The 72,089-nt window shown below is 39.8% G+C and overlaps 1 long non-coding RNA gene across 1 annotated transcript; it reads left to right on the top strand.

Moving 5' to 3' along the window:
* Positions 1-36,781: 36,781 nt before the first annotated feature.
* On the top strand, positions 36,782-40,464 carry LOC131278975 (uncharacterized). Its single transcript, XR_009186322.2, has 3 exons — positions 36,782-36,900; positions 38,031-38,265; positions 40,168-40,464. It is a non-coding gene; the product is annotated as an uncharacterized lncRNA (long non-coding RNA).
* Positions 40,465-72,089: the final 31,625 nt, after the last annotated feature.

Below are 72,089 nucleotides of genomic sequence, written 5' to 3'. Positions count from 1 at the left end.
CACCTACTATCTGCATGACCTCGGGAGTCCATTCACCTCTTTGTGCCTCAATTTCCTCGTCTGTAAAATGAGGATGATAATAATTCCATCCAACCCATAGGATAATTTTGAGAATTAAATTGATTAGATTATAAACTCCACAATAGTAGAGATGTTTTGTTTTTATGTTTTATTTGTCAATATATCTCACATACCAGGCCTACTACTTGACACAAAGAAGTCCTTAATAAATAGTTGTCCAACAAATGAAAGCATATATGCAAAATATGTTAGAACTGGGACTCATGCCTAATAAAGAAAATAAATGCCATATACATATTTTCAATTGCTGTTCTCATGATTATTGCTGTTATTATTGTGGAACTGCAGAAGCAACCTGAGGCCCACTGTGTTTCTAGCCTCCTTGTCATAGTAATACAAAATGTTTTGCTCTATAACTTGTTTTATTTTTTTTAAGATTGATCTTTTATTTATATCTCTCTCCTTCCCCCCTGTTGTTTGCTCTCTGTGTCGACTCTCTGTGCATTCTTCTGTGTCTGCTTGCATTCTTGGTGGCACTGGGAAACTGTGCCATCTTGCTCTCTGTGTGTGGTGCCGCTCCTGGGCAGGCTGCACTTTTTTCATGCGGGACGGCTCTCCTTGCAGGGTGCAGTCCCTGCTCATGGAGCACCCCCATGCTGGGGCGCCTCTGTGTAGCATGGCACTCCTTGCATGCGGCAGCTCTGTGTGTGGGCCAGCTCACCACATGGGTCAGGAGGCCCTGGGTATTGAACGCTGGACCCTCCCATATGGTAGGCAGATGCTCTATCAGCTGAGCCACATCTGCTTCCCTATTAGTCGTTTTTATTTGACTATATTTGGGCTTGGCAAACTACAGCCCATGGGCCAAATCTGACACAAGGTATATTTTTGTATGGCTCATGAGCTACAAGAATGGTTTTTACATTTGTAGAGAATTATTAAACAGAAAAAAAGAGGAGGGTATGCAACAGAGAGCAATCTGCAAAGTCTAAAATATTTGCTCTCTGGCTCTTCACACAAAGAGTTCCCCTACCTCTGAGAGATTCTATTCCCACAGCCCAAAGAATTCTTACTCAAGTACTACACTTTCATCAGTGCATAGAATTAAATTTCGGTACATCTAAATGTGTATATTATGGTTATGTCTGTTAGAGAGAAGGTTGACCTTAAGAGGTCCTGTGACATGCTGAAGAATATCATACAACCAACTTTAAGTAAGAGGAAAGGAGTGGATTATAACAGCAAACTGACTTCCAAAGATAGCTTACAAGAACACTGCTTCACGTGTATCTAATCAATACCAGTCAGCGAGGTAAATAGTCCAATCTAACCCAACTCTGAAGGGCTGCCAGGAGCAATGTGAAATGATTGTGGTTGCTTTTAGAGACATTGTGAAGCCTTGGAATTATTGCTAAATATTTTAGTATTTTAATCTTTTCACACATGATATCTAAAACTCAAAGGCAGAGAACCATCACTCTTCCCTTCCATTCTATTCTTCTCTTTTATTCCAAATCATCACCTTTGCTATGCAGTTTCAACCTTCTTCTTCTTTCATGAAATCTAAAACTTGCCAAGATTTCAGAGTTCACCATCATTATGACTGATATCACCAATATGGCCTACCATGTAGCATAGAGGGTGCTGGAGTTTGGTATCTTTTATTTTCTTTAATCCCTACACTATGTGAAAAGATAGGTATTAGTATTAAACCAGCATGTCTCAACTTTGGCACTATTGACACTTTGGACTGGGAAATTTTCATTGTGGAGAGCTGTCTTGTGCTTTGTAGGACATTTTGTAGCATCCCTGGCCTCTACCCACAGGTGCCAGGAGTATCCCTCTCTCCCAGTCCTGGCAATTGAAAATGTCTTCAGACATTGCTAAATGTCTGAGGGGGTTCAAAATTGCCCCCATTTGAGAAATATTACATTAGACCAATTTTAATAAGGAGACTTAGACTCTGAGTTGTTAGTTATTAGTCCAAAGATGCTCTGCTGGCAAGGGGCAGAACCAACACTCTAATCTAGTTGTGCTTGTCCTCAAAACTCGTAATTAATATGCTTTATTGTCTACTCAAATGTAACCCCTGCTCTTCTCCACATATATCACTTGGTCTAACAAGCTGAGCCCATACAATCCAAAAGGGATATACCAGTCTCTTACTTTCTTGTTTCCATATTCTCTTGCCTGGAACAACAACGGTTCCCCCCCTTTTCTTAATTTTTAAAAATTTAATTGCCTTTTTTAAAAAAAGATATATAGATCACAAAAAAATCTTACCTTAGAAAGTATAAGAGGTTCCCATATATCCCACACACCACACTACCCCACTCCTCCCACAACAATAACCTCTTTCATCATTGTGGCACATTCATTGCATTTGGTGAATACATTTTGGACCATTGCTGTACTGCATGGATTATAGTTTACATTATAGTTTACTCTCTCCCCTAGTCCATTCAGTGGGTTATGGCAGGATATATAAGGTCCAGTATCTGTCCCAGCAATATTATTTAGGATAACTCCAAATCCCAAAAATGCCCCCACATCACATTTCTTCTTCTATCTCCCTGCCCACAGCAACTACCATGGCCACTGTCTCCACATCAATGACACAGTTTCTTCAATTGCTAGAGTCACAATAGTTCTGTAGTAGAATACCAGTAGGTCCATTTAAATTCATATTTTATTCCTCCATCCTGTGGACCTTGGGGTGGTGATGTCCATTTCACCTTAAATCGAGAGGGAGCTTAGATCCACCCCCTTTTATCTGTCTGCCAATTCACATATTATGCTGTTTTGGATTAATTCATGGAGCCGTTTAATCAACCCTATAGAAATGGGGGTCATCCTTAGAAATATTTGGGGAATGGATCCCCAGGGGAAAAAGAAATCTGAATTTCTTACCAGGCTAGACAAGTGAGTCCTTAGAGTCATTGTACCTTTTAAAGGAAAAATGATTTTCCACCCTCAAACTTCCCCCCAAAATGAAAAAAATAGGTCAAAGTCATTACAGGTGGCCCTAGAAATGATCTTGTTGAAACACGTTAGTTTACAGATATGGAGGCTGGTACCAATAGGAGAGGGTAAGAGACACAAGATCACACCAGCTAGCTGGGGCAGCGCCATGCTTTTGGACTCCAGCCCAGTGGTCTTTCTGCTACAATCTTCACTTTCTAGAAAAGATCAAAGTCAATAATGGAAACTGGGTTTCAGAGACGTTTGAATTATTGTTAAATTATGTTTAGAAATCTATTTAATGGTTCCATTTCTGAATAATACATTAAAGATAAAATTCATTATTTTTCTTTATTTCTCTTCAAAATTACCAAGCTTATCAATGGCTCCATCATTTCTTTTAATATATTCTATGTTTTGAGCAGTTATTATATGGTACACTTTCTCTGCCTCTTTCATTTAATTCTTGTAATGTAAAGTAGGTACAGTAATTATTATATCAGCCAGAAAACAGGAACCACTTTAGAATTTTCAAGCATAGAGAATTAGATTAGGGAAATAGGTTACACTGGAGTGAGAGAGTTGAGAAGACAGAGAAGGGACAGGGAGGCAATCCAGAGATTAGCAACAGCAGGCAGCTGCTATCACCTTTGGGGCTGGAGCCACAGTGGAAGGAGGTGGTGTCACCCGAGCTCAGACCCAACTGGGGTTTTGAGAGGGGGTGCTGCCCAGTGCAAAGGAGAGGTCTGGAGGAGATGCTGCTATTACCAGAGACGCAAGATGAAGCAGTGAGAGAGTGGGAAGAATACCTTGACATCTCTCCAATTGTTACCTTCCAGCCGCCCACCAGTGCATCCCTTTGACTGAACCAACCCACAAGCCAGACAACACGGGAGCCTGGGAAACACGCAGAGAGCAGAGGGAGGGTGGGGAATGGATTTGAGGGAAAACAGGCAGTGGACCTACACAATTATCTTCATTTCACAAACTTCTTTGACCTTCTCTGTGACTTCCATCTCAGCAGGTCCCTCCCAAGCAGTGGCAGCTGGCAGGCAGTCTCTGTAAGGGGAGAAAGTGCCCAAGTTGCTGTTTTTAGGTTCCTTCCCTTTAATCTAAAGGGGAGAAGGAGATTAGAGCCAAAGCAATAGAAACAAGCTGGCATTTATTTCTTGATGACTTTGCTGGGATGGAATCCACTAGCCAACAAGTCAAAAAGTATGGGGCACAGCAGGCACTGGGCACAGCTATTTTCTGAAAAGAAACACTGATCAGTTATGTCAGGGGTGAGAACATAAATAAAGGCACCAGCACAAGAGGCCCAGCAAGACAGTCAGTGCTGACTGTGTGCATTCAAAGCTGGGAAGGGCAGGTCACCCTCCATGAACTCCCTTTTCCCTGGAATTATTTACCAGGAAACCAGGTCCTTTCTATAGTCAGTATAAGATTTAAATATATGCCCATAGAAGAAAAAAAAACAGCAATGACAAATTCATACACAGACACAAATGATTTTCCCAGGAACAATTTGTAAGTAGTGGGGAAAAGACAAAATGAGAGAACTGGATATTCATAAAAGAATGGGTTCAAAAATGTGGGTGGTGGCAGGAGGGAAAGGAGGGCACGGGAAGATAAAATATGACATGTTTTCAAATTTTCTGTGTTAGCCTTGGCTGAACTGATGGTTGAAGATGTTTTTGTCTTTATAACTGTAATTTTTCTACAAGGTCCAATACCATATATGGAAGTAGAGAGCAGGATATTTTTGATATCCTACCTATTTACAGACCATTTTGTGTAGAAGATTATTAAAGCAGCATGAGTTGGATACATTTCTTTAGTCTTACAATCCTTGACCTATCAAGATACAAGAGTGTCTCTGTCAATACAATTATGAGTGTATTATTTTAATGGAGAAGTTAAAAATGAAGTCCAATAGGCCAAAAGTGCTCAGATAGGCCATGCCAGTTTGGGGACCCTGAGAGCTGCTGCATGATTGCTTTTTGGCAAATCAATTTTAAGGAATGAATTGCTATTCTGCAGTTGGCATTGCCCTTGGGTCCTCCCAGGGTCTGAACAGCAAGTCGAGGTCTGGTTGGGATTAAGTGTTTCACACTTTTCCCTGGAGACCTGCCCAAGTCCTGTAAATCACGAATGATCTCCACAGAAAAAATTTCCCTGGAGAACAGGGGAGGGAGCATGGGGAAGAGGAAAAGGAAGAGGGGATTATCTGGGGAGAGAAGCAGGGCTGCCACTGAAGGGTATCTCAGAAGGAAGCCAAGAAGAGAACTTTAGCAGGGCTTGCAGCTCTAACAAAGCGAATTCTATGTGTGAAGGAACTGGGCTTCTTCCATCTCCCTAAACTAAACTAGGGAATTTCAGAAGTGGTTCATTGGTACCTTTGCTTGTGGTCTTGAACCAGCAACACTGGCAAACCTGGAAGCTCATTAGAAAGGCAGACCTGCAGACCTACTGAATCAGAACCTGCATTTCAACCATGTGATTTCTATGCCTGCGAAATTTTGAGATGCATTTCTCTAAAGCATTGTTCAGCCAGGTAGATGGGAAAGGAGGTTGAAATCATTCTGCCATGGTTTGAGTGTATACTCAAGGCCCTCATTCCCATGGTGAATGAAGTAAGCCAAAGGGAAAGGAAAACAGAGAACAGGAATGGGTTTGAGGAGTCTCAGACCCAAATCTCAACTCTCCCTGTACCAGATCAGCCCTCCACAGAAACAGAGGTCATTAAGATGCAAACAGCATGCCAAGATGGTATGGGGCTGCCACCCAAAATATAAACCACTCTGGACAAATGGTTTAGGCTCACAGGGTTTCCTCTTCTCCCTTTCCAAACCCAATTCTTAGGCCATTTCTGTCCACAAGCCATGGGTACTAACTGGTTGCTGCTGCCAGCCTGCTTTTAAAACCTAATGCTGGGAAGCAGAGTTGGCTCAACGGTTAGAGCATTCGTCTACCACATGGGAGGTCCAAAGTTCAAACCCAGGGCCTCTGTGACCCATGTGGAACTGGCCCACATGTAGTGCTGATGCACGCAAGGAGTGCTGTGTCACCCAGAGGTGTCACCCATGTAGGGGAATCCCATGAGCAAGGAGTGCACCCCATAAGGAAAGCCACCCAGCGTGAAAGAAAGTTGAGCCTGCCCAAGAGTGACATTGCACACACGGAGACCTGACACAGCAAGATGACGCAACAAAAAGAGACAGATTCCTAGTGCCACTGACAAGAATAGAAGCAGACACAGAAGAATACACAGCAAATGGACATAGAGAACAGACAAGTGGGGTGGGGGTGGGTGGGAAGGGAAGAGAAATTAAAAAAACAAAAACAAAAACCTAATGCCAAGCACATTGCTACTGCTGTTGGGGATATCATTCTCAGTGCCGCAGAACTTGACACCACCAGTGGAAGTCGCCAAGTAAATCCATTGGTTCCAAGCTCAATGTGCAAGGAGGCAATTGTAGCCCAGAGAGGTTAAATGACTTGCACTGAGGTTGCACATCTGGGAAGTGGGGCCTCACCTACTTACTCAGACAAATGTTGAGGTACTACCTCTGGCAAATATAGTGACATTTGTCCCACTAGAACGGACAGTTGGACCATAGATTTCAGATAAGAGAGAGAATGCTTCTGAATTCAATGCTGGCCTGCTGCAATTGGGAGTGTTGGTTTTCAATTGATGACCATTTGTTAGTTAAAGTTTCTGAGGAAATGTCCATTGTAGTCAATAAGAAGCATCTGCTCTCCACTCTCTTTATCCCATTTTGGTGACCAACTATCCCCATTTGCCTGAGACTGAAGAGGTTCTTGGGATGTGGGAATTTGAGTGCTATAACTGGGAAATTTTTGGGCAAACTGGGACAAGTTGGTTATCCTAAACTTGCCAAATTTCACCTGTTGTAAGACCAGTAGTGGCAAGCAGTGAGGGAACAGGGCATTTGTTGGAAGTCAATTAGAGTACTGAACTGGAGTTACCTGATTGAGTTGCAGTGATGTTGGTCTTGGATAAGCAGTCCTAAATTCTTTTCCTTGTGAAATGGGAGACTTGATTACCTCTAGTTGTAATAAGCTGTAGTTCTGGTTTGTGGATATTCTGTCATTTGAGATCGAAATGTATCAATCCACAAAACAATCAAGAAATGGGCAGCCCAAAGATTCCAGTCTCTTGGACACACACCTACAAACTTCAGCACCAAGTATAGGTTTAAATAGAAGGGACAAATGAGCCATGTGTAAGGAAGCCATAACTGAGCCCAACTCTGTTGCTCTTAGGAGCACAAACTCCAAAGTAGGGCCCACTGGCAAGGCACCAAACTCTGGAGCTATTTGCCCTGACCACAGGAACTTGGGGTCAGGAGCCCCACTATTTGGGGTAGTATCTACTGTAGCTGTCTATGAGATCCTGCTGTGATGTGCATAAGCATTACCTCTGGGATGACCTCCTGACTCACTTTGAAGTCTCTTAGCCATATAAACTCATTTGTCTTTACATTTTCCCCCTTTTATTTGAGGTCTTTTTCCAATTGCGTTGCTAGTTGATGCTTAGTAGTGATCCCTCAGTGCCAGGGAGGCTGTCCATGTACCAGCCAGGCCCTGAGCCTCAGCAGAGTTGCAACACCTACTCTCCAGTTCATTGGACTCACCCAGGACAACTAACAAGGAGGTGAGGATTGACAACCCCCACACCAAGGAAACGAGAGAGCCTACAACTGGAAGCAAGGGTCCCATTCATTGGCTGTGTGGGATCAAAGCCCCCTCTCAGTTGAGGTGGAATGGTCATCACCATCCCAGAATCCTCAGGATTGTGGAATGAAGTATGGACTAGGGTGGACTTACTGGTATTCTACTATAGATTTATTGTAATTCTAGTAATGGGAAAAATTACAACATTGAAGTGGAGGCAGTGGCTACTGGAGGCTCTGGGGGCAGGGAGAGGGAAAAATAGGTATAATATGGGGGCTCTTTTAGGACTTGAAAATTGTCCTGAATGACATTGCAACAACAGATACAGGCCATTTTATATCTTCCCAGAACATGTAGAATTGTGTGGGAGAGAGTGTAAACTACAATGTTAACTATGGTCCATGCTCAGTGGGAATGCCCCAGGATGCGTCCATCAATTGCAATGAATGTGCCACACTAATGAAGGATGTTGTTTATGTGGAAGGGTGTAGGAGGTGTGGGGAGTGGGGCATAAGGGAGCCCCTATATTTTCTGTGTAACATGTATATAATCTAAGTATCTTTTAAAAATCTGTTCTCAAACAGAGGGTGTCTCTCAAGAGCATGGGTGGCTCCCAATGGGGGAGGACAGACTAGTGTTTCAAGCCCTTATCATTGTTGCAAGAATTTATGAATCTTGTCCTTTAAGCAGTGAAGCTTTTTTGCCACTGTGGGCCCTGAGGGGAGGGAGGGAGAGGAATAGAATAGTTGGAAGATGGGGTAACTGGGGGCAATGGTAGTGTTCTGCATGATCCTGCAATGATGGATACAGGCCATGTTAAATATCACCAAAATTTACAAAGGTGTATAGTCTAAAATGTAAACCATAATGTAAACCATAATGTAACCAAAATTTTATAAAGGTGTACAGTCTAAAATGTAAACCATAATGCAAACCAAAATGGAACCATAGTTGGTAGCTATGTTTCAATATCTGTACATCAGTTGCAGCAAATGTAACATCCACATGTAAAAAGATCATTGCTGGCGAAGGGGGAAAAGAGTTTGATTTTGGGTATATGGGAGTCCCCTATATTCTATATGTGACTTTACTGTGAACTAAAACCTTTCTGAAGAAATAATAATAATTTTAAAAAAAGGATGTAGACACTGAGGAAGAAATGGAAGAGACTGCCTTGCCACTGTACATACAGGACAATACCTATTACAGCAATGAAAGGCAAAATGTCAAAAAAAATTTTTTTATATTTTTCATTTTTTAATACCCCAATTTATTTTTTATTTTATTTTATTTTTTCTAAATTATTATGTATTCTATTTCTAATCTTTAACTATCATTACTGTTTCATTTTCCTCTTATTTGAATGTGGCAATGTATTAGACTTCATTTTTGAAGAAGTTTTAGATTACAGAGGGGTTCAACTATGGCAGGGGAGGAGCACTGATGTGGGGTGTCATTGATGGGGGATGCATGGGTAGAAGGGCATTCTCCAGGGCATGGATATAGAGTATACATGTATGTTTGATGTTCACTGGGTATTGTCATAGTAGGTAGAATTACACATGACAACTGGGGGAGTTCTGAGTTCCCATCCTGGGGAGTTCTGTTGCATTCCCCAAGGAAACAGTAGCAACCCCCCAAGTGCAAGGGCAAAGACCAGTGAAGAAGGATGGTTGAATGATGGGCCCTTGAAACTGAAGACTATGCTTATGAACTTGTGTGCTTGAAACTTCAACTAGGCCTAGAGCTACAGGGTGATTAAGAGTTACCACCTGAGAACCTCCATGTTGCGCAAATGTGGCCACTCCCTAAGCCAAACTCAGCATGCAAATGTATTACCTTCCCCCCAGCATGAGACATGATTCCTGGGGATGAGCCTCCCTGGTGTCGAGGGATTACTACCAATCACTAACTGGTGATGCAACTAGAAAAAGACCTTGAATAAAAGGGGGAAATGGTAAAGACAAATGAGTTATTTGGCTAAGAGTTTTCAAAAAGAGTCAGGAGGTCATCAGAGGTGTCATGCTTATGCACATCTCAGCAGGATCTCAGAGACAGCCAAAGTAGATTCAACCCAAGGTAGTGGTGCTCCTGGTGGTTATGGAGACACCCAGGTCCTACGGTCATGATAGATGGCTCTGGAGTTCAGTGTCTTGCCAGTGGCCCTACTTTGGAATTTGTGCTCCTGAGTGTGATGAAGGTGGATTCAGATGTGACCTCTCTACACATGTCTGTTCTGTCACTTTTACTGAACCTGTGATTGGTGCTGGGGTTGGTATATGCTCAAGAGACTTGAATTTCTGGACTGTCCATGTGCCAGCTGGGCCCTGAGCCTCAGCAGAGTTGCAACACGTACTCTCCAGCTCGTTGGACTTACCCTGTCCATCTAACAGGGAGGTGAGGATGGTCAGCCACCACACCAGGGAACTAAGAGAGCCTACAGCTGCAAGCAGGAGAATTCTGTCCATCAGCCATGTGGGAATCTAAGCCACCTCTTGATTTAGAGGTGGATGGACATCACCATCCCAGGGTCCTCAGGATGGAGGACTAAAATATGGATTAGAGTGGAGTTACTTGTCTTCTACAATAGAATTCTTGTAACTCTAGCAATGGAAGAAATTATATCATTGATGTGGAGACAGTGGCTGTGGGAGTTGCCAAAGGAAGGGAGAGGGAAAAAGGTGTGATATGGGGGCATTTTCGTGACTTGAAGTTGTCCTCAATGATATTGCAGAGACAGATGCAGGACATTATATATCCTGCCATAACCCACTGAATGGACTAGGAGAGAGTGTAAAGTACAACATAAACTATAATCCATGCTGGGTAGCAATGTTCCAAAATGTATTCATCAAATGCAATGAATGTGCCACAGTAATGGAAGAAGTTGTTGATGTGGGAGAAGTGGGGGGTGTGGGGAGTGGGGTATATGGGAATCTCATATTTTTTAACATAAAATTTTGTGTGATTTATGTAGCTTTAAAAAAAGATAATAAAAAAATAAAAATATATATATTATTTTAAAAAAGAAAGAAGTGGGAACAAGGCTCTGAACTGGGTTCTAGGCTATAACTGTGCCGAAGGTATTTCCTTCTTGGACCTGACTGTAAGAGAAAATAAACAAGGACAGATTGTGACAAATGCTGGGAAGGACATGCACAGGGTGTTATGACTGGCCACGATTGGAGCATCTTCTCTGAGAAAGTGATGTATTAGGGACAATGGATCAAGCCAGACCTGAGAAGAATGGGCTGCTGTAGGGAACAGCAAGCAAATAAAAGCCTGTGATGGGAAAGAGATTATGAATAAAAGTAACAGTGTGAATGGAGCAGAGTGTCTGAGAAGAAATTGGAAATAAATAAGGATGGGAGCTAGACAAGGCCGAGATCATGCTAGGCTTGCAGGCCAAGAGACAGTGTCCAGGTTTATTTTAAGTGCTAAGGGAGATTATAAAAGGGTTTGATATCATGTCAGAGGTACAAGAATGGATTAATATTCCTTCCTAAATTATTATTTGTGTGTATTATGGCTTATACAACTAATTATATGCAATGTAATACTATAGCAAGCATGTGACTTTCCTATTCCATAGGTTTGGTTTTAATTAACTGAGAAGAACCTCCAAAGGTTTGATGTAAGCTCAGGATATATACCACCATCTCATCAATTTGAATTTAGTATCCTCTTCACCACAATTTTCATTGCAAATGACAGAATAAATCTGCAGCTCGAATAACCCAAACCTAACCCTTTGGGAGTGGAATGTTACTTGGAACACATACTTAAAATTAAGATCTAATTGTTATTGATGCTCAGGCAAATGTTCTTACTGGCTGCCTCTCCAAGGAAGTAAAATGCAGATTTCTTTTTCTCTTCCCAGTGCCAAATAGCACTTGAATAAGCATTCAAGGCAATACTATCCCCCATTTTGGATCTTGCCTGGACTTTGAAGGATTATAAATGAGATCTGTGTCAGTTTAACGTTTTTCAACCACCTCTTCCAAAAGCATTTGAGACAGCTTAAAAATTAAACACTGCATAAAACAGCAATAAATGGAGGGAGAGTACAAATCTCTTCATCCCTCAAAAGGGAATAACTTCATAACAGATGAATTTAATGACTGAATTTTCAGAATTTTCTAGAAACTGAGACCAGGGGAAATGGTGGTGTACATGATTTTTATTACTGTCAAAACAAAAAATAAAAAATAAAATCAAAGTCAGTCTGTAGGGAAAAAAACAAAAAACACTTTTTCTTGGAACTTCACTGAAAGAAGAATTTATCCTGTGGATGCTTGTATAAAGAACATTGGGCATCTAGTGGACAACACATTCAAGTAAAATTTTGAAGGAAAGAAGACAGAAATTCAGTTAAAAATAAATTTTTTGTGGGTCGGTAGTCAGTAAAAATTGAGAGTGGAATAGTCCCAAAAAGGCATTTCTGCAAGAAGTAGAGTTATTGTGGTTCAGGTACTTTGCTTTATGACAGAAATTGCACTTAGAGAACCTAGAAGAAAGACATTTCTTAATATGCCCATTCGGCACTTTCTCTCAAATTACAGTGGTTTTAAGCAAGTATTTGGAAGGTATTGAGTTGCAGTCAATATGGGGCACAAATCTCACGTAATACAGACAGTCAAGAATATCATTCAAGGAACGGACTTGGCCCAGTGGTTAGGGCGTCCGTCTACCACGGGAGGTCCGCGGTTCAAACCCCCGGCCTCCTTGACCCGTGTGGAGCTGGCCCATGTGCAGTGCTGATGTGTGCAAGGAGTGCCCTGCCACGCAGGGGTGTCCCCGCGTAGGGGAGCTCCACGCGCAAGGAGTGCATCCCGTAAGGAGAGCCACCCAGCGCGAAAGAAAGTGCAGCCTGCCCCCGAATGGTGCCACCCACACTTCCCGTGCTGCTGACGACAACAGAAGTGGACAAAGAAACAAGATGCAGCAAATAGACACAGAGAACAGACAACCGGGGGAGGGGAGGGAATTAAATAAATAAATAAATAAATCTTTTTTAAAAAAAAAAGAATATCATTCAAAGTGTGCCCTGACTGGCTGGTCATAAGAGTAGCTAAGTTGTCCTGCTGGGATGGGAGGTAAAGAGGCAGACTTCTCTTGTCCAGAGGTTATCCCACTTTATCATGGCCTTGGCGAGCTGAGATGCCTGGAGAAAAACCATATCTTTCCCTTGGAAAAGAACTTTGGATATTCTCAAGAATTTGTACAAGTTCTTGGCTGTGAGCTCTGATTTTGATCTTCTAGCCCATAAAGAAATGTGGAACATGGTCACATGTAAAGGGAAGATGGCATCTGATTGGGGCATATCATTTCCTGGGGATATTTGTCCAACTTTACAACTCCTAGCAAAGTTAACCAAGTCAAACCTATACAGTATAACTTTGTTTTGTCTTTTATATACATTCCTATATATTATATTCTGATTTGAGTTTTTTTGTGTGTATGGCATCCACTAAAGTCAAGGGTTCAGTTATGTCTACTTCTTTTCTTTAGAAATATTTTCTTTTAAAAATTAAGATTAATTAAATATTTATTTTTCAGGTTACAGTCTGAAATATATATATATACATATATACGTTTTATACATTTATTTCATTACTACTGCACTAATTCTAGATTAGCTATTTGATAAATTAGTTTTACCCCCCTGGAAGGGAAACCTATAATCTCCTTTGGTGCTATGTTTTCTGAAGGTCTGTGAGAAATCTAATTTATCTAATCCTTATATTTAGTTATTCTTAAGGTAAATAAACATGTCATCAGTGCATTTATACCAGGGAATGATCATAATGTTGACTAGGAAATTAACACACTGAGCTACATTACACTCATAAGAGGATCTGTTCCCAGATGAACTCAATCTGCTTGTGTATGGGTGATTTCCATGTGGAAGCCATTAGGCCCATTATTAATCTCTTCAGGTACTTCAAAGATGAGAAGGCTATAGTCTCAGCATCTAGGAACCTTGGGTAGAAGAGACTTAACATAACCCCTGTATACAGTAGTTACTTAATACATATTTACTGAATAAACAAATGAATAAATGATGAGAAAGGTGAAATACAGCCATAAAATCAGAATCCCAGAAGGTAAGTACAATGTGTTATTGGATTCAAAGACAAGAATAAAGAAAACCACAAAGAGTTGGGAGTATCAGGAAAAGTCCTAAGGAAGGGGTTATATTTAGATGAGAAATAAAGGATGAATATAATTCTAGACTATGGAGATGAGGAAGGAAGACAAATACAATGGTTACTGTCTTTATTTGGACAGCACCAATATCAGTCTTATATTTGTAACCAGCTTTGCCACACTGGCCAAAGTTGTGGGTAAATAAGTCAGGTTAGGCCAATTATGATTCTACCTTACCTTAGCAACTGGGGTTGGACTGCAGGTAGAAGATACCTCTTTCTAGCTATCAGATTCTCTATCTTAAGAATTTGAAGAGATACAAGATGGAGAGAGTAATAGGGGGTTAACTGAAGTGGAAACATTGTTAAAATAGTCTTTTAGAAGGTTTGTGCATTTCTTTTGCTTAGATCTTTAAGCTTCCTTGGTACACAGCCTTTCTGACTCACAATTGTCCAGTTCCTACTTTGATATTGTGAGCCACTCTTCCCATTAATACTCCAAGTCAGGTTCTTTTGCTTGTAACCAAAGAATTCTGAACTAATACAACACACAGAGAATTGCATAGAGGCAAGAAAAAGAAAAAGGGAAGTAAATTAAGGAAAGATTGAGTGTTTTAGCAGCAGTGAAGTATAGGGAAACAATGGGATATAATACTGACCTTGTTTTTGGAGATCTCATAATCCAGGATGAGGTATTTTGTATTTACTTTTTAAGCAAGTGGAATTATTGAAGGTTTTTGAACAGAGAACTGATGTGTTCAAAATTGTGCAATGGGAGAATTACTTGGTCAGCAAATATGCAGGGCATATTAAAGCTGGGAGAGATTAGAAGCAGAGACAGATGAGGGTGATCTAGGAAGTACTTTCTGGTAGTGGGGAAGGTAAGGACTTTCTTAAGGGTGATGGTACCAGAAAGAAAGATATGGATGGAGGCGAGCTGTTGTGAAGGAAGAAGATAAAGGAACTTTGCCACTGAAGGACTGCAGTTGAGGACAAATCTAGTATACTGATTTTTTGAGTTCAGGATAATAGTGGTGGTTCAGGTAAAAAAGTCAGGCAAGAAGCTGCTCAGGGGAAAAGATGGATTCAGTTTTAAATATGCTAAGTTTGGGCTACTCAGTATGCCAATGAATAGTTTGCATTCAATAAACAGTAGTTGTACTATTGACAGCAATTAGGAGGAGGAATAAATTGATGATTAGGCAGAGGAAGAAGAGGGGGAAGAAAAGAATAATTAGGTTATCTGCCAGCTGTATACTTCAAGGTCAATATCCTAAATGCCTAAACTCTAAATATCCCAGCTGCCATTCACTACATCCCCCTGTGTGCAAAATAAGGGTAGCTCAGCAAAACTGCCGAGGACCTAGGTTTTTTAGTTGCAGCTATCAACTTTTCAATTCAAATATAACATGGTGTCGGTTTCCTAAGACCTACCTATATGCCTATCTGTCTAGGACCAGCCAGCTCTTGCTTACAGCTATTTTAAAGAGACCCTGCTCTACTTTCAGTGGCAGAGACTTTTTTCTTTGGGCTGGAGCCCTAGAGACCTTGAACCTGGAGCCTAGAGGTTCTGCTACTGCTGCTGTTCCATCAGAGGGCAGGTTAGGTAGTGACTTCTGTTCTCAGCCTGTGTCTATTTGGCCAAGAGTAGCTTTCTGCCATGCCTTAGAAGCCTGACCAGAACAAGAAGAAAGCCCCTTCTTCTGTCAGGTCTATGACTTGCTTACTTTCCTGGCCCTAAATTATTATTAATATCTTCTCAATAAAATTGCTCTCCATTTCCTTCAGGTAGAAACTTCATTTGGATAGTTTCACCCTCATGCACCCAGCAGATAACCAATTGGACAATTGCAGAAGAGCATGGAGTTGGTTCATTTTTGAAAGTCTGGGAAATTTGTTAAGTCCAGCATTTGGTTAAATTTTATTGATTCTTACTGCACATCAATAATTGGCATGTTGGGTCAGAAGATCTGGTGGGTATGTACATACTTTTATTCCCTGGGAACCCTGGACATCATCCCCCCATTCCTTTCACCTCTTCCAGGGGCAGTTAATTCTCCCAGTGGCCCTGGAGGTGGGATTTCACAAGGAAATTGCCAGCATCACTTGCTGTGTTGGGTTATCAGTGTCTTTAAGTACCTGCAGCATCTCCTCCCTCACCTGGCCTAGAGGGGTGAAGGGTTGGTGAAGAATGTTGGACTAGGTCCCAAGGCTACTTTTAAACTTCTTAGCATCACAGTATAAAGAAGGCAGTTACAGAAGAGTCTCTCAAAATGACCATTTTCTTTTCATTACTTGCTTTCCTTCCTCTGAAATGCCCTCAGTGTCTTTCCAAAATAAAGAAAAGAGAGAAAAATAATTCCCTCTCCTTTTTGATATATTACAGCTGATTTTAGGGTTCTCCTAAGACTCACTGAGGTGAATTTCTCTAGGTAGCAAAAAAAAGAGCCTTTGAGAAAAGGCACTTACAGATGTTACAATGAAGCTAGACACCTTTCCAAATGATTTATCAAAACCCCTGAAGGCCCATTTCAAGGTAGGTGGCAAAGGCAATAATGTTGAAAAAGGGAGTGCACACAGAGGCAGAACTGGATTGTACCTTCTTAAAAAATAGTGAGAGTCTAGTAAGTCCATGAGGAACCATTTTGTTCATGTCTCTTTACTGGTTTCTGAGTATGAGCCAATACAATTTTTACAGAACCCAAAGACAGGTAGAGATAAATGAAGGCACTTCTTTTTCTTTTCAGCGTCTCTTAAGGGTCCAGATAAAGTTCTCCTCTGAATCCAAGGTAATTATAGATAGTTGCTTTTCTGTTCCTTTAAATAATCAAGATAAAAAATAGCCTACAACAAAGCCATGGTTTTGACAGTTAACCAAAGGGGACATCATCCTGGAATAAATGTACACATCAATGAAAGCATAAATAACATGTATTATACTTTATATTACAACGTCTGCTGGTGAAGAGAGAAAAAGAGGGCCTTGGCTACCCAGGAGAACAAAGGTGCCTGGATGCCTTCCACCAGGGAAGGATGAGGCTGTAGCAGCCTTTTCAATCAATGCAATGAGTCAGCACCTAGGAAAGAGAATCAAGTGAGAACACAGGCCTCTGAAGGGCTGCTCGCCTTGGTGGAGATGGAGAAGGCCTGGAGGCAAGGGATGGGGCTGAGTGACAACTGGAGCCCATACTCCACCTACCACCCAACCCCAATACTGTGGAAGGGAAAACCTTCAAGAAAAATAACAAAATATTTCAATCCTAGATAGTTCACAGTGGAAGGGAATCCCAGAGTTCCTTTAGGCCAACCTCCAGGAAACTGAGGCTCTGAAAAAGAATAATAAAATCTGAAATGATGGGCTTATTATTTTGCAGGTATTGTTCTCAGCACTCTACATATAATAATTAACACTTTTATAATATAACTCATGTGATGTTCATAACAGTCCTAAAAGTGGATGCCATAATCTCATTGTTCTCATTTTAAAGATGAGGATATTGAGATGAAAGGATGTTAAGAAACTTACCCAAGCTCCTATAACCAGTAAGTGGCAGAGCTCCTGAAGGGTGACCTTGGCTCATCACCTAAACTTTCTGAGCTTCCTTCTCTTTATATGACAGTCAGAAACTGTCCCTTACTGGGTTGTTATAAAGTTTGAACTACACCTCTAAGAGCTGTTGGTACACTTCAGACGTTCAGTTTTGAGTGGGGTTGGCAATGTTGATGGAAGCAGTGAAGAAAACAAAGACCATTTTCTAGATTAGTCTAGTTAGTTTTTGTTTTTTGCTTAATTTGGAACAAACACTGATATGGGGGAGTGAGAGGAAGGCAGGGCAGTTGAGGAAGGTCAAATCTACAGAAAACTGAAATAGAGCACTTGTTCACAATCTTTCTTCAAGCAATAAAAATTTTATTGAGTAGCTGTGTATCAGGCACTATTTTAATCACTGGGGTGATGCCAGTGAACAAAGCAGTTAAAACACCTGCACTGCTGGTGCTTATATACTAGGCAGGGGAAGAAAGGAAATTAATATATACTAGTAGGGAAAAGACAGAAAATTAATGTTATATATGTAAATTATATAATACTCTAAAAGGTAATAAGAGCAATAGGAAAAAAGAGAGCAAGATAAGGAGCATAGAGAATTCACCGTGGAGGAGGTATTGAGCAAAAATTTGAAGGAAGTAAGGGGGTGAGATATGGATATCTGGAGAAGAGCCTTGTAGACAGAAGGAACAACATGTTTGGGAAGCAGGTTTGTACCTGGCATGTTTGATGAGTATGCCAGTCAAGAAGAGAAGTGTGTCTGGAGCAGAGGGAAGGAGGCGGAAGGTAGCAGTAGTCCATCGTAACTATTTGATCCACAGATCCAAACTATTCACAAGGAAGATGGTGACTTAGTTTGGGAAACTTCCTTTCTCCTTGACTTGGCTTAGATCTGGAGCCTGATAGTGTATTGATGGCTGTTTTCACATGGGCCTTCCTACAGTTAATGAATTGTAGTCAGTAACTCAGAAGTCATCCTATCTGTCAATTTGTCACATTTAAGTTCCTTCCTTGTACATGATTCTGTGATGGATATGGTAAGTGTAAGACACTGTCCTAGACTCAATTAACTTGGATAGAAATGACTTTAAAAGTGTATTGATTAAACGACCATACATATTAATACCTGAAATAACTGTCAATTATAGTTGATACAGATAACTGCCGAGAGAGGTAATTGCCAAAGGTAGGGCAATTTAGATCCTTCTGGTTTGGGGTGATCTGTGGAGGCTTCCTAAAAGAGGAGAATCTTGATAGGTAGGGAGGAATTAGATGGGCAAAGAGAAAGGAGAATGGCATTCTGGCAGTTGACTGGAGCATCTGGAATTCAGTGTTTCAAGGTAAAAAGAAAATTTTAAAAAATCTGGAAGGACATGGTGAAGCCAGATCACCAAGAGTTTGAATGGGGCTGTTTAGACTCCAGGCTGTAGGAAATGAAAAATCACTGAAGGTGACATCAAAATGGGCACTATTCTTTATGAAAACTACCATGGTAGCAGTATTTTGTTTGGGTCATTAAAATTGTAGAGGGATGGTGGAGAGAGAGGGAAGAAGGAGGATGAGAGATGATAGGGAAACTCTCCAGGTGCAAGCCTAGGCTTCATATATGTTAGAGAATCTCAAGCACCTGCTATTTCTGCAACCATTTTCTCTGAGTTTCTGGGAAAAGGAGGCATTTTTGGAGAAGGAAATTTAAATGGTAGACTTTCAATGCCCTTTTAGGCCTTAAATTTTCTAAAAGCAGTGCTCAAGACCATTTTGTTTTTAATTAAAATTTAAGTTCAATTGCCGAAAAGAAAGAAAATAAAGCCTTGAACTTGCTGGGAACAGGGGAACAGGAAAAAGGGAGAGTTAAGAATCATATTTTCTAGTAGATCCAAGACTCCTGGCAAAATTGCAAAATTAAATGGGAACAGGAGAATTTCAGGCCCTAGTAATGGACTTCTGTTGGAAGTGGAGTATTTCTTCAAATCCCTCACACTGGTGAACAACCACATGCCATTTTGTTTGTAGGGAATGAAACATTTGGCTTGGCTGGGGGGCAATTTATCCCTAAATATATGCAGTTTCATATATCTAATGAGGCATTTCTTCCAGTGAGCGTAAAGGCCCCAGCACCAACACACGTGAGGAGTAGGGAAGGAAGCAGCTGTTACAAAGGCAAGACCGTGAGAAACACTTCTGGATTGGTGGAATAAGGAATTCTGAAATCTGCTCTTCCGTAAAGCAATGAGAAACTGGCAAAATTGTCAAAAATCGAACTTTGGAACTCTGGAAAGTAATGAAGGACTTGCAAACATCCAAGGAATGTTTATTAAAGAAAAAAGACAATCTCATTAAGAACAGTGAGCTTTGTGGCATTTTTAACTTGTGCTCTTTTCAGTTCCATGTTAAGCTTGAAAACCTGTTGTCTCAGGTTGTCACAGAATGGGCAGACCAGGTTTAGGGTCCCTCAAGTGCCCCATCCTTAGAGAATTGTCACTATTTTTTACCTGTTTGGCAGCTCTTCAGAACAGTTCCATTCTAAGGGTTTGTCTTTATTTTATATGATTCAGAACATACTCTGAGGAAAGTCCTGTCCCCAGGGTGTTTTACGAAAACTATCTGGGCTATTTTTTTTGTAATAGACAAAACCATCACATTTCCATTTCCTCTTTTTTTTAATATAAGATTTATTTATTTCCCCTTCCTCCCCCCCCCCCCCCCCCCCCCGCCATTGTCTCCTCTCTTTGTGCATTCACTGTGTGTTCTTCTGCATCCGCTTGCATTATCAGGCAGCACTGGGAACTGCATCTCTTTTTTGTTGCATCATCTTGCTGAGTCAGCTCTCCATGTGTGCGGTGCCACTCCCAGGCAGGCTGCGCCTTTTACAAGTGGGACTGCTCTCCTTGTGGGGTACACACCTTGTGCATGGGGCACCCCTATGTGGGGGCAAGGGGCATTTTTTTTAACACTACACTGCAGGCAGCAATACCAGTTGGACAAACAAGAGATGTATGAAAATACTTAAAAGGAAAACCTGGGGAATGAGATTCCATAGGTGGCTTTGAATAGCTCTGACATATTCCTAGGGATCTAAAAATACATGCATATGAACAAGGCTGTGCTCACGCCCAGTAAAGGGCTGAGAAGACCCTAATATCTTACCTCTAGACCTCCAGTTGACTCTGAGTCCCTGCATAAGCAGGAAGTAAAGACCAATACAGAATAAACTGCTGGATTGTTAAAAGCAAAGCCCAACACAAACAGCAAAGGGTGGTGGACTTACTGATTATAGACATTTAAGGAATCTCTAACCAATCATTAGCTGTCCACTCAGCTAACCAAGCAGAGCCTTTAGTACCTATATATGATGAAAATTTATGAATTAGTCCAGGGAATTCTATAAACAAACAAATAAACAACAGTAAGAACAACTACCTTGTAAGGAGGTAATCTGATTTTTAGAATGGGCACATTATATTATTTAAAATGTCTAGCTTTCAACAATAGATAACAAGGTACAAAAAGAAACAGGAAAGTATGCCCAATACTCAGGAACAAAAGGAGTCAGTAGAAACCGTCCTTGAGAAACCCAAATTTTGGATTTGCTGGATAGAGACTTTAAGCTTTTGTTCAAAGAACAAAAGTTTCTTTGGTCTAAAGAACCAAAGCACAGTAGAATGATGTCTCAAGAAATAGAAGATTTCAATAATGTATTAGTTTCCTACTGCTGCTATAACAAATTATCAAAAATGTAGTGGCTTAAAACAACACATATTTATTCTCTTGCAGTTCTGATGTCAGACATCTAAACTGGATCGGCAGGCATGCACTCCTTCTGGGAGCTATAGTGGAGAATCCATTTCCTTGCCTTTTTCAGTTTCTAGAGCAGGGGTTCTAAATCTTTTTTGTTCCACAGACCCCTTTGCTAGTCAGGTGAAAACCACAGACTCCTTACTAAATCCACACTACACTGTGTATTACTTAATAATACACAGTATTATTTAATAATCACACACACACCAACATGTCCCCACAAAACTAACGTTTTTTAAAAATTTCATTTCAAGCTCACAGACCCCTTGTTAAGAACCCCTGTTCTAGAAGATGCCTGTATTATTCTTTGGCTTATGGCCATTTGATCTCCCTTTCTGTTGTCACACCTCCATCTCAGACTGATCTGCCTATCTTCTTCTTATAAGGACCCTTGTGATTACATTGGGTACCCTCAGATAATCCAGAATTATTTAACAATCACATTTGCAAAGGCACTTTGTCACTCGAGGTAACGTAGTCACAGGTTTTGTGGATTAGAGTGTGGACATCTTTGGGGGCCATTATTCTGCCTATAACAAAGAGAATTTACAGACACACACACACACATATAAAACAACCAAATATAAAATATGGAGTTGTAAAGTACATGATTGAAAAAATTTACTAGAGAAACTAAATAGCAGACATGAACAGGCATCAGAAAGATTCAATGAACTTGATGATTGGCCAATTGAAATTATCTAGTCTGAGACACAGAAAAAAAAAAAGATTAAAGTAAAATGAACAGAACCTTAGGGACCTGTAGGACAGCATTACACATAACGGGAGTCCCAGAGGAAAATTGCGGGGAAGGAGCAGAAGGAATATATGAATAAAAACAAGCCATGTAAGTCCTCAAATGGAATTCCAGTACCACACAGTCCTCTAGGATAGTCCTGCAATGCAGTTGAGATGCAGCACAATAGAGTGGATAAAAGAGTGTGCCTTCAGCTGTGCCCTCAATCTCAATGGAGTTGCAATACCTACTCTCCAGTTCATCGGTCTCACCCAGGATAACTAACAAGGAGGTGATGATGGACAACTACTACACCAAGGAACTGAGAGTGCCTACAACTGCAAACAAGAGAGTCCGGTCTCTCAGCCGATGGGGTCACAGCCCCCTCTCAATTAGAGGTTGAGTGGACATCACCATCCCAGAATCCTCAGGATTGGGGAATGAACTATGGACTAAAGTAGACTTGCTGGTATTCCACAATAGACTTATGGCGATTCTAGCAATTATATCACTGATGTGGAGGCAGTGGCCACTGGAGTTTCTGAGGGCAGGGAGAGGGAAAAACAAGTGTAATACAGGGGCATTTTGGGGACTTGGGAATTGTCTTGAATGACATTGCAATGACAGATACACTCCATTATAAATCCTGCCATAATCTGTAGAATTGGGTGGAAGAGAGTATAAACTACAATATAAACTTTAACCCATGCTTAGAGGCAATGCTCCAAAATGCATTCATCAATTGCAATGAATACACCTTACTAATAAAGGATGGTGTTAATGTGGGAAAATGTGGGAGGTGTGGGGAGCAGGGCATATGGGAATCCCCTATATTTTTTATGTAACATTTGTATAATCCAAGTATCTTTAAAAAAAAATTAAATTAAAAATTTTTAAAAAGTGATGTGGAAAAAACCCCGAAAGAGTGGGCTTCTTTTAGTTTGCCAAGTACCAGAAATCTGTTGTTTTTTATAAAGGGGATTTATTTGGGGGGTAAAAGCTTATAGTTCTGAAGCCATGAAAAGTCCAAACTGAGGTATTATCACAGATACTTTCTCAACAGTCAGATATTGTTGAAGCAAGATGGCTGCTGCTTTTTGCCCAGGTCTCAGCCTTCTCCTCCAGGATCACCTTTCCTCTTGAGCTGCTCCAATGGTCCAGCCCCTTGGGCAGGGGTTCTTAACCTTTTTTGTTCCACGGACCCCTTTGCCAGTCAGGTGAAAATCTTGGGCCCCTTACTAAGTCCACACAATACTGTGTATTATTAATATTTAATAAGTTTATCATACCCACATCAACCCATCCCCACATGAATGTTTTTTTGAATTTCAAGCTCATGGACCCTTGGTTAAGAACCCCTGCTCTTAGGGCTTTGTGTTTAAGGGATCCTGTAATCCCCTCTCCCCTGGCATAGGGCTTGTTTCTTTCTGGGCTTCCTATATCAGTCTTGGCTGTTCTGCTGCTCTCTTCCCAAGTTCAGCTATAAGCTATCAGGCAAATGGCTCATCTCTCCCTGGCCTCAGCTGTTTGTGCCTCTCCTTGCTGTCACATGGCAGGATTGAAAATGGCAGAGCTCTCTCTTCCTGTGACTGTCTGAGTGAGTCTCTTTGTTTTCATTTCTATCAGACCCAGCAAGGGGGCAGAGACTTGAGTTATGCCTCACTGAAGTAGCCCAATCAAAAGCCCTAAATCAATCTTATCAAGTAATCTAATCAAAGGCCTCTCAGCTGAATTTAATGCAATCAAAGAGTATCAGACCCAGAGGAACAGATTAGTTTACAAATATCTTCTTTCTCTTTTTGGGATTCATGAAACAATCTCAAATTGCCACAGGGACTTAGGGTTCAAATCATAATTCTTTCCTTGTTAAGTGGAATTAATAAGAATATTTACCTCATATAGTTATACTGTAAAGATTAAATCAGGGCTCAGCAGAGTACTTGTCACATGGTAAGTTCTCATAAATGTCGGTTTTCCTTTTCATGTCCAACAATTTACATTACTTATTATGTGCTGTGTATTGTGCCCAGCACTTTATACCATGTGTCCTTTTAATTCTCATAACAGCCTGTTGGGTTAGGTATAGTTATCCCCATTTTCAGACAAGAAAACCAAGGTTCAAAGACAATGAATAAGTTGCTCAAGGTCACACAGCTAATAAGTGTCAGAGCCAAGGCTTAAACTCAGGTTGGTGTTCCTAATCTCTGAGCTCTACTGCCACGATGGTAGAATAAAATTCCTATACATTGTAGAAGGCGTTGAGTCCTCTAAACCCTTGTTAAAAACAAATAAAAGACAGCTAATTATAATAGTGACTGGGGTTTTGCATAGTTCAAGCTCTGGTTCGAAAATGACATACAAGGAACTGGAACACTGAGTGGTCTAGGTAACGTGGAGGAAAGCATGGGAAGTGAGGAGGCTTGGGCAGTCAGATACTCTTTATATGCGCAAATCCTTCTATAGTTAGAATTAGCATAGAAATGTTCAGTGATGAACTTGAGTTGTCTAGAAGGTATATACGATGTGTGCATATGCATGACTCACCACAAGCATCTTCTAGTTAAGCAGTATTCCTAAACATTTGGGAAAATGAAGGAACTGAGCTCAGCTGTCTCTTTCCTTCTGAATTGGTTTGCTGACTATCTGTGTTTTGCAGGGTCAGGACTAAGGATCAAGCACCCTTCTGGCTGCAGCAGAAACTCCTGTTGGGGCAAGATGAGCAGACCGAGTGGACTGGCAGAGAGGATTCCCATGGCAGCCTGCCAGGCTGAGCATTTCTTAGTAATCTTTAGACAATAGGGAGTCTGGGACATTTTGGAGTTAGGTAGAAAATGATGAAACTTTAAGAAGCTTGATTTGGCAGAACATAATGTAGGACACATTGGGAACATAGAGACCTGAAGTAGGGGACAAGATTGAAGGAAATTTCAAAACCAGACTTAGCTGGTGGATATCTGGGTTAGAAAAAATAGATTTTGAGAAAAGGGCAAACCAGCAGCTCTGATAGAATTCAGAAGGTGAATGAGAAGAACAGTGCACAAATTTGTAGCCATACTTGTCAAGATTTAATAAAGACTGTGCATTTGTAACATATAGAATAATCTAAGTCTTTCTGTGATTAACAAGTTGCAAACAAAGAAATTCCTTTCACTGCTTGCCTGATTATAGGCTGCTTGGTAGAGAATAAGCAAGTGTTTTGACCACATTTTAGGGAGAGAAAATTCCCATTCATTCATTCCATAAATACTTGTTGAGTATCTGTGGTGGGCCAGAAATGGTGTTAGGTTCTGGGGATACAATAATAAGTAAAGTAGACATGGTCCCTCAAGAGTTTATAGTATCATGATTATATTTTAACTTCTTCAGTGAACTCACTCTATGAACATATTTTCCTTTTGGTAACATCTACTACCTACAAAACCATACCTTAACAGATTTCCTCACAAGCTATGCTTAGATTCTTTGATAACCGAAGAAATCAGAGATTTCTGCCTGTGCCTACAAGTATAATGTGCAACTATGGGTGCCAGTCTAGAGTTTCATCCACACTTAGAAAATCTGTGGAAAAAAAAGCACCAGGTGTTTCTGTGACTACACTCTCCGGGTTTCCAGAAAAATAGCAGCTTTTCTGGAGAAGAAAAAGTATTTGGTAGGCTTTCAATGCTTGCGTTTTCTAAAATCAGTGCTCCAGACTCTTTTGCTTCTAATTAAATTTAACTGGAATTGAATGAGTTAATTTTTGGAAAGCTACTAATGAGTGTCTGCCATGTAGCAGGCAGTAACGTAGTTTGTGTTATTTTACTGAAATAAAACTATTTATGTTTCAGCTGTGCTAACACTCCCACCTTTTTGTTGCTCCAGAGAAAACCTCTCACAAAAAACACATGAAAAGAAAATTATAGATACAGTTTAAATGTGAACTTCTCCCCATAGTTTTGTTTATAAATGATCAGGTAAGTTTCCTTTACCCCCATAAAACATTTTCTATGCACACACATGATGTGGGCTAGCCTGGTGATAAGAGCTGGGAGCAGATAGAAATCTGCTTGCATCTGCTCAGACTGCCTGGGATTTGGCTGTGGCTTGGACAACCCTGAAACCAGGAACTTGTCCAACTTTTAGCAGTGCTTTCTCCAACCCCTTATTAATGCCCAATCACTCATCTGCTCAGCAGTTGGAAACCATGCCCCTTCAGGAGCCAGTTGTTAACCCACAGCTCTCCTTTCCAGTTCTAGCAAATGGACACTATTTATGCGCAACGTGGTGGCTGCTACTTCAAAGACTAGAGTCACCTCCTGGGACGTTTCAGCTGAAAGAGAGTGGTCTTTGAACGTATTCCATAAAAAATCAAAGTGGGAGATATTGTGATTAGGGTTCTAATCCCAGCTCTGTCCCTTATTAGCTACATGTGTTCATACCCACATGAGCCATGAATGCACTAGTTCCACCATCTGTGTAGTGAGAGTCAATGCCTTATCTACTTTACAGCGCCACAGTCATGTTTGTTTTTGTCAGGAAAAGTTTCAAACATATACAAAAGAGAGATCAGTGAAGTGAACCCCATATACTATACCAAGTTTTATCAATGTTCTAGAATGTGCCACATTAGCTTCATATACACAACCCCCCTCCTTTTTTTTTTTGCAAATTTCAGATCTCATGTCATTTTAGTCCTCTATATTTTACCATGAAAATTTTAAAAAGTAGACATTTTATTTCATAACCACAATGTCCTTATCATTCCTAACAAAATGAACAGTAATTTCTGAGTTCTTCTATTACCAATTATATTCATATTTTCCAATTATCTAAATAAATGTCTTTAGAGTTAGCTTGTTCAAAGTAGAATCCAAATAGAATTTACACATTGTATTTGTTTTGTCTCTTAGGATCTTTTAATATAGAGCAGTGCTTTCTCCAACTTTTTATTTTCCCTTCTATTGTCTTATTGAAGAAAAGTTTTGAAAATTTCACATTCTCATATTGCTCTTTGCTCCTTCGTGTTGGCAATGAACTTGTTTCTGTGTACCCTGTATTTCCTATAATCAGAAATTGAGCTCTAAGGGTGCAATTATATTCAAATTTGATCTTTTTTTTCTGCAAGAATACTTCACTGGTGGTGCTATGTGTTTCATCTTATACTATGAGGAAAATGATAGGAGGGATTCTTAGAAAGATGATCATTGGTTTCAGGTAGTAACAAACTGATCCTTTCGTTATAAAATTCTCCATGAACAAAAAAACTATTTATTGAGAATCTTTGCCTAAATTAATTATTTCACAAGGATTGCAAAATGGTGATTTCCTAATTTTGTCATTCCTTCAACCTGCATTTCTTCTGTAAAGAAGTACTTTTCTTCATTAACTAAGGATACTTTGTCACTCTGAAATACAGTTTATCCAGGAAAGGTAGAATAAATGTTTAATTATTTCCCTTTGTGTGCAATTTTTAGGGTAAGAAACTATTTCTTATGCTGACCAATGAGGGTTTTGGGATTTTTTAAAAAGTGTTATTATAAAACTTTGGATTTTCTAAAATTAATGAAATTTTTAAAATTTGAAGTTATTTATTTTGATGTTAAATTGCCCCATCTTTGATCAGGAAAGGCCCTACAAACTGTCCTATATCTTTTGACGTGATCTCATTAGTCCTTGACAACTTCTTCACTTGCTGGTAAAAAAAAGATGGTCCAAGCTCATCTAGTACATTTCCTGCCAGGTTTGGAATCAGCCATTCCTCCACTGAATCCTAGTTTCTTTTGGTGGTGGCTTAGTCAGTTTAAGAAAAAATGAGACCATGAATGTAAAAGACTAAGTGCTAAAATGGTTGGATTCGTGTTGATACTCATTTCTACTGTGCCATATTCTAAACGCCTACAAGAATAGGTCTTTCAATTGACTGCAGATCAAATCATGCTTCCAGAACACAGTTATTCCACATATAGTTCAAACTCTGTAGCTCTAAAATTGAACTCACTGTTTTCCCTATCGAACCATATTCTTTTCCCATGCTCCTCCTCTCTGGCAATGACATTGCTATATTCTGAACAATTCTAATATTGGAATTAGCCAATACTCCCCTCCCCATATGCCATACCAGTTTCTAAGTACTATCAGATCTTACTCACATGTTCTCTCTCACTTACATTTCTCTCCCTTTCATTTCCATTGTCACTGACCCAGATTGGACCAAAATTATCTCCTAACTGTGCTATTACAACAACCTTCTAACTTCCACCTCTTAATTCCAGTGTTTCTCCCCAATTGTTCTTATGCACAGTGGACAGAGGGGTCTTTCTAAAGCATTCTCCAGATTGTGTCAATTCTATCCTCAAAAATCTTAAATTGCTACCCATTACCCCCTAAAACTAAAGAGAACAAAGTAAAAACCTCTGTCCTTATTATGGTATTGAAGCTCAAATCTTTCAATATTTTCTCGCATTAGATTATCCCATGCATCCTAAACCTCAGCCCCATTGTGTAATTACTATTTTCCAAACTGTTCTGGGGCATGTTAGCTGCATTGTCTGAAGTGCTCCCCAATGGGACCTGCTAGAACTCTGTCTAGCTTCCAGAAATCAGCTTGTGTCCTCCTGCCTCTGTAAAGTCTACCTTCTCAGCACTTGGCAGAATGGGCTTCTCCTTTTACACTCCCCCTGCATTGTGCCTGTACCGCTAATATAGGAATTTTTATTATTTGGCTGTTTTGTGTTTGCTGAATCATCATCTCCTCTCCTCTCCAACTTCTTATACTCCCTGCCTCCATCTTCAACATATGCAATGAATATTTCTTAAGGTGATTACTAGGTGTAATTCACCATTGAATCCCCAGGACAGATTCTGAGAAAGGCCAGTATACCCAATAACTTTTTGTTGTGTGAATAAAGTTTTCTCAATCTAAGATGATTTTCCTGTCTCTTTCCTTCTTGAATCAGCATTACTTTTTTATTCTTTCATTGCAGTTTACACCTCTATTATAGTCTCTAGGACATGGTACTCTGGCACATAGTAGGCATGCAATAAATGCTGTTGGATAAATGAATGAAGACTTGATATTATAACACTCTTTTCAAAACCCATCAGTGGCTCTCCATTGCTCTTGAATTCATTCTAAATTCATTAAAATAGTTTACAAGGCCTTATATCAACTGGGTCTGACTATCAATCCTTTTAGTCCCATCTTCTGTGACTTTTCTCCTTGCCTATCCACTCCAGTTCCATAATCTTTTTTTTAATTTTTCAAAATTTCTTCATTCCATCCTTCATTTGGGCCTTCGCATAAACTCTTCCCACAGCCTGACATGATTCTTTTCCTTTTCCTCCCATTCCCCATTCTTCCCAGTTAATTCCAACTAACCTTTGGATCTCCTCTTAAAATCACCACTTCAAGAAGGCCTTCCATGGCCCAGCTCCTCTAGGCTCCCCTACTGTATGTTCCCATTACTCATTACTTTACTCTCATAGTATTTAGCATACTTGCAATTGTGTCATTACTTGTTAATGCTGGTACCCTCAACTAGACTGTAAGCCCCCTGAGGGCAGGGATCAGGCCTGTGTAGTCTAGATCCCAGTAGGTGCCCAATTAGTACTGGATGAATCAATGATTACTACATTCATTATTACTGGAATACAGCAGTCACTCTATTTTTACCTCCGTGTCCTTGTTAGCATTTAGAATGATTCAGATTATTAGAAGAGGTTGAGGAAATGTTGGGTGAGTTTGTTCTTTATTATCCCGAATCAAGGGATTCGGCTGCCCTTGCTATGAAGAGTTAAGCTTTTCCTGGCACAGCGCAGCCCCCCAGTCCAGAAGCCGAGTGTGAGGTGCCTTGTTCCGCATCTGTATCTTCACCCTCACACCTTCAGCTGTAAGCTGCCAAAGAGTCTGCAGCTGGAAAGGTGGTCTAAGAATACGGTTGCAGCAGGGGTGGTTTGTACGGCCTTCTTAGGCAACCAAGCACTGACATTTGATCTATATGCCTGTGATCTCAGTATAGGAAAAAGGTGAGTGCAAGCCAGGGAAGAACCCTGCTCTGTCCAAAATGAATTAGCTGGTAGAAAGCCATGCAACATTTCATGAGGTCCTTTCAGTAGCTGCTTAGTAACAGAACAACGCCGTATCTAAATACAGCCATAGTCAGGAGGGGAAAATCCAGTGCCACCTACTGGATACAAATCAGATTGCTTATTTACATAACAGCAAATACAGTCTCTATGAAAAACAAACATTTTGAAAATCTTGTCAATTTTAGTGTGACCTTTTATTAAAGAAAGAAATATTCCACCCCATCTGGGACAGGGTGCACATGGGTGGATAGGCAGAGCTGGGATCATCAATTGCAAAGTTTGGAATAAAGGTGCTTGAAAATTGGTACCACAGATACTTGAATACTGAAAGTTTTGGGGAAGTGACCACTGGTAACTGAACAGCTACCCATTTGCAAACACTAATTCAGGCTAAGACATATGTGCAGTGGCTGGCACAGCTTTGGAATCAAGCAAATTTGTATTCAAATTTCAGCTTTGCCACTTATTATCTGGGTAGCCATAGGCAAGTTTCTTAACTTCTCTGAGCCTTAATTTCCTTATTGGTAGTATGGAAGAATAATAAATTGTACCTACCCTATAGGATGTTGTGAGGTATAAGTGAAATAATGTATGTAAAGCACTTGGCTGATCTTCCTTCTCTAAGAGGGCTTGTCAAGGTTATTTTGAAAACAGTTACATCTGTAAAAAAAATTTTTTTTTAAAGAGAAGTTGTGGGTTTACAAAAAATTAGGCATAAAATACAGAGTTCCTATTATTAACACCTTATGTTAGTGTGGTACATTTGTTACAATTCATGAAAGACCATTTTTATAATTGTACTGTTAACTATAGTCCATCATTTACAGTAGAGCTCACTGTGTTTTACACTCTTATGTCTTTTAAAACTTTTATTCTAAGTAACATATGAGAAACCTAAAATTTCCAATTTTAACCACATTCAAATAGATAATTCAGTGCTGTTAATTACATTCACAATATTACATTACTTATCACCACTTCTTAAAGTGCTCTTTTTTGGTAGTGATTTTCCCATTTAAATACATGAAGGTGTAAAAGAGATCAGATTCCCAAAGCTTGTAGACTAAAGGAGGAAACCAATATATAAACACCTAACTGGAATACAATGTGACAGCTATTCCAGCAGAGCTATAGGAAAACATAGGGAGCTGTGAAGTCTCTGGTGTAGGAAGGAAAGAGGCTGAAAAGTGGGCTAGGCCTGAAAAATGAGACAGAGAGCTACAACCAAGATGGGCAAGACTGAGGCAAAAGTGGGAGTAAGAGATTAGAGCAGGAAAGGGCAGGGATTGCTGAGGAAATATGGAATTACCTGGAGTAGGGTGAGTGAGGACACCTTGAGGAAGGGTGAAACTCTGCATTCAAGGCCCTAAAGGGAAACGGACTTGGCCCAGTGGTTAGGGCGTTCGTCTACCACATGGGAGGTCCGCGGTTCAAACCCCGGGCCTCCTTGACCCGTGTGGAGCTGGCCCATGCGCAGTGCTGATGCGCGCAAGGAGTGCTGTGCCACGCAGGGGTGTCCCCCACATAGGGGAGCCCCACGCGCAAGGAGTACACCCGTAAGGAGAGCCGCCCAGCGCGAAAGAAAGTGCAGCCTGCCCAGAAATGGCGCCACACACACTTCCCATGCTGCTGACAACAACAGAAGCGGACAAAGAAACAAGATGCAGCAAATAGACACAGAGAACAGAAAACCGGGGGAGGGGGCGAATTAAATAAATAAATAAATCTTAAAAAAATAAAATAAAATAAAATAAAATGAAAAACAATACTTTTTTTAAAAAAAAAAAAGGCCCTAAAAGAAGTTATAGTGGCAAGGTCAAGAGTGGGAACAGATGCTCTGTATCTAAATGTCTTTGGATGTTCTTTGATAGGCTTTGTGTGGCTTCAGTAGGAGTAGTGGACACTGATAGATGTAGTGTCCATTTTTCTATCTTCTGAAAGTAACAACCTGTTTTTTTGTTTGTCTGTCTGGGTAACAATTCCTCCTCAACTTTGGTCATTTGGTGGCCCTGATCGGCTAACCTGGTACCCACATTCAGTTTCAAGAGTAGTCATGTAATTTAGGCCTAGAGAATGAGCATATTTCATCCATTTGACCACAATGATTGGTTCAGAGATTGGTGATGCTACCTAAGTTAGTTCAATCAGAGAGAAACCTAGGACTGCCCAGAAAGACTACAGCCTCATGTGATAGCTGTAAGGATGGGTAAACCTGAGCAGCGAGGAATCACCACATGCCTAGTAACGAAGGCAACAGAGTCCAAAGAAAAGTGGAGATGTGAAAGGAGAAAGACTACGTTCTGGTTATGTCATTTAGATTCTCGTATCCAGCCATACCTGATGGACTTTTCAGTTCCTGTACATTCCATAGTATACATTGAGTTGGTTTACCATCACTTTCAACCAATTGATTCCTGACCAATAAAATACTGGGTCCATTTTTTTTAAGCTTTTGTATTTGATGTCTCACAGGGATACCTCACTATTGCAGTTGTGACAATTTCTAGAAATGACTATTTTTTCCAGTAAAATCAGAGCTTTCTCTAGTTTCCCAAACCAAGTTGTTCAGTTATGAACCTTGTATTCCTACAAAGGCAAGAAACAATAGACATGACAGGTAGTTAAGAAAGTTACTGTGTCTAATATTCAGCCCTAAAGTCAGTATTTAAATCAATAATACGTGTCATTTTTTAGACAAGTAAAATCTGAAAATGATCTTTATGAGTTTTAAAGACTTACAGCAACTCTGCCTTTTGTTGGCCATGTTTTCATGCTGACCCCCCACTGAAAGTACAAGGAGATACAAAAGATGAAGGGCTCTTTACTACTGACAGCTTTGATTCCAGCCACAGCAAAGCATTGCATTAGGAAACCAGCATGCGCCCTGTTGGGTCTGGCAGCCCGCCGGCTGACAAGAAAGAGTCTTTGCTGTGGACAAGGCCAAAAGCACAGGCAGGCGTGGCCTTTCCTAGCACACTGCTCAGCATGAAACACATCTGCACAAGATCCACAGAGCTCCAGCAAGGGAAACAAGTTCATAAAAGGAAGTCATTGGGCAAGGTAGATTAAATGCTACAATTATTATTATTATGTAATTTCTAAGTCACCCAAGAAATAGAAATAGGTTTTGATTTTTTTTTGGTAAGGGGGTCAAATCCCAAGAAGCCTGGAAGTTGAGACACCTAAAAGGAATTTAAAACACCTACACGTTGGAGTCATTATTCTGACAATACTGAATAAAGAGGTACTTTCTCCAGCAGAGAGCAAATGCTCGTTTTCTAGGCTAAGGAAACAGTATACAAAGATATTTTATTTCATCCTACAGAATCTTGTAAAAGCAGAAAAGTGGTTTGCTTAGGCACTATTTCTTTTAAATCAAATGTGAAAAAACCTATCATCATCTTAAATTTCTCCTTAAATATTTGAGGCTATTTCAAGACCCAGCACAATGCCTTGCAGCTGACAATATTCTTGATTAAGTGCCAAATCTAAAACTCAGTGTTCAGGTCAAAGATTTTCTTTTTTCCTGTAAGTCTAAGAAAACCAATGAAGATGACAAGTACAATAGTCTGCGGGTGTGTTGGTGTGTGTGTGTCCCCCAGTGTCTGCTGTGGATGAGCTGGAGTTTTCTTCACAGCACTTCCACAACTATGATTAAAGAATATGTTAAGCAGCACTTCCACAACTATGATTAAAGAATATGTTAAGCAGCACTTCTATATCCTGACTGGCTTTGCCACTGGACTGGAAGCTCCATGGGAACTGAGGCCAAGATTGACTCATTAATTATTAGATCTGCCTGGGCTCACTGAAAAGCAGACACTTGTTAAATATTTGCTACGTGAATGAATGAGCAAGAGGGAAGACAGCTGGGAGAGCAGAGGGGAAGCCCATTTCAAAAAACCTTTTGAGGATATGACTAAAACATTAAATATATATCTCTATATCTTACACATGTTATATATAAAAATCATATCTGTTTTATAAAACCACCTTCATCCTGAGGAAAGAGAACAAGGGAAAGGTATGAGTTCAGAAAGAAGAGGCCATGGCTACATTGACTGAACATCACCCTGTGGCAACGATAGAGTTAGGTTTGTGAGGAGTTTATCAATACTTTCTACCCAGGAAAACTGGCCAAAACACTCGTGAAAATAGTTATAAAAAGAAACTAAAAGTTTGCAGATATTTCAACATCCCTAAAGCTGTCGGGAAATGGTATACACCTGGATGCAGCAGGAAACTATTGATCCTCTTAACAAAACTGTTTCAAACTATGATCTTTGGAACACCTGCATCAGAATCACTTTAGGTGCTTGTTAAAATCTAAAAACTTGGACCCACATATATCATCTATTGAATAATAATCTCTAGGGCTGGATATAAAAAGTGTTCTTTGCAAGACTCCCCATTTGATTCTTTCATACCCTAAACTTTGAGATCTATTGGCAAGTCAAGGAGACTGACATGCCATAATACCATGGCTTGAGGAAAACAGCCTTTTAAAATACTGTATTTTAAAATGTGCTATTACCTTTGATCAAAAAAAACAAACTGTTTTCTCAAATTCTTTGGTGTCTTTAAATTTAGGTGCTGGTTTGTTTTAACATCTCCTTTTTAAAATAAGATGGTTCCCATCTCTGGGATGACTGGAACTGGGAATGAAATGGGACAGTGCTGTGAGTGATGAAAGAGATAGATGGGGAACAAATCATGCAAAGCTGTCTTAAGGATACACGCTTTTTTATACTAACATCCATGGGCAGTGACTGCTGATTTTTAAACAGGGGCAAGGAGAAGTCCACTTCCAGCAATTGTGAACGCTTTCTGGGAAAAGGAAGGAGAACAGTTTGGGGAATGGGAGATAGCGGAAGACTGGAAACAGAAGGCCAGTTGGTAGGTTCCCGAAGAGCTGCAGGTGAGATGAGATGGTGGCTTTGAATCAGTGTATTGGTGGTGGGAAGGTAGATGTGCATAACTTGAAGAGAGATTTAAGAAGTAGAATTTACAACACTTAGTGTTTGTTTGGATATAGGAGAGGGAGAAGCAATAAAGGCAACTTCCAGGTTTTTGACTCAGGCAATCAGATAGATGGTGGTCATATTACTTAGATAGGAAAGCCTGGACGAAGAGAATCAGGTTCGTGTGTTTAAGGAGTTATGGAGAGACCACGCTAATTTAATTTTGGATATTTGGAGTTTTTAGGCAGTGACAAATATCCAAGTAGAGAAATCTGGTAAATAATTAGATATGTACATCTGGAACTCCAGAAGGAGATTTTGATCATGATCAGAAATATAACTTTAAGAGTTTCCAGAAAATGAGTGATGATTAAAGTCACAGCAATGGGTGTGATTAAAAACAATGAACATTGAGATGAGAAGTAGGTCTAAGACAGTAGACTGAAGTCGAGCACCATTTAAGGGATGAGCACAGGAAGGGGAGTACATAAAAAGGAATGAAGGAAACATCCGGAGAGGTAGAAGACAATTAGGAGAACAAGGGGAGAGAATATTTTTAGAAGGAAGGGATAATCCACAGCGGTAATGCTGTTGCAAGATAAAGTTAAGAATGGCTCTACTTAGAGGGATACAAACATACCTAAGTAAAGGAGAGACAAAGACTTCACATTGTGAAGGGCTAAAACTGCATAATAGAGGTGGTGCCAATGTGATAAAATACAGAGCACAATACAGTTAAAAGTTGCAAAGAATTTTTCCCCCCAGCAGAGCTAGGATCTGAGTTAGTTCTTGAAGAATGATGGGTGTCCAGATACCTGAAGGGAATTTTATGTTGAATGTTAAGTCCCAGTGTTTCAAAGACCCAATTTCTCCCTGTATGACTCCAGCACAATTCAATGAAATATCAATTTTATCATGGCCAGTGGTATGCATTGTCTTCTGATTTTTTTTTAAATGGCCCCCTTGTAGTTTTTAGTGTGCTCTCTGTTCTCTGTGTCCATTTGCTATGCGTTCTTCTGTCTGTATTTATTTTTATTTCCCCTCCCCCCTTGCAGCTTGCTTGCAGTCTGCTCTCTCTGTGTCCATTGCTGTGCTCTTCTGCATTTTTTTTTGCTTGTCTCACTTTTTGTTGTGTCACCTGGCTGAGTCAACTCTCTGCGGTGCTTGTGGGCTGGGTTTGTGGGTCAGGTGGCTCTCCACTATATGCTGGTGAACCTGTCTCCACAAGGATGCCCCGGGACGCGAACCCAGGGCCTCTCATATGGGATCAGATGGGAGCCCAACTGATTGAGCTACAGCCACTACCCAGCTTCTGATTTTTTAATGGATACTTATTATTTTTGAGGCTAGTCATTAATTTCATTTGGCTATATAGCTTTCCCTAATTTTAAGTACATTTGGCTATGGTCAATCTGTCCCTGACCTCTCTTCCCTCTTCCTGGTCCCATGATCCCATGGGTGAAATGGAAGACTTCTACTTATATCATATCTTAGATTATTTTGTGTGTTGATATAATTAGATTTTTCCCACTTTCAAATGACAGAGTGTTCCTCAAATCAATAATAACATATTATAAGTGGAACATATCTTTAAGGTAATCTAATCCCTCGTTTCATAGGGAGCAGAATTTAGGCCTAGAGAGGCAAAATAATTTCACCCAAGACCACATGATGATACAGCCATGTCAGCTGACTCTACTCTGGGGGCTCTACTTGTCTTTGAATAAATGCTGTTTCCTCACTATGTGCCACCTTGGGTTGTCCAGGCAACGAAACCTGGCCTTAGTGATGGGTTCAGATTATGAGCACATGGAACAATGAGGCTCAATTCAGAGATTTCATTTGAGCTACTGGGGAAGCTAGCTCTTTTCCACTGTGTTTAATACTGATCTGCCACAATAATCTTACCCCCGGAAGGGAAGCCTATGTCTGACAATGGAGCTAACACAGCAGAAGGCAAAGGTAAGGCAGAAAGAAATCAGTTCTTAGTGACAGGGCATGAGCCACTCATCAAGCCATACCTTAAAGAACCCTGCCTTTTATGGTGCTACTTCAATATGCCCCCAAATTTCCCTTTTTGCTTAAACAAGTTTAGGTTGATTTCAGTCAGGTGCAACTGAATGAGTTCTGATTAACACATCACTCGTACTTGCACTGCCCCTTAACCATGGAAGGCAGGATGACCCTGATGAAGGGGAGATATACTGGGTATAAGAAGTCTGAAGGCCGTAGGGGAATCACAAGCAATTTTTAATTTCAAGCCAAGCTTCCCACGCCTGTTCCCACTTCCTAAGAAAGCTCTCACTTAGCAGCTTGCACACTCAGCTCTGCCTCTTCTCCCTCAGCTCTGCTTCTTGTTGCTTCATTAGGAAGTCCTGGTGAAGAAGCTCAAGTCCTTCTGTTTCTTGAGGAAAACCATCATCAAACCTAGGAGCCCATGCTGTGAACAAGCTGCTATACAGAACTGTACAGAGGAGCTCCTGGAATCAGTTTACCATCTTGCCCCTGATTAGTCCAAAAAAGCTTTTGAAAACAAGAGTTGATTGCTCAATAAGAAAAGGCCCCCAGAGTTGGACATGGTTTCTCCATACCAGTCTTAGGTTTAAATTGAGATAACCAACCAACATAATGTATCTCCATACAAAGGGTAAAGACAAAGATATGATTTGGAGGTAGGAAAGGCAGGATTCTTGGGGTCAGAAAACCTGATTCTGGTCTGTTTTGCCACTCAGAAGCTGTATACGCTAGCTTTTTTGGACTATAGTTTCCTTTTTGATAGAATAAAGAAGCTGGATTATTTGTTTCTTTGGTGGCTACTTGTTTAATAATAATACATCAGAGTCATTGCATTTTAGGGTCAAATAATCCAGGGTTCTTACACTGTAATTGCCTTGCTCTATTATCTTGTGCCAGTACCCTAACTTCTCTGATCATGTTTCATAATCTATGAATTGGAGAAAATAAAGGTATTTATATTATTTAAGGTGTTTTAAGGATTAAATAAGATTATATACCTATAGAGTTCAGCTCATAGCATGTGTTAAACAAAATGGTAGTAAATATTATCCTTAACTTATAATTTTTATAAAAAGTCCCAACAGGTGTAATGAAAGCTAAAAACTCCTTTAAACCCAGGAGCCCTGTGGTTTTGATACTTCCAGCACTGATTTGAAAATGCAGCATCTAGGATGACTACACAGTGGGGCATCTCCATCTCCCTTGCTCCTTTTCCTGCTTAAACAAGTTGATGAACAAGTATATCACTAAATCTTTAAAACTTTTAAAAAGAAATATCACATGAAAATGAAAGAAGAGTTCTTCCCAGAGGTGAGCCCCTTCATTCCTTCGAGGTATGAGTTGGTAGAAAAAAGTGTTCTGCTTTCCCCGTCCCATCCAGAACCTGTCCCTTTGTCCCTCCCTGCATGAACTCTTCACAACTGCCTAAAAGGCAGCCGGAGGGAGGCGGAGCGAGTGGGGGGAGGGGAGGGGCCGTGTGCTCTCATATACCAGGTCTCAAAATCTCCCTGCTGATGCTGGAACAATATAGTACAAACTCCTTTTTCCACACAGGGCCCTCATCATAGCACCACAAGATTTGAGTCTCTGAGTTTTAAAAGAAATAAAGTATAGTCTTAGCACAACATTGTTTGAAAATGCAGACTTCTGCATTGGATGTCCTGATGGTTCTAGATGGTAATAAAATATTTCCTTTAAAACTTATTTTTTTGGAAGACAGGTATAAGAAATCCAAAGTTAGACATCTGAAAAGGATTACATCTTTTTTTTTACAACATCAATTTCCAACGAGCTTCTTGAAGAAATGTGGCAGAAACAATTGCTTTAGAGAACGGTGAAATTATACTTAACATAGCATGGAGAGTAAATCTCTTCTCTGCAGCACTTCACTTTTAATCAGTCTTAAGTAACAGTGAAGAGACATTTTTCAGGAACATAATTTATTATTCACACAAAAGAAGAAAAAAAAAGACTAGAAAAATTTACTGCATTTACATCTCTAACCCAAACATGAAACAGAAGGGAAACCAATTTTCTTATCATATAACATGGTGATTTATATGGGGGAAAGAATAATTTATATAACCCCTTGTAGGACATGAAAACATCCAAGAACCAACCATTCTCATAAAAAAAATACAGAAAGAGAAAAAAGCATAACATAAATACCTTTGATTTTAAAACCTTCCCTTTTTTTCTGCCTTGAAAAATTAAGACACTACCCTCATCCCAGTCACACTTAATGAGGACAGATTCTTGAAAGGGTTGCAGCCTCAATTTAAGCTGTAATGTTCCCTCCTGCTGGAAATGTTCTATATCAGACCCTATTTCCAGTGCATACTTTTTAAATTTAATTACTTCCTTTGCTCCCAAAAGAAATAATAATTCTGAAGCACAGTCCAAAAATGTTGAATGTATGTGGAATCCAGGCATGGGGCTAACATTTCCCCCAAAGTTTCCCTAGTTCATCTTGAATGTTTATTTCTCTGAAGATGTATGCTCCCTGCCCTGCCCCTTCCACCAAGGCCCAACTGAAATGGAGAGTGCATGTCTTAAAATTCATTAGTTCTGGAACATTCTAATCTAATTTCAGCTGTGAATGTTTTCCTCAGATGTTATCAGCCACATTCAGGGAGTCCCCAGTTAAAAACAAGTTATATTCCCCAGGTCCATGTGTCACTCATTGGCTCTCAGCTTATCCTTCCACAAAACTACAATGTTTTAACAGTGGTTGGTTGATTATAAGTTTCACAGTTGATTTCAGCAACATTATAGATTATATTTTTTTGTACGTTTTGAAGAAAAGTGTTTTCTGAAGTCTTAGGAATAAACCTGTTGCTTATCCTCTCAACCTCAGCCAGAACAAATTGGTCATTAGCAGAGTTAACTTGCTGCCCTGTATGTTACTTATATTTGTAAAACAAAATCTTAGCATTAAAAAGAACTCAATATCAAAGGTACACTGGATCTGAAGCCCTTGATAGTTGAGCAAGTTCAATCACAACTCAGGTAAAAATGAGTTTTGGTTACAACATTTTGTTTGCTATACAAGAGAAGTGATGTCCTAAAGGAAATTCAGCTTGGGTTATCGTTTTTCTTTTCACTATTGACATTCTCTAAATAGTAAGTGTAATCCTTTTATAAACATATGTGTGTAGGGGTCATGGTTGGAAGAAATCAGTGAAATATTTTTGTAAACTTTTGTTTCTGCAGGGGATGAGAGTGGTGGTGATTTGGGTCTTGCTCCTTACTGTACCCCCACATGTCAAGTGAATGCTCAGAAAATATCGGCGGATGGACCTTCAGAATGTAGTTAAACAGAGGAAAGGAGAGTGGTTATGAGACATCATTATAGTTGATTTTCAAATTAATAGATCAACCTATCAGCAAGGGTATACATATATATAATCATACATTGCTGTCCCCTCCCTCCATCCTAGGTCTAAATTTGTGATAAACTAAGAATTGGTAACAGTTGGAAACAATTTAGTTCTGATGTGCTAAACTTCAGATCTGATTGAATTATTCATTTTATGCATTTCACTGTCCATTTAAGTTGGGATAGAAGGATGAAGGAGCTTGCTGCTAGGTGCAGCTAGGTAACTGTAGAACTGAAGCTAGAGAATGCTCAGGTCCCTCTCTTGATGGGAATTCTTACATCTGCCATTTCAATAGGGAGGGAATGAAAAGCCAGGACGTCTTAGTCCTGTACTGGAGGAAATAAGACCAGTGCCCAAAAGGGATAACTGATAGATAAGGTGATAAGAGAAGTCTAAGTAAACATTCCCTTGCCCTCTCCTCCACAGACCTGAAGGAAGAGAAGCAAAGGGAAGGTTACAGTGTTCTGTAGGTAGCTTTAATTTTTATTCCTACACAACTAACCTGGTTTTGGAATGGGTGCGTGTTCTCAGTTTTCATGATCCAAGAGCATTTTACTTCTGGACTGACCCCATTAACATCAGAAATGTTTTGGAGAAAGCAATGGGATCTAAAAGTGTTAAGTGCAAATGATCTTTGCTACTTATGTCTAAAAGCTACCATTAATTGAGCCAAAACCTGCCAGGCCCGGTGCTAGATACTTAAATCAATTATTTCACTATAATTAATAACAACCTCTGAGGTAGGTACTATTGTTACTGCTATTTTGAAGATGAGAAAATCAAGTGACTTGCCCAAGCTGGAAGGTGTTTCAGGGCTTAAACTTAGCTCTACCTGCCTTTAAAGCACAGGCTCTTAAAATTTCACTGCTTCACACTGCTTCTTTAAAATCCCTGAGTAATGCAAACTACCCCTGTTTAGCTGTCAATTTTGGACTTCTAAAAACTAATCTATATTACATATTAGAATTAATTAATAAATTTAGCAAGATACTGGATATAAAAATCATTTTAATTTCCATTTAAACAAATAAAATATAAAATTAGATATTATTTATAGCATAAAAATAAATAGGAAGAAATTCAATGATACATAATGACTCCGATACTGAAAAAAACTTTAAACACTATGAGCCAATTAAAGAAAATCTAACCAAGTGGAAAGATACATCATTTTCATGGATTAAAAGATTCACTATTTAAATATCAGTTTCATTCAAACTGATCTATGTATTCATGCAGTCCCAATCAAAACTCCAGATGTATTTTTATGGAAATTGACAACCTGATTCCAAAATGTATGGGGAACTGAAAGAGCCCAGAATATCATGAACAAAGCAGTAAGTCTTTATTTTCAGATATCAAATTTATTATAAAGCTTCAGTAATTAAAAAAGTACAGCCCTGACACAGAAATACACAAATAAACCAATAGACTAGAATAGGAATCTAGGGACAGATCCACACTTATATGGTCACTTGATTTGTGACAAAGATGAAACTTTAGTAGTGAAAGAATGTTTTTTTCATTTAATGGGTCAATTGGGTATACAAAAGGAAAAAAATAAATCTGAGGCTTATTTTACATTATTTGCAAAAAATGCCCATGAAGATTGACTATATAAACAAAAAAGGTAAAAACAAATGGGAGGGATCAGATGTGGCTCAAGCAGTTGGGCAACTGCCTCCCACACAGGAGGTCCTGGGTTCAGTTCTCGATGAGCAGACAAGTGCAGACAATAAGCACAGGCAATGAGCAAAAATCAATGAGCAAACAGATGAGAGAGCCATCTTGGGGGAGAGGGGGGAAATGGGAGAGTATCATAATGACCTTTGAACAGGTAATCTCTTTAAAAATCAGACATAAACAGATTAAACAGATTACATTACATTTAAGAACTTCTGTTTATCAAGACACCAGTAAGAGAAAAATGACAGGAGAGACTATATTTTCAATGTATTTTCCCAACATAAAGAATATACGGGAGTAGGGTCAGAGTCCTGCTGTACCAGGCTGTTTCAGGTGCTTGCAGGGCAGGAAATGTCTGAAGGTCGATTTGGTGAGATAGTGACAGAAGAGATTCTTGCAAGAGGTAGAATTTTGGGTCTCTTACACAAAGATCAGAAGTTGGGGGCAGGACCCTTCCCCCTAGGGCTGGTGGCCCAGCTGTGGCGATTCCTGAAAACTTTGTTGTGCTGAGGTGTTCCCAAACACTGAGCAGGCTATTTTGGGGGCCTGCAGGGCAGGAGGTGTCTGGATGTCAATTTGGTGAGACAGTGACAGAAGAGATTCTTGCAAGAGGTGGAATTTTGGGTTTCTGACATGGAGGTCAGAAGTTGTGGGTGGGACCCTTCCCCCTAGGGCTGGCAGCCCGGCCGTGGCAATCCCTGAAATCTTTGTTGTGTTGTGGTGTTCCCAAACCCCGTGTTAACCAGATACATGGTTCCCAGGTCTGTATCCCCTAAACCTTGGTAGCCCACATTCCAGAGACTCACACACCTTGAGTCTGCAATATCACGGACTTCCCATTCCTGAATCCACCACTCCCTGAAGTCCATCTGAGGTCCTTGTTTACCCTAGCCCTCTGCATTTTTTGTTGTTTTTAATTTTTCTCCTTGAGCTTGCAGGAGTATACCCCCTGACTTGGGGAGCGTCTCGGAAGAAAGGAGAGGCAAATCTGCTGAGGAAGCCCAATTTACCTAAATGTCCTGGGATAGGAAACTTGGTCTGGGAGAAGGTGGAGTCAAAATCAATTAGACCTCCCCTAGCACACCTAAGAGGGAGGGACTGTAGTATGTGCTATCCAAGCTTCCAATAGCATATTTGGGGTTTCTGGTGAGGTGTAGGTGCTCTCACACTGGAAATAAAAAGTCATAGTCTTGAATCTCCTACTAGACCTCTCAGGCAGCTTTTCTGCTGCCCTGGGAGAGAGAAGTGAGAAAGGGAGAAAGGGGGAAGGTCAGATCCCTAAGTGTTTTATTTAACTGCAAAGAGGATTCCTAGCTTGAAACATTGGTTTTTGTTTTTTGTTTTTGTTGTTGTTGTTGTTGTTGTTGTCATGGTTGCTAATATTGCATTGTCTCCTGGTCTTTTCTCCCATTTTACCACCAAAGTCCTTTTTCATTTATTTAGTTTTTTTCTCTTTTCCATTTTCTTGCTTGTTTCTGCCCCCCCCCTTTTCTTTGCCCCCCCTTTTCCTCTTCTTTTTTTTTCTTTACTCTCTTTTTCTTCTTCTTAATTTTATTTTCTTTATATAATAGGTGCTACAGGGAGCACTTCACATTTGCTGTGTTTCCTCATCCTCCATTTCCTCTTTTCTGTGTGTATTGATTTTGGCCACCTACACTACCTCTTTCCCCTACATCTTTCTATCCTCCATCATCTACTGTTCCTCTTACATTCCACCGTCCTTTCTTTGGCCCCCAAATTGTCTGACTTTTTATTTCTAATACCTTTGTTCTGTTTTCTGTCTTTTATCCACTCTTGATATTGTTGTCTTTCTTTTCTCTTTCCCTCTCTCATGAAAACACTGGCCTTTTAATTCATATTATATTCCTCCCCATATTCAGTTGACTGTCTCATTATAAGTACTCTACATACTGCTATAAATCTACACAACTTACATGAGCCTAATATCCATTCTCCTAGATCTTACATTATTACTCTGTTAACATTTATTAACAATACTACTTTATACATTTTCTTTTCTTACTCATTTTGCTTTCCATGGCCCTAATATTTTCCTTCAAAGTGAAAATAGCCAGCAACAAGAAAATAGAGTAAGAAGAACAAAGTGACAAAGAGAAGACATAACACTTATGCATGAACAACTACTAATTAATCCCCAAGACTAGACAAAAAAGCTAATGAACTGATTAAACTTGTCAAGATGAAATGATGACCAGACAGCAACAAAAAGCTACAAACCAAACCAATAATCAAGAAAACATGGCTGAATCCAATGAACAGACTAAAAACCAGGAAGAGGAGTAGTACATTGGACAAATAATTAACAAAACATATTAGAGACCAACTTAATGAAGTAAAGGAAGAGATTAACAATATGAAGAAAACACTTGGAGAGAATACAGAAGAAATTGCAGACATATGCAAAAAGATCACAGAAATTATGGTGATGAACACCACAGTTCAAGAAATAAAAAAATACATTCTCAGCAATTAGCAGCAGATTAGAAGAGGCAGAGGAGAGAATTAGTGATGTGGAAGACAGTATATCTGAAATCAAACAGATAGTAGAACTGATCGATAAGGGATAGAAAAAATCCAGCTGGGACTTAGGGACCAGAATGAAAATGCAAAATGCACAAACATATGTATTATAGGTATCCCAGAAGGAGAAGAGAAGGGAAAGGGGACAGAAAGGGCGTTGGAGGAAATAATGGCTGAAAACTTCCCAAATCTACTGAGAGAGATGGATGTACATGTCCAGGAAGCACAACAGACCCCAAACAGCATAAATCCCAATGAGCTGACCCCAAGACATATACTTGTCAAATTATCCAATGCTCAAGACAAAGAGAAAATTCTAAAAGCAGCAAGAGAAAAGAGAACCATCACATACAAGGGAGGCTCCATAAGATTAAGTGCTGATTTCTCATCTGAAACCATGGAGGCAAGGAGGCAGTGGTATGATATAGTCAAGGTACTAAAAGAAAAAAATTTCAAACCAAGAATACTCTACTCAGCTAAGCTAGCATTCAAAAATGATGGTGAGTTCAAAATATTCACAGATTAACAGAAATTAAGAGTAAGCCCACAATAACCCTGCCCTTCAAGAAATACTAAAGGAAGTTCTGCAGGCAGAAAGAAAAAAACAGGAGAGGCAGAGATGGAGGAGAGTGTAAGAACAACAAAAAAGACAAAAAGAGAAGGAAAAAAACAAAAAATATGACAAACACAAGTCCAAACAAAATATGGCTAACATAAATAATTCCTTGAAGTTAATAACACTGAATGTCAATGGATTAAACTCACCTGTCAAAAGATTTAGACTGGAAGATTGGATAAGGAAATATGACCTATCTATATGCTGTCTGCAAGAAACACATCTTAGACCCAGGGATTCAAGGAGGTTGAAAATGAATGGCTGGAAAACAATCTTACAAGCAAACAATAACCAAAAAAAGGCAGGAGTAGCTATATTACTATCAGACAAAATAGACTTTAAATGCAAAACAATTGTGAGAGACAAACATGGATACTACATATTAGTGAAAGGGATAATCTTTCAATAAGAACGAACAAACAAAAATATTTATGCTCCTAACAAGGATGCCTCCAAATACATGAGGCAAACACTGGAGAAACTAAGTGAAAGAATAGATGCCTCTAAAATTATAGTGGGGGACTTTAATACACCACTATCAACTTTGGTAGAACATCGCAAAAGAGAATCAATAAAGAAACAAAAACGTTGAACAGTGTATTAGAGGAGCTGGACCTAATAGACATATACAGATCATTACACCCAAATGCAGCAGGATATACATTTTTCTCAAGGGCACATGGATCATTCTCTGAGATAGGCCATATGCTAGACCACAAAGAAGGGCTCAATGAATTCAGAAAGATCAAAATCATACAAAAAAATATCTCTGACCACAGTGTAGTGAAGCTGGAAATCTGCAAGGGTCAGAGGCTGATTTTACACCAAGATATGGAAATTAAACAGCATACTCTTAGAAAAACAGTGGGTCGGTCAAAGAGGAAATCTCAAAAGAAATTAATAACTACCTTGAAACTAATGAAAATGACAACACAACATATGAAAACTTATGGGATGCAGCAAAAGCAGTACTGAGAGGGAAATTTATAGCCATAAATTCATACATCAAAAAGAAGAAAGAGCAAAAATTGAAGAACTAACTGCACATTTGGAGGAATTAGTAAAAAAACAACAAAGTAACCCCAAAGGAAAAAGAAAGAAAGAAATAACAAAGATAAGAGCAGAACTAAATGAAATAGAAAATAAGAAAGCACTTGAAAAGATAAACAAAGCCAAGAGCTGGTTCTTTAAGAAGATCAATAAAATTGACAAACCCTTAGCTAGACTAACAAAGAAAAAAGAGAGAAGATATAAATACTTAAAATAAGAAGTGAGAAAGGAGATATCACCATGGACCCCGCAGAAATAAAGACTATCATAAGAGGATACTTTGAAAAACTATATTCCAACAAAAATGACAATTCAGAGGAAATGGACAAATTCCTAGAAACACACAAGCAGCCTCTATTGATGAAAGAAGAAATTGACAATGTCAACAAACCAATCACAAGTAAAGAGAGAGAATCAGTCATTAAAAACCTCCCAACTAGGAAGAGATGAGATGTGGAGGCATTTTCGGGACTTGGAGTTGTCCTGGGTGGTGCTGCAGGGACAATTGCCGGACATTGTATGTCCTCCCATGGCCCACTGGATGGAACGTGGGAGAGTGTGGGCTATGGTGTAGCCCACAGGCCATGGGGTGCAGCGATGCCCAGAGATGTACTCACCAAATGCAATGGATGTGTCATGATGATGGAGGAGAGTGGTACTGTGGGGGAAGTGGCGGGGTGGGGGCAGTGGGGGTGAATGGGGACCTCATATTTTTTGAATGTAATATTTTTTTAAAAATGAATAAATAAAATAAAATTTAAAAAAAAACACAACAAAACAACAAAAACAAAAAAACCTCCCAACTAAGAAGAGCCCAGGGCCAGATGGCTTCACAGGTGAATTCTACAAAACATTCTGGAAAGAACTAACACAAATCTTGCTGAAACTCTTCCAAAAAAATCAAAAGAGAAGGAACATTGCCTAACTCATTCTATGATGCCAATATTACCCTAGTACCAAGCCAAACAAAGACACCACAAGAAAGGAAAATTACAGACCAATTTCTCTAATGAACCTAGACTCAAAAATCCTCAACAAAATACTTGCAAACCATATTCAATAACACATTAAACAAATTATACACCGTGACCAAGTGGGATTCCTTCTAGGTATGCAAGGATGGTTCAACATAAGAAAATCAATCAATGTAATACACCATATAAACAGATTGAAGGGAATAAAACCACATGATTATATCTATAGATGCAGAAAAAGCATTTGACAAAATACAGCACCCTTTCTTGATAAAAAAATACTGCAAAAGATTGGAATACAAGGAAATTTTCTGAACATGATAAAGAGTATATATGAAAAACCCACAGCCAACATCATTTACAATGGTGAAATCCTAAAATCTTTCCCTCTAAGATCAGGAACAAGACAAGGATGCCCACTATTACCTCTTCTATTTAACATTGTCTTAGAAGTACTTGCTTGAGCACTGAGGCAAGAACCAGATATAAAAGGCATTCAAATTGGAAAGGAAGACAAAATTTCATTATTTGCAGATGACATGATCCTATACATAGAAAACCCTGAGAAGTCTACAACAAAGCTTCTAGAACTCATAAATAAGTTTAGTAAAGTCGCAGGTTATAAGATCAACGCGCAAACATCAGTAGCATTTCTGTACAATAACGAGCAAGCTCAGGAGGAAATCAGGAATCAAATACCATTCACAATAGTAAATAAAAATATCAAATACATAGGAATAAATTTAACTAAAGATGTAAAAAACTTATACACAGAGAACTACACAAGACTGTTCAAGGAAATCAAAGAAGACCTAAATATATGAAAGAATATTCCTTGTTCATGGATAGGAAAACTAAATATTATTAAGATGTCTATCCTACCAAAACTGATCTACACATTCAATGTAATCCCAATAAAAATCAATACAGCATTCTTTAATAAACTAGAAAAACTAGCTATGAAATTTATTTGGAAAGGAAAGAGGCCCCAAATAGCCAAAGACACATTGAAAAAGAAAAACGAAATAGGAGGAATCACACTACCTGACTTCAAAGCATACTACAAAACTACAGTAGTGAAAACAGCATGGTATTGGCACAAGGAGAGACTCACTGACCAATGGAACCAAATTGAGAGTTCTGATATAGATCCTCATATATATAGTCATATAATATTCGATAAAGCCACTAAACCCTCTCAACTTGGAGAGAATGGCCTATTCAACAAATGGTGCCTGGAGAACTGGATATCCATATGTAAAAGAATGAAAGAGGATTACCAACTCACACCTTATACAAAAATCAACTCAAGATGGATCAAATACCTAAATTTAAGAGCCAAGTCCATAAATACTTTGGAAAGCAGTGTAGGGAAACATCTACAGGACCTTGTAATAGGAAATGGCTTCATGAACTTTATACCAAAAGCACGAACAGCAAAAGAACAAAGAGATAAATGGGACTTTCTCAAAATTAAAGCCTTTTGCACCTCAAAGGGGCTTGTCAAGAAAGTGAAAAGAGAGCCTACACAATGGAAGAAAATATTTGGTAACCATATATCTGATGGGAGATTTATAACCTGCATATATAAAGAACTCCTATATCTCAAAAATAAAAAGACAAACAACCCATTTAAAAACTGGGAAAAATATTTAAACAGACACTTCTCCAAAGAAGAAATACAAATGGCTAAAAAGCACATGAAAAAATGCTCCAAATCTCTAGCAATTAGGGAAATGCAAATCAAAACTAGAATGAGATACCATCTTACTCCTGTAAGATTGGCAGTTATGAAAAAACAGAAGACTACAAATGCTGGAGAGGATGTGGAGGAATGGGAACACTCATCCACTGCTGTGAATGCAGAAGGATTGAGCAATGCTGGAAGACAGTTTGGTGGTTTCTCAAAAAACTAGCTATAGATTTGCCATATGACCCAGCAGTTCCACTGCTGGGTATATACCCAGTAGAACTGAAAACAAGGGCACAAACTGATATATGCACACCAATGTTCATAACAGCATTGTTCACTATTGCCAAAAGTTGGAATCAACCAAATTCCCATCAACAGATGAGTGGATAAATAAAATGTGATGTATACATACAACGGAATACTACTCAGCTTTAAGAACAAATACACTACAAACACATGTGATAACATGGATGAATCTTGAGAACCTTATGTTGAGTGAAGCAACCCAGGAATTGAAGGACAAATAATACATGACCTCAATGATATGAAATAAGTAAACCAAGCTGCCTCAGAGAGCTAGAGACTGGATGATAGGCTTAGAGGAAATTGGAGGGTAGAGGAAGGATGTAAGCTGACACCTACATGGGTGAAATCTATGATAAGCTGGAGGTAAGCATTTGTACAAGGAAGGGATAAAATAGGGGCATAGGGTTACCTTTGGGTGGGGCTTTGTGGGCTTGAGTGGGGCTAGGGATGGGAGAATGGGTACTATTGCCCAAGAAATTGGGTGGAGGGTGGGGGAACAAACGAACATAGGAGATTGTCAGATATTTGGTTGAGAGTATAATGCTCAGAAAACTTTTTCAAAAATGTAATAAGGAAGGTGACCTGTTTAAGATGCTTAAAGGGGATAATCTGATCCAGGACAGGCTTCTAGGGAGTGTGTGAGTGCTCATTTTATCGTAGTGGGTTATATCATTGGACAGAGACCCATATAATGAGAGTGAAGGTATACCCACATCCTGGGGAGGACTGATGTTTTCAAATAGAGGGAATTGTATTTCTCGAGAGAAATGGTGGCTCCCAATGCATTAGGGCAGTTGAGCATGTCAAGCCCTCAACACTGTTGCAAGTATTTCTGAACATGACCCTTCAAGCAATGAAGATTGACTGTCACAGTGGGCCCTGTGGAGGGGGAAAGAGGTATTGAATAGATGGAATCAATGTAACTGTGTGGGCAATAGAAGTGTTCCACAAGATTATGCAAGGCTGGATATAAGACACGTTAAATAATCCAAAAATGTATAGGGACTGATAGGCTAAAATGTAAAGCATAATGTAAAACATTAGATAACTAAAAATTTAGAAAATCATATAGTCTAAAATAAAAACTGCAATGTAAACCCAAATGTTACCTTGTTTGAAAGATATTGTCTCAATATCTGTACATCAGTTTCAGTAAATATAGCATGAACATGTATAAAGATTATTGCTGTGGAAGGGAAAAGGATTTTATGTTGGATATGTGGGATTACTGTATATTGTATATATGAATTACTGTGACCTAAAACTTTTGTGAAGATAAGCTTAATAATTAGGAAAGAAAAAGAAAGGACATAAACACTGAGGAAAAGACAGAAGAAGTTACCTTGCCAAAATGCAGACAGGGCAACACTTATTGCAGTGACGGAAGGCAAAACATCAAAAATAAAGCTTTTGCATTTTTAAATTTTTGATACCCCAATTTATTTTTACCTTAATTTTTCTAAGTTAATATGTATTCTATATCTAGCCTTTAAACTCATCACTATATTCCATTTTACTATTAATGGAACCTGGTAATATATTGGGCTTCATTTTTGAAGAAGTTTGGGATCACAGAGAGGTTCAACAATGGCAGGGGAGGAATACTGGTGTGGGATGTTACTGACAGGGGACACATGGTTGGCAGGGAGTTCTCCAGGGCATATATCCAGGGTACCTAAAAATGTTTGGATATTTTCATAGTGGTTACAATTAAAGACAACAACTGAGGGAGTGCTGAGTTCCTAGCCAGGGGAGCTCTATCACAGTCCCTAAAGGAACAGCAACAATCCTCCAAGTGCAACGGCAAAGACCAAAAAAGAAGGAAGGTCCAACAATGAGCCCTTGATACTAATGACTATGCTTGTGAGCCTGTGCACCTGAAATAAGAACAAGGCCTAGAGCTGCAGGGTGCCTAAGAGTTACCTCCTGAGATCCTCCGTGTTCCTCAAATGTGGCCAGTCCCAAAGCCAAACTCAGCATGTAAATGTGTTGCCTTCCCCAGCATGGGACATGCCTCCTGGTGATAAGCCTCCCTGGTGCTGAGGGATTACTACCAAGTACCAGCTGATGATGTAACTAGAAAATGACCTTGAATAAAAGGGTCAACTTGGACCAGCAGAATATCTCAATCTACATAAAATACCAGGAGTTAAAAATGCTTTTTGACCTGAATCAAGGGGGAAATGGAAAAGACAAATGAGTTTATATGGCTATGAGTCTCCAAAAAGAGCCAGGAGGTTATCAGAGAGGTTGCCCTTATGCACACCTCAGCAGAGTCCCAGAGACAGATAAAGTAGATACAACCCCAGGTATTGGTTTTTCTGAGGGCTACAGAGACCCACAGGTTCTATGGTCATGGCAGATGGAGTTCAGTGCCATGTCAGTTGGCCCTACTTTGGGGTTTGTGTTTCTGTATGATGGAGCTGGACTCAGATGTGATTTGTCCACAAGCCTCTTTTGTTACTTTTACTGGATTCGTAGTTGGTGCTGGGGTTTAGTATATACCCATGGGTCCTGAATCTCTGGACTGATGATGTGATAGCCAGATCCTGAACCCCAACAGACTTGCAACTCCTACACTCTGGTTTATTGGACTTATCCCACTTAGCTAAAATGGAGGTGAAGAAGGTTAACCACCACACCAGGGAGCCAAGAGAGCCTACAACTGAAAGCAGGAGAATTGTAGCCAGCATCCATGTGGAATCTAAGCCCCCTCTTGATATAGATGTGGAGTGGACACAACCATTCTAAGGTCCACAGGATGGAGGAATAGAGTATGGATTAGAGCGGACTTACCAATATTCCATTCATGAACTATTGTGATTAGTAATTGAAGAAAATGTGGCATTGGTGTGGAGAAAGTGGCCATGGTGGCTGCTGGGTGTAGGGAGTGGGAGGAAGAGATGTGATGTGGGGGCATTTTCAGGGGTTGGAGTTGTCCTGGGTGGTGCTGCAGGGACAGTTACTGGACATTGTATGTCCTCCCATGGTCCACTGGATGGACTGTGGTTGAGTGTGGGCTATGGTGTGGACCATTGACCATGAGGTACAGCGGTGCTCAGAGATGTATTCACCAAGTGCAATGAATGTCTCATGATGATGGAGGAGGTTGTTGTTATGGGGGGAGGAGTGGGGTGAGGGGGGTGGAGGGTATATGGGGACCTCATATATTTTGAATGTAACAGTAAAAAAATAAATAAAGACCAAAAAAAAATAGAAGAATATATGAAAAATTCCTACAAATCAATAGAGATGGACATTTCAGAAAAGAGGATTCTAAAAGACCAATAAACATATGAAAATGTTTTCACCTTCTTTAGCCATGAGAGAACTAGAAATAACATCACAATGCAGTATCACTACACACCCACTTGAAAGGTTAAAATGAAAAAGGCAAGTGTTAGCATGTGTAGGGAGCAACTGAAAGTGTGCCCCTCATCATCAAATTCCTGTTTGCATCAGTTGCCTTTGGAAAACTGGCAGTCAGTTGCTACTAAAGCTGAATCCTATGACCCGTCAATTATACTTCGAGGTGTTTACTTAACAGAGATTGTGGGTACGCCCACAACCAAGTATTGCTACATGCAACAACATCTCACCAACATAATAACAGGAGAAAGATGGTACATAATAACAGGGAAAGAGAATACATACTATATGATTTCAATTTATAGAAACTTCCCCAAAAGACAAAACTAATCTCTGATGTTAGAAGTCAGGAGGTGGTGGCTGTGAGGGGCTTGAGGGGAACTTCATGTGCTGGTGGTGTTTAATTTTTTAAAAATCTAAATGCCAGTTGCATGGATGTGCCCACTTTATGAAAATTCACTGAAGGATATACTTAGGGCTTGTGCCTTTTTCAGTGTCTGTTATTCTTCAATAAAAAGGTAATGAAACGATGATATACAACTTTAAAGTATAAGTTCTTGTTTGCATCAGAAAAATTAAGACTCCTTTGTAGCTCTGTATAGGATCTTGCATCCTACTAAGTACATAACTGGAGTTCAGTGAATTCATCAGTTACATGGAATGAAATGGAATACAGGGTAGTCTGTCTCCTTTCAGTGGTGTCTAACTTTATCTGTTTCAGTTCATTTGTTCCATCTCTCTGAGGGCAGTGATTGTTTGCTATAGCCAGGAGCAAGACTGACAACTTTAGAAGACTTGTGCTCTATTCTAACAAGACACACCTGCACAATTTCCCCCTCTTTTCAGCCTGTTTCTTTGAGAGCTTCAATCCCATCTTCATGAACTCTCTCAGCCTACTACAGAATTCTTCCCATCAAGAAAATAAATGTAGATGACAGAGAGTTAGCTGGAGTTAGATAGCAAGTACTTAAAAAAATATTACAGGTTACTTGATTTTTCCATCCTCTGGCCACCCATTTTCAAGTTGGGGTTACTGAGGAGCAAATAGGAAGATGATGAATCTAAAGCCACAACCCTTTAGTGGCAGAAGGCAGATTCAAACCTAGTTCTTGTAAATGCTGGTCTGTGCTTGCTTATGTACTAGACTTCTCCATGATCCTGTAACAGTCATTGTAGAAGTTTGGCATTATCTATGAGTTTCAAAAATAGATATTGGATTATGTTTGTAAACTGTTTTGTTCCTCTGGCCATTTTAGATTAGAGGTTTCACTTCTACTTGATTAAATAACAATTAAGACTTTGATTGGGCCAAGTCAGTAAGACATTGCGTCCCCGCCCACCAAAGGGACAAGGACTCACAGAGAAACTACACTGCAGAGAAGGGAGGTTGGAGTTTTTTGAGCCGGAGTGGGGAGGGAATTGAGCCCCAGGAAGAAAGACACAGCTGTTCACCTGAGTCTACAGCTGGCCTTGTGGAGAGAGCACAATAGCTGAGCTTGGAGAGAAATGTGCCCCAGAAAGAGAGGAACCCAGGAAGCCTGAACCCTTGCAGACATTGGCAGCCATCTTGCTCCAATACATGGCAACAGACTTTGGTGAGGGAAGTAACCTATGCTTTATGGCCTTGTAACCATAAGCTTCTACCCCAAGTAAATACCCTTTATAAATGCCAACAAATTTCTCATATTTTGTATTAGCACAGCTTTGGATGGCTATGAATTCAGTGATTTGCTGTATCCCCCTTATTGCAATGTTATCTGTTAGCCTGCAACCCTGCAATATTCTTCAGGTCATAGATTATGCTTTACCTTTCCAGGGCCTCACATAGACTCACTAGGATTTCCATTGTCACCTGCTAGCTGATTCCATCAGCCACACATTATCAGACACATTCCACATATTATCCAGAATTTCATTTTCTCAGACCATATAAGGAAGAAATAATGGCAACATTAAATACAATAGGACATTCCTTGGCAGGAGAGTCTGTGCCAGCATAGTCTTAGATCCGTAGGTCCTTTCCAATCCCTGAACAAATGTGGTCAGCTTGCCATGGATGAAGAACTCAACATTGCTGTTGCTGGCTCCTCCTTCAGTACTTCATTTACTTGGAATTAAAAGTCACGGAAGACAAATGATATTCTAGTTTTTTTTTCAAACTCACATTCATTTTCCATCAAATTTCCATTTTCCCCTTAAATGGGTGCATTTTATTTTTTGGCCCATTTTTTATTATCATTTCATTTGTTTAGAAATGGAAGCTTCAAGGAATTTGATTAAGAGATTAAATATCTGGACTTTTGAGAGCTAAAAATAAATCATGTCTAGGTATGGGCTGCATTGTTTCAGAATATTTGGGGTTTTGATCAAATCTCTAAACACATTTTTGCCAAATATTCTCTGTTTCTTTTTAAATTTTAAACACATGTAGATTTGAAGGGAAATTCAATACAAAGATTCTCAGAAAGACTGATAAAGATACGTGAGGTTTCTAAAGAGACTTTTCTTTAAAAAACAAAATAAACAAATTCTTCCTAAAATAAAATTATACAGTGAAGAAATTCTGGTCTTAAAAGATGCAATCATTTAATCTTCTTGTCCTAATCAATCCCCCAAAAGCCAAAGATACCAATTCAGTCAAACATCTTCAATTTTTCCCCAGAAAAGTTTCCCAAGAAACTAGCATTAGTTGATTACTTGGAAGATGCCATGCCTTATTTACTTTTGAAAACAGTTCTTACATGAAGGTATCATTAGTTACTGAGAGACTAATGTTGCTCAATATTTCAAAGCAAGAAAAGAGCTGAGATTTCACACTGGGTCTGTTGGACTCTAAAGCCTCTGTGCTTTTAAGAGAATTGTCCTTGACTGTCTTCAAGCTGGCTTAAGGTAAGAGGTACAAAATAAATAGTACAAAAACACAAACTTTCATTACTTTATCTTTGACTGAGTGAGAAAAAGAATAAAAAGACAAAAAGACAAAGAAGTAAACCACAATCAAATAGAGCTCCCCAAAGACATTTTTATGTCATGAAAATTTTTAGCCCTCTAGATATCTAGCCAGGATCACTAATGGTATGTATAAAATACTCCCTAGCAACTAACAATTAATTGACCAAATTAAATAAAGAAAGAGAAATTACCAACATAATGAGCCTTATCTTTTACCATGGTACAAAGTCATTTCTTCCAGCATTTAATGGAGAAAGGACCCCAAAAGGTGGAAGAAATGCTCATATGTTAAAAATGACTTTCAAGAAATGATTGATATAGCTCAAAGACAAAGTTTTAGAGAAAGCTGAGTCCTGATGAGTCATAATTATATTTCAAATCAACTCAATATGCATTTCTTGGCAATCATAGGGACAACTGAAAAAATCCATCCAAAAAATGTCATTGACAGTCCACTTGAATCTGAGTAACTACTGAGAAAGTCACCAATGGCTACTGTAATACAAGTTTTTTTTTTGAGGAGACTAAAGCATTTATGATTATTTCAAGGGTCCTGGTGACAGGTCGGAGGCAGAAGTTACCATGATCTCCCCTTCTGAGATACACAGATTGTGTCTCCATGAGAGCAAAGGTCATCCAAGGTCACGTGACCATTTCAAAGATCCTTCTTTGTAGGAAATATTACACCAAGGACTACAAACACAGCTAGATAGGCTTATATAACAGCTGATTCATTGCACTAGCCAATACTCATTAGGTTGTGACAACATGGAGGCTATTGAGGATTGTGGGACTGAGGATACAACTCATTATCATGTAGTTTAAATAAAGCCAATAGATGGGAGCAGCTCAACAACCATTCTTTGGGGAAAAAGGAATGTTGCAGTCTTGAAAAGGGTTGAGTCTAACAATCAGAGAATTCCTGAGAAATCTATAGACTACTTACTCAGGGTCCCCTGCATGTATAATTGGATACCAAGTTCCTAACCTGGTCAACAAGTTTTCAGGAATTTAAAGCAAGTACCATTGTTCTAAGCAAACCAGCAGATCAGATTTCTATTTCTATGTCAGGAGAGCTGGGACAAAAGCAATCAACTCCAGAGATTCTAAATTCCAGGTATGTGGGGTATATGGGGTAACCAGAGAAATTCCTCATTAAAAGAATGGGTGTTACCTAAGGCAATCCATTTTGGATTTCTTGTTGCATACTCAGTAGATCACATCTCATAAATAAACTAATAGATGGAATATAAAACAACTGCCATTTATTGAGCAGCTATTATGTGTCAGGTGCTATTATAAAAACAGTGAGGACGATGACAAACATTTTGCAGATGGACTGAAAGTAACATGTTCAATGTCAAATATTAAGTGTAGAATAGGAATTTGAACATAAATCAATCTGACCCAAATGTCCATGGATTTTAAACCATTCCACCTTGCCTTCCTCATAATGCAGTCCCTGCCATTTTTTTCTAACCTGTATTTACTTGAAGATATTATTGATGCTGCAAACATACTCACCTATGATTTTTGGTAGACTGATTTTAAAGGGTGGGATTGTTTCCTTCCTGTATCTTGACACATAAAATTCAGTGGTTGGACTTAGTGTATTTCCAAAACATGAAAAGATTTGGAAAACGGAGATTAGTCATTAATTAAAGCAGTATACTGGGCAAGGGTCCAAAAGGAAAGAGAAACTGGGGGCAAGCTTGTTGCTTTTAAATGACCATAATAGTTATTTGGCTACAGAGATACTCCTGGACTAATTAATGACTTCCCCCATCCTTTTCTCTTTAAAGCTTGAGCAGAACTTGCTTCATTTAAAGTAAAATTCTTGCAAGGCTGCAAAACATCAGGATGGGAAAAATCACTTCTTGAACAAAGCAAAGAGTAAGGCTTTCCTTCAGATGCTTCTGAAGATAGACGAGAAGCTGGGACATAATTTTACTCTTGACCAGCCATGAAATGCTCAACTGAATAAATTATCAAGAAAAGTCAGGCAAAAGCTAGAATGTCAAGGTATGATTATTCCTCTTCTCTTCCACTACCTTCAGTCTGCTCCTTTGCTGGGTGGTAGCAAATTTGCCAGAACAAGAATGGCTTTAGCAAAACTACATGGGGTCAAAATGAGTGAGCTGTTCACACAGACATCAAAAGGAACAAAACAACATCACATCACAGTGTAAAGGTTCTACTGCTTGACTGACCTTTTCCAGGCTCTCCGTGAGGGGTGAGCAGAGAAATGCTATCTCAGCTAATTCAGTGGCCAGGGAAGGATTGATTTTCTTTTTGGGAACTTTGGTCTTTCTTTTGGTGAAGTAGTTAAAAAATGAACAAATATACCAGCCAGGGTATAAAGTAGTAAATACGTGAACTGGCTGTGCAGCTGTTCACTGCTTAGCAGGGGTAAGTCCAAACTGCTCTAGGCCCTGGCCTACTTCATTATCACTCCCTTCTCTTGGTTGGGCCTATTTTGGGTCTTTAGGATGAGCAAGGAGATGAAGACATTTGTCCAAGAGACTAATGGTCAAAGAGTCACCCTACTATCTCTTCTCTGTAGTTGCTCTCCGGTTTCAGCTCTCTACTTGTAAGACAATTATTTTTTTCTTTTATTCAAAAGCCTCAATAGATTTAGAACTCCCACCTTCTGAGGAGCAAACAGAAAAGATTTTGTTTTCTCTCTTTAGTGACAACTTAATATGGGTGTGTGTTTTGGCTCCTTTTTATCCCTGCTTATTGGGCAGAGATAGTTAGCAGTGTTGAGATCCAATCCTAACTCCTTATGCCATCAGAGGCAGGTGCAATATGTGGGCCTGCTTTCCTCATTGGAAGCTGTTTTGAAAAGTGAGGGGGCATAATTTTAGAAAGAGTTTTTATGAGAAGGGTATAGTCATTTCATATTCCATTTGTTGCCCTGTGTGATATGAACATTTCTAAGAAAAAGCCACACATATCTCAATTCACCTTGCTTAGTAGTTCAGCTAAAAAGATAATTTGTTATCTAGTAAATGTTAGGAGACTCCAGATTTATAAAAAGGAATTTGATCAACTGTCTCCTCAAACACCCACCAACCTGCAGGGAGGCAATTCTGGAATGCCGTGTTCAAAGCTCAGCTCAGACTTTTACTAATTGGACATTTAATGGACTTCATTAAACCTAAGTGTTCATATCTGTGATATGAGAATGTAGGAACTATAGGATAGGAACTAAGGATGAATTCCTGAAGATTTCTTACAATTCCAAATGTGCATAAGTTAGACTAATTTTCCCATGGGGGTACATGCAAAGTAAGATTCACATTATTTCAAAATTTGTGCACAGAATGAGCCATTATATCTTACTATTTCAAATTTGCATAAAGTAAAAGCTCATAATAATAATAGCACTATGACCTTATGGGACATTTTTCTGAGGAATCAGTGAAATAATGCATACATATAAAGCACTTAGCTCCTGGCACAATGCTCAATAAATGATGTCAAATTGTCGTCATTATCTTGTCATTGCTATTGTTTTATTATTATTATATAACCAGCACTTGTGTGTCCCCGCCTTCATCATTTCAAGAACAGTTGCTGTATTCTTCTGCATTCCAGCTCTATCATTTTTTTAAAAGATCTAATTCCTTAAAAAATTGGCACTTCCAAGAATTGCTTTTTCCTTTTTTTAAAGATTTATTTATTTTATTTAATTCCCGCCCCCTCCCCCGATTGTCTGTTCTCTGTGTCTATTTGCTGCGTCTTGTTTCTTTGTCCGCTTCTGTTGTCGTCAGTGGCATGGGAAGTGTGGGCGGCGCCATTCCTGGGCAGGCTGCACTTTCTTTCGCGCTGGGCGGCTCTCCTTACGGGACGCACTTCTTGCGTGTGGGGCTCCCTTACGCGGGGGACACCCCTGCGTGGCAGGGCACTCCTTGCACACATCAGCACTGCGCATGGGCCAGCTCCACACGGGTCAAGGAGGCCCGGGGTTTGAACCGTGGACCTCCTATGTGGTAGATGGACGCCCTAATCACTGGGCCAAGTCCGTTTCCCCTTCCAGGATTGCTTTGACCGGAGTTTGCTTGAGAATGAGCAAAATTTCACCAAGGGTTATTATATGAAAGAAACTGAAACTTATCACTGCTCTCTTTGCTGTTCCTTCCCAGGAGAAATTCATGGCTAATCTGACATCTGGGAATGGCTGAAGAGCAAGGAGATCATGCTCAGTCATGACCCTGTGAATGGGGTATGCAACAAGTCTTTCAATTTGACTTCCAAAGAGACACAGCTAAATTAGTAGCCTGTCTGGGCCATAAATGTGTTGCTGGGCTTTCTTTTTCCCTCTCACTTTTGTTTATCTTCTTTCTTTTGCCCCATCTTTATATACTTTACTGGTGGTAAATATCCTTGTAAGCTCTCTATATTCCTTTCTAGAGAAAAAGTATACTACAAATGAATGGGTGAATGAATTCTTTTAAAGTAAGACATGACTTGGGGCACATAGACCAGCTTTCAAACACATACTGGCCGACTCTGAACCTTCATCTCAGGTCTGCAACACCCCCTGCAGTGGACACCTATGTTTTGTACAGGTGCCATGTCAATTCATCCTTTTGCCTATAGGAAGAGCCCCTCTCAATCACAGGCCCTCTGGCTTTGGTGAAATTGACATCACTCCTGGCTCAGGGGCACTCGATCATTCTGGAATGAGAGCACCTGAGAGCACTTTGCCCTTCTCTGGCTTCTGTGATTGGTTTATGGAAGGGTTTATAACTGGAACTGGGCAGATGTGGGTCAATCCTGAGACTTCTGGATTAGTTTTTGGGAGAGGTGCACTTTCTACTAGGGTTGCTAAGCTGGTCGATGCAAACCATGTACGGCTAGGGATGACCACCTGGCAAGAATACCTGAGAGTTGTGAGCAGTGAGAATACCTGAATTTGGATGGCATTTTTTTGTGTGTCCCTGAATCTTGCTGAAAGTAAAGCCTGCCTGCCTGTGGAGTTTTCTATTATATAATAATGCATCCCTCTTTTGGTTTAATCAATTTGAATTATTTGCAACAGATAGAGTTCTGACTATTATTCCACCTCAAGTACTAACATTTCAGCTAGTCTTACTCTTGCAGAATAAAAAGTGAACTATTAAGGGATGAGAAATTTGAAAAGCCAAGATTGTCAACACTCATCATTATTCCAGCCATTTGACTGTTTCCCTGCAGTCAGCGAATCATAATTGAGAAAGTTTGGATAAGAGTTCTTTTCCCAAATTTCCAGAACTTAAATGGAAAATCAAAAACAGAAATAATACTGTCTTCGAAGCTACATGCTGCAAATAGTGGTAAAGAACTATAGCTGTTGCTTCAGAGTTTTAGCTGAAACTAAGAATATTCTGAGTGTATGTGACACTTTCTCCACAAAGGGATTACTTTGCACACAATTTCCACCTGCTACCTAGGAACATTGATGGTACATTCATTAAATAACCAGTGGCCTCAGCAAATTTGATTTGGTCTTTGTGACTCATGCATGGTCTTCCATGATTGCTAATGAAATCCCACAGTGTCCTGAGCATACCTGCCATCTACCTCCTCACTGTGCAGAGCAAGCCTTTCAAAATACATGTCTGATTGTATCACCCCCTAGCATAAAGGTCAAACTTCTTAATATGGGTGACAAAGTTGTGTGCAATCTGGCTTCCACCTGCCTCTCCAGGTTCACCTAGGATGATGCTCCCCTCACGTCTGGGCTCAAGGCTCACTGGTCTTCAGTTCCCCCATGTGTCATCCTATCAGGACCTTTGTACATGCTGTAACTTTTGCCCAACATGTACTTTGCATCCCAAGCCTAAGTCAGATTCATCTTTTTATATATTCTCATAGAACTATATTCATTGGCATCTGAGCAATTTCTCATGCAGTAACTGAGCACTCACTGCAGGACTTGAGGATCATGCTTCTCCCACCAGCTGGTCAGTTCCTGTAGACTAGTAACTGGTTGCCTGTGCTCATCATTGCTCACCCCCATGCCTATTAGAGTGACTTGAATTACCAATGGTCAATTCTCTGCCCACATTTTATTCACCTGTCAGCGACATTTGGCACAAATGACCACTGTCTCCTTGAATCATTTCATGACTCAACATCTGAGATCCCATACAATCAGGCTGCCTTCTTCCCTCAAGGCTGCTGCTTCTCAGCCTCCTTCACTGGCTCCATCACCTTATCCACCCTCTAAACAGTCATACATTCTGCTCCTGTAATCCAACTATGAGAGTTCTCCTAAGGACGGAGTCCGAAAGGTAGAAAATGCCATACAGAGAAGGATGTTCATTGCCATAGTAGTTATAATATACAGGAGGCACAGTACAGAAAACTGTAGTGACGTTTACTGCAAGGAATGTTATGCAGCAAATATAAGTAAGCTGTACAACCTAAATCTAACTATAACATGAAAAACTTCTATGATATAATGCTATATGAAAAGGAAGTCATGAAATCATGCTTATAACTTTGTAAAGATTCATACTGAAAAATACCTGGTAACCACTGAAAATGAAGTACTGTATTAAAATGGTGGGACTATGGTCATTTTTTTTCTTATTATTTTCCAGACTTTTAATTTTTATGAAAAGATTGTGTTTGTATACAAATGCAAACATATAGAGAAAATATTTATACTATAATTTTAAATTTATAACCAAAATGAGCATATTTGTAGAGATGCCATCAACTGAACTCCTGTAAGCCATCCTAAAATATTTCGTGCACAAGACTCCCCTAAATTATAATCCTATGAGAAATGTTGGACCTTTGCAACATAAACATCACACCCTTGCAAGGAGGTTAATGACAGACGGTCCTGCAGCAAAGCTTTCCCTTTGTAACTTCAAAGAGTTATGCTGTCCTCGTCCTGGAACGCAGGAGGTCAGTTCGACATTACAGACCCTCAGAAACAGCAGCCTCCTCCTCAGTCTCCCATCTCACTCACTGCAAGAAAACTACTTTAAGCCAGTGGGTCCGGGAAGCAGTGGCGCAGACATTCACCTCTTTATTCTGCCCAAAGCAGCCACTTTAACCATAGGCACTGCTCAAATTCCACAGTGAAGACCACATTTAATTGACTTCTCATAGTTCTTGAGAATGAATTTATACTACCTACTTCCTTTAAGACAGTACCCATATCTTTGTCACAAAGAGTATTGCCTTGCAGCAGCAGGAAGAAATGAACAGACTTTCAACAACAGTCCTTTACTGAAGAAAACAACTGGATCACTGCACAGTGAAGGCAGTCACACTAGCAGGGCAACCAAACCAGCAGGAAAGCACTCCCAGGCACATGTAAAAGGCTGTAGGAGGCCATGGGAACAAACATGTAATTAGGCAAACTATGGTATAATCCCGTGGCTGATATAAGCTAATTTAGGTAGTTCCAGCCAAGTCATAATATCAACAACATTGCTCGCCTGCATTGAGTAAATGCCCTGTGTCTGGACCTACAGTAATATTTATTCTTTGCCATAACCTTGTGAACCCCATGATTATCTCTGCCTTACAGATGGACAAACTAGGACTTAATGAGCTTAAATAACCAGGTCTCTCTTTCTCTCTTTTTTTTCCACCAGAGCCCTCCCCATCTCATCCCTCAACATTTTCTCTGTTGCTTTTCCACCTGCCACTGGTCTGACTCAGGAGACTTGGGTACTTTGCAAATAATATGCTATCTACATCCTTTAAGTTTTGGAAAGTCTTTTAAAGTTAGAATGGCCTGGGACACCTGCTATAATTTAATCCACCTTTAATAGTTCTAACATCATGATGATAATAACTACCCCCAGAGCCCTGAGGAATGGGATCTGCCAGAACTGAGGAATTAGAGAAATGATTTTCTGTAGGCCAATCCTTGGAGAGATACATAAATCTAATATCTCACCAATTTGACTTATAAACTCAATATGATATTGAAAAAAAGCACATTGAAGAGACTCATGTAAATCTTTCCTAAAATCTGTGAAGTAGTTATTACCTGATTTTATAGGTAACATAATGTCCTACCACCATGCATTAAGGTTTCTATTCTCTCCACTTGCTTCCAGGCTGTGAAACACATGGTCTACAAGCAGTCACTTGCCAGTTTTATGCCCATGATCGAAATTATTAATGGTTCATGGGATTTGTCTAAGGTCAGGTTCCCCCAGAAACAGACCCTGAGATGTGAATTGGAGTATAAGAAACTTATCTGCAAGGTGATCCCCAAAAGCCACAGTAATAAGCAGGTGAGCTGTGTGGACAGGTGGGACCCAGGCACACTTGGGATTTCTAGTAGAGTGCACAGTGCTGTGGAGTTGTCCTCCATAAGGGTGTGGGGCCTAGAGCATTTTTGCACAGAATCTGGTCATCATTGGCCCTTCTCACAGGCCTTAATCACCAGGCAGTTTCTACCTGCCCTGACTGAACTAGGCAGCAAGTTCTAGTAGCCATGCAAAGCCCCTAGGCAAGGAGTTTGCAGTTGCAAATCCCAGAGTCTGTGAGCCCTGAGCTGTTGGGTGCTAAGTAGATATGGCCAAAGGCTCTGACAGGTTTGTCTACTGTACTTTCTCCTGATAAATCCAGAAGTAGTTCTCAGTCAAGCATTCCAGACAGCCACCACCAACCAAATGGAACTGGTTCACAAACTGGAGCCTGTTGGCCATTTTGTGTCTTTCTTTACTAATTTATAATTTCTGTTTTGTCTAGATCATAGGTAGGTTATGAATTTTGATGATACGATATGTAGTCTTGTGTGTTGCTCTCAGAATTTTCTAACAGAGTAAGGGCAGTGTGGGGTAGTAGTTAAGAGGTACAGATTGGCACCAGGCTACTTGGCAGTTCTCTCAACTCCACTGCGGAATTATCATGTAACCTCTGGCAAATGACTTAATCACTCCATGCCTCTGTTTTCTCATTGATAATTTGGGATCCCATAGGATTTTTGTGAAAATTAAATGAGTATCTCTCACTTAGTAAATGCTATATGATTGTAATCGGCTCTTGTTACCAATATACTGTGTATAACATATAAAAAATAATAGCAAGTGCAGTGAGGCTTTAGTAACTTTACTTCTCATTCTAAATGGCAACTCTTCTCATTGGGAGATCCAGAGACTGTGCACATGTAGCTAAGTCATGCAGGAAAAAAAAGACTGAGAAATAATTTCAGTCATTTATCTAAAGGAATGTGTATCCAAGTTATAGCAGCCAGGAAAAAAAGAAGTGCTCTATTTTCAGTGTACATAAAAATAAAAACCCCCTGAAGACAGACATGGGACTCTTCATCCCCCAATTTTTTAAAGCCTGAGAGCTGAAAGCACCTTCTTTTTTATTTCTTCTTTCTAGTAGGTGGATGCTCTTAAATGAGACAAAATTGAACCTCTGGGTATTCACAGCCTTCACTCTAAAGCAATCCTCTTGGGATCTAAAAATCACTGATGATACAGGTACATGGACCAAACAAGAAAATCAACACCATTGAAACCATCCTTGTTTCCTCTTTTGGGAGATAAACCAATCCAATGGGGCATCTGACTTTACAAGGGACGTATACTTTTCTCAACCTACTGATTCAGCAGGTTGTGGGCTGGGCAAAGGAACTAGTTGGGCAGCATTGCAGAACAGAATATAGATCCACTTTCTTCAAATCATGAGCACTGGCAACCATGCCTGATTTATCGGAAATCATAGCTGGACATCTAATTCCTTGCCTTAGTGTGAAGAAATTCCCAGGACTCGCTACACATATTGGGCAAGAAATTTCATATCCTGGTGTAAAAATCACTGGGAATATTTCCTCGACCCTTTTCTCACTTTCCCTTTCCTTCTGCTTTGAGAAATGCCTTGAAAGACTGAAATCGGTGCTCTAGGAGCAAGACAAACATGACTGCAACCTACACAATGCAGTCACTTTGTAGCTCTGTTTCAAAAGTGAACTGTGTTCCACTTGTGTGGGTTTTAAAATTTAAATTAATTTCTCTTTGTAAGGGGGATTTTGTGACAAAGGATGAACTGTAAATTTTTAGGTTAGCTGCATCTGCTAATGAGAAAATAATAAAGCTGGAAAGTTCCCTTCCAGCTCGCAATTCTATGAGCTACAATTGTAGAGCTCTGTCAAGAGGGAGAAGGTTGGAGTGATTTGGAAGCTAGCTGCAAGGAGAATGCCAACTGGAAAAATAAAGCATATTTTTAAAAATGCAAACAATATGCAGCTACATCATGAATTTTTCTCATTGTACCAGGAGACACTGTCTCAGGAATTACTTTTGAGAAAAACAAAATTAGGACAGCAGGTATTGTAAAAAATAAAAAAATAAATCCTAACTAAAACCTGCCTGCAAGGGCTCTGCATAGTGAGGGTCCCCAAAACATGAATGCCACACTTATTTCCAGAGGCACCTTTGCAACTTCATCAGGCAGTGCTCCTAATGGAACAGAGGAAGAAGTGGGAGTTGGTGAGCACTAGCATTAAAGATCAATGAGAGGGTATTAAATTATACCAAAGTGGTTCATAATTAGTATAAGGATCAAATAACATATGTAAAAGCACTATGAACCCAGGAAACCATGATACAAATATTAGATGGTTTCATGTTTTTATTAATCTCACTCTAAACCAAGAATAGGCAAATATTTTTGGTAAACAGATCAATAGTAAATATTTTAGACTTTGCTGGTCATACAGTTACTGCTGCAACTACTCTTTATTCTCATTGAGCTCAAACAACCATAGACAATGCCTAGCAATGAATAGACAAATGGCTGTGGAGACATTTCAATAAAATTTTATTCACAAAAGTAGGCAGTGGGTCAGATAGCAGTTTGTTGAACCCAGCTGTAAAGCAGTATTTATTTGTAATGTGTATCATTATTTATTTGTAATGTATATTATGTTGATGGTAGTTCATTGCTCTCTGATATTACCTCAGTGAGCTCAGTTATGAGGGAGGAAGCAGAAGGGCAGGGCAAATCATTCTGTGAGGGGAGCAGTCTGAGGGAAGACAGCATCTGACTCTCAGGAGCATACAGCTTGCCATTTTCCAAAGATATCTGACCGTACCGAGAGTGAGGCACCTCCAATGATAGCAGCTGTTGGAAAAACAGTCTTGTAGACCTGTACTTATAAAATAGACATAAGCATCCCATCATCGCTGCAGCCATGGGCATGTACCTTGGAGACCATCTACAGGAAGCCTGATTGATCAAGGATCCCAGCTGCTGCACTTTGAATCCATTTCCACATGCACTAAGGCCAGACTTCCTATGGCCTTCTCCTTACCAAGGACTGTGTTGTGGTGGGGATACAAGGTAGATTCATTCCTAGAAGACCCAGAGGACTCTTTTCTTGGCCTATTTTGACTTGAGGACTTGAGGTTTGTTGCCTGGCAGGTGGGACATGATGGTATTGGCCAGAGGGTGATACAACTGTTAAAGATTTCAACTGCCATGACTGGGGAAAATGCCCTGGTGGGCAGGAATGCTGTGGCAGATTGTGCAGTTATTTGGAAAATATAGGGGGAACAATGTTTTCAAAGACAGAAGAGTTGACTGTTTATTGCTAAATTGTATTAATGCCCTGCAGAAAGATAATAAGAGATAATGAGCTGTTGACAAGCAGTTGATAGCTAAGTGTGAAAACCAGAGGGCCTCTAAAGTACTGATAAAGAGGTCTTCAACCCCTTTGTGGAAGACAGAAAGGCCAGCCAGCCATCCTCACTGGGAGAGTGCCTTATTCCAAGTATGGGCCTGTCTTTCCTGACTGCACCACTCTCAAAGGCTTACAGAATTGAATCCTCAATAGCATAGCATCTGACCAGGAGACCCACTTTACTGAAAGGGGGTATGGGATTGGCCTATTACTGTGGGGACTTCTGGTTTCATATCACACACCTCTATCCACAGGCAGATTTATGTGTTGGAATGCTAGCCCAGCCTTCTAAATGTGCAATTGAAATGCCGCCTTGGAGGGAACCCCCTGAAAAAATGGAGTACATCCATCAGGAGGCAGTATGTTTACTAAATCAGAGACTTTACATGGCCCTGTCTCCAATAGGAAGGTTACATGGGACTAAGAACAAAGGGAAGGAAGTAGGGGTAGATTCATTTGGCATCACTCCTGAGGGGCTTCCTGTTCTTGCAAACCTGGGTTCTGCAGGATTGGAGGGGACACTGTCTACAAAGGGGATGGAGCAAAGTTCCCATTAAACTAAAAGTTACAGCTGCCACCAGGGCACTTTAAACAACCTTTGCACAGGGACTAACAGGTGAAAAGGAATCACCATATTTGTAGGCGTAATTGACCCTGATTAGGAGGAGATTAGGCCACTCTGGCATGATGGAAGCAGGGAGGAATATGTGGGGAACCCAGGTAATCTACTTGGCACCTCCTGGCACTGTCTTATAACTGAACAGACATGTACAACGTCCCCAAAACTGAGAACGCTGTAAGTACCAAGTCTTCAGGCTGCTCAGGCATAAATGTCTGGTTGCACCACAAGAGGAGCCACCACAACATTCTCAATATCCAGTTAGAGTGGAGAGTGGAGGAAAGAGAGGCTGAGTTCTGGTTGAGGGTCCAAGTCAACAGATTCCATGAGGATGGTTGTTCATCCCACTAACTTCCTTCTTCTGAGTTTCCTCTAGGAAGAAAGGCTCATGGAACCATGGAGGAGTTTCTCCCTGACCCTATATGGAGAAGCAGGTCAAAAGGGGTGGGATGCAGAGGCCATATGAGTATGTCTCACAGAATTCCCACTACTGGGAGGGGATTGCTGAGGGCTCCAGATTCTGCATTTTGAAACCCATCACAGTATTTGATCTGAGGCTATGCTAGTGACTGAAGGAGTACTATGGAGACCCATTCCTGCAGGACAGGGGGACTTCTTTGTTAGCCAGCCTTAGCTCAAGAACTCCCCAATGGCTTTGGAAAATTTTCTTTAAGCCTGCACAGTAGTCTAGAACACTTCCATCCAACCTTTCTCCCTTGTTGGGGTCAGAATTGGATTGGAGTCTGATGGCTCTTCAACTTCCTTCAGGTCCCTATTTATTTCATTTCACACAGATATGTCTTCTAATAAAACCCTCACACATTTAATTCTGTTTTGGCATCGGCTTCTGGGAAGATCCAGACTAACATAACTGCATTTTTAATTTTCAATGGGAATGTAAGAAACAGGAGGACCTTAACTTCCCTTTAGCTTGACAAAACTTTAAACAAGCCCACACCTGATTCCAGGTCCTGCACTTCCCTCTCACCTCAGTGCCTACTCTATCCTTATCTCATCCTCTCTCTCCCCTCTCGGTTTCCCCTGGCCCTTCCAAGACCCAGGTGACCTAATCACAGCAAAGGAACATGTTCCAAATCAAATGGCCCTAATTAGAAGCTCAGCAATTAAATCACTCACCCATCCCAGTGGTCTATCCCCCTTTAACATACCTCAGTACTTTTTTCACAAGCCCTCTCCATGCCTTAAAAAGTCCTACCACTCTTTGTCTTGACAAAGTTGAGTTCTAGTCTCTCTCCTGTATTCAATAGCTCTTGAATAAAGTCAGCCTTGCCTTTATAACTTTGACCAATGCAATTTTTGCTGTGACTTAGACCACTGAACTCATACAATCCATCCTTGACCACAGTGGGTGCTTTTGGGTAAAGGTGGCCAAATCCTTCACTTTGTTTCAAAGAAGCTGTCCCTTTGAGCTACAGAAAGCCAGTACTCTGTGGGTAGTCGAGATGGAGTAGAACAATTGCCATTTCTCCAACTGACCAGAACCTCCTTCAAATAGTAATGGACTTTCTCCCAACCTCACTTATCAAGCTGTAACTGAAAGGATTTATTTTTTCCAGCATTTTGAAATCTATTAGTGTAGGACCAGCCCTTGTCCACACTTGACTCCCTAATAACATAGAACTTTATTAGATGGTATTTATCTAAAATCAAATCTGCTTGGTCACATATATGAATAGAAACTCAACAAATGGAAATTGATTCTTTGTGTGCTCCAAGGAGAAAAATCCTGACTGAAAGAGGGGGATTTATCTTTGTGGTTAGAAGGTTTTTAGATTGAAGGCACAAAATACATCTTTCAAGTAAGGCAATAACCCAACTCTTAGGGCACCAAGTTCATCTGTCTTTAGAAACAGAAAGGCTCTTCAGTTTGATTTAACATGAGAGAAAAATGAAATGTGAGGTAAAGAAAACAGATGAAACCATCAATAAGTAAAGGAAAGGAAGGAAGGTGACTTGTGAAGGTAACCTTGGAAGTAAAGTGGAAAAGTGGGATGAAGAACACAAAAGAGGATTCCCTGGGTCATACTCAAACCTTGATTCTTATTTCTACCTGGAAAACTGATGGGATGAGAGAAAGCATATTAGTGGGGGTATATTCTACAGCAAATTGAATACACGCTTAGAACACCAGGAGAGCAGGAGCACAGAAAGTAGAAAAAGTTCAGAAAGACTTTTAAAAAAGACATTTTGATAATGGTTTACAGATACATTTGGTTAAAGTTTGAAAAAAATTACATTTTATATTTTTTGCAGTTGTGGCAGTTTGATATTATTTATGAATTCTAAAAAGAGATATAGATTGTGTTTATAGACTGGTCTGTTCCTCTGGGTATGGCACCCTTTGTTTGTATTAAATTTAAAGGATGTACGTTTACTTGATTAAATCAAAATTAGGACTTTGATTTAACCAGTAAAGTGTAACACATTTTAAGTCCCCATCCCCTTGGTGGCCTATATAAATGGGTATTCTCTCAAGGAGACACAGTAGAAAGCACAAGAAGAAAGAGAGCTCCATAGACACAGAAGAGGTGAGAACTTGATCATTTTGGTCCTGCCATGTGACAGAAAGGAGAAGACTCAAACAGCCAAAGCCCTGGGAGAGCTGAGCCATTCACCTGATAGTTTGCAGCTGAAGAGATCAGAGCCCTGAGCAGCTGCAAAGTCCCAGAAAGAAATGAGCCCTCCAGCTTAGAGCTGAGATAGGAAGACGATGGGCCAGGCTGAACCCTCGCAGAGATCAGCAACCATCTTGCTTCAGCATGTGGCAACAATCTTTGGTGAGAAAATGCCTCTAATGGTACCTTGAGTTGGACTCTTTGGGGCCTTGTGACTGTAGGCTTTTACCCCAAATAAATACCATTTATAAAAGCCAATGGAAATCTTGTACTTTGCATCAGCACCCCTTTGGCTAATACAACAGTATAGTTTTTAATTTCTATAATGCATGACCATGCACAAACATCCTTGTATAACTAGAGTCTTTAAGGTCTTCATCTAACCTAGGCTAGGGTAATGTGCACCTGTGCATGTGTGTGCATGTGTGTGTCTGGAGAGGGAACAGGAAGGTTTGGGGAGGAGGAATATGTATGGAATGAAAAGAGGTAAGCCTATTCCATCTAGTAAGTAATGTGGGACCACTGAAATATAGTCTTTCACACTGATCTCTTACATCCAGTTTTGTTTCAAAATAAGTGGCCTTTCTTCATAAGAGGTGGCCTCTAACTTTGTTTCTTCCACTTTCCTTTCCTTCCTCCTATTTTATTTTTGCATCCTATTTTGATGAGTCTTATTTACAATTTTGACATGCTCTTGGAATGAAAAAAAAGTCACTTAAGAATGCTAGGATTCTTTTTCCAAGAATCTGAAAATGTTTAACCACCCCTTAGGCCCCATAGCATCCTGGAGACAAAAAGGAAGAAGGCAATCATACAGGAAGTAGAGGGGGCAGGAGACTCAATTCACATAGTAGATTTTCACTCCAGAATCCAGGAGGTATATCTGATTGGAGTCCTTATTTGATCTATTTGTCGAAACTTCATTATCACGTTTGGTTTATAAATCTTTTCTTCAAGTCATTCTTCCATCAAAAATTACTGTCTTTCAATTTTGTAATCAATTCCCAGACACACTAGTCAACTAGCTTCTTACTCAGCAATGTATTTCTTAAATAGCAGGGACAATGACAAAGAAAGAAGACTACCCCAGGGTGTGCTTAGAACATTTCATAAAAAGAAACATTTATTTGGTGTATCCTTAGGCAATGTGTTGCACTAGCTGTGTGGTCCCTACCTTCAAGGAGTTCACAATCTAGTGGGGTACAAAATGGAAAAGAAATGTTATAAAATGCTAAAAACAGTGAATGTACTGTCTCCTTTCTCTTGTCTTCATGTTGTTGACAACATTGAACCTTATTTCTTCTCTGGATCTGTCCCCAGACAATTCCTTCACTAGGTGACTCTAATCTTCAGAGAAACCAAATGAGATGGTTGGGGACAGAGATAGATGGGCCGTTCACTTAAAGAAAATCATGTCTTCTCTTGGGTTGGGGACTTTGATCATGAGATGACATGTCAACTGGTATTTATTGATCTATGCCAGATGACCAAGACAATCCTAACTTCCCTTAGCTTAACTAAACTTTAGACAAGTTTCCCCTGACTCAGGGTCCCTGACCGCCCACTTACTTCAGCCCTTACTCTATCCAGGCACCCAACAGGGACCTAACCAGGAAGTCCCTTATCTCCTTCTTCATCTCAGAAGCCCTTCCAAGAT

Source organism: Dasypus novemcinctus, chromosome 6, assembly GCF_030445035.2.
Source record: "Dasypus novemcinctus isolate mDasNov1 chromosome 6, mDasNov1.1.hap2, whole genome shotgun sequence".
Taxonomy (NCBI): domain Eukaryota; kingdom Metazoa; phylum Chordata; class Mammalia; order Cingulata; family Dasypodidae; genus Dasypus; species Dasypus novemcinctus.
The sequence above is the reverse complement of the archived record's forward strand: the minus strand, read 5'-3'. Positions and strand labels throughout refer to the sequence as shown.